The sequence below is a fragment of the Nesoenas mayeri genome (assembly GCF_963082525.1).
Source record: "Nesoenas mayeri genome assembly, chromosome: 2".
Lineage (NCBI taxonomy): Eukaryota > Metazoa > Chordata > Aves > Columbiformes > Columbidae > Nesoenas > Nesoenas mayeri.
The window spans coordinates 57116815-57188534 of NC_137543.1; the positions used below are offsets into that span (position 1 = coordinate 57116815).

General features: G+C 39.8%; 2 protein-coding genes across 5 annotated transcripts; one reads left to right on the top strand and one right to left on the bottom strand.

Annotated features, from left to right (window-relative positions):
- Window positions 1-13758: 13758 nt before the first annotated feature.
- Window positions 13759-32667, bottom strand: FAM210A (family with sequence similarity 210 member A). Of its 3 annotated transcripts, none has more exons than XM_080338867.1 (5): window positions 32535-32667; window positions 20589-20712; window positions 19182-19654; window positions 16944-17055; window positions 13759-15690 (listed from the first exon to the last, which is right to left on the bottom strand). In XM_080338867.1, exons 3-5 carry the CDS (start codon window positions 19628-19630, stop codon window positions 15358-15360), a joined length of 894 nt encoding a protein of 297 aa, XP_080194993.1. In that variant the 5' UTR covers window positions 19631-19654; window positions 20589-20712; window positions 32535-32667; the 3' UTR covers window positions 13759-15357. The 3 variants fall into 3 exon arrangements, with proteins under 3 accessions (XP_080194993.1, XP_080194992.1, XP_080194994.1); XM_080338866.1 differs by having other exon boundaries at window positions 32371-32623; XM_080338868.1 differs by lacking the exon at window positions 32535-32667 and adding an exon at window positions 23810-23823.
- Window positions 32657-50443, top strand: RNMT (RNA guanine-7 methyltransferase). 2 transcript variants are annotated; one of them, XM_080338864.1, is made up of 11 exons: window positions 32657-32776; window positions 34538-34811; window positions 37045-37177; window positions 38625-38747; window positions 40028-40143; window positions 41971-42152; window positions 42750-42914; window positions 44037-44154; window positions 45481-45582; window positions 48374-48407; window positions 50270-50443. In XM_080338864.1, the coding sequence occupies exons 2-11, from the start codon at window positions 34554-34556 to the stop codon at window positions 50305-50307; spliced, it is 1269 nt and encodes a 422-aa protein (XP_080194990.1). In that variant the 5' UTR covers window positions 32657-32776; window positions 34538-34553; the 3' UTR covers window positions 50308-50443. The 2 variants fall into 2 exon arrangements, with proteins under 2 accessions (XP_080194990.1, XP_080194991.1); XM_080338865.1 differs by lacking the exon at window positions 32657-32776 and adding an exon at window positions 32890-32911.
- The last annotated feature ends 21277 nt before the right edge of the window (window positions 50444-71720 follow it).

Sequence of the window (71720 nt, forward strand, 5' to 3'; positions counted from 1 at the left end):
TTCCCCCGTGGACTTTCCGCAGCAGTTCCGAGAGCCTCCGTGACAGCGATGCTGCGGCTTCTGCAGCAGCGTGGGAGCACCAGTTATTCCCACCACAAACCATTTTGCTCCGGGCCCTGTTGCAGAAAACCCTCCTCCGTGCGTCTCGCCCGGTTAACGCCCGCAGGACTGACGCTCGTGGGTAAAGGTGACTCCCGTATTAACTAAGTGTGTGTAAGCCCTGGTTTTGCCACGCTGGTCCGAAGAGTGGTTGGAAAGTGTTACCTGGCTGTGAAGGGGCAAGTGCGGTGTCCCTTGCCCGGCCGCTTTTGTGCAGAAGCACACGGGGCACCGGGCGATGGGTGACAAATGGTGACAGTGGCATCACAAGCACATGAAAAAGCACAACTTGCACTTAAAATGCGTTTCGGAAATGGACTTAAAGTAAGAACCTTTAGAGTCTTAGCTTGAATAGCTTCTAATATATATGTGTATGAGTGTGTCATAGACCTTCTCACTTTAAGATCTTTCACCTATTTGTTTCCTGTTTCCTCAAGCCTCGTGCGTGGTTAGGGCAGCAGTCCCGTGGCTGGAGGCTGGATTTCTGCAGGACTTCTGTGCACCAGGGGCTCTGATCACTGAAGTGCATCTTCGATCTATGCAGAGTTTTAATGCCAAAACAGTATGCGTGTCTGTGTGTGTGTGTGTGTTACAGGCCTCGGTGTAGATTGTTTACTTCATAAGGTAATTTGGTTTTATTCTAGTTTAGAACATGTTTGTGTAACTGTTAGTCTGAATACGCGGCCTCATTTGTCTCTGTATTTGTTTTTTTGGTCTGAGTCACGCTGGTAATGCGAAGTAAAGCTGCCTTTTAATTTATGTGTTATTTGAAGGGTGAGACAGATTGTATGATGGAATTTGCTTTTCTTTTTTACACTCAGACTCACAGGACAGGTGTTTAGGAGATGACTAGGTGGCTGTCAGTCAGCTAGGGCTCTTGTCATGTCTGCTTCCTGGGAATAAAAGCTGTGAAATTAGATTTTTGCAAACAACCTATGTACATAATTCTTAGTTTAAAAAAAAAAAAAAAGGCAAAACCAGAACATGTTTGGTTTGATCTTCAATGACTTTTGGTGTCTTTCAGAAGTGAGTTTTTAAATCAGAGAGTGCATGTGCACCTACACAGGTACTGTGCTGTTGCCTGAGTGAGGGTTGTTTAGCCTTTAGGCAAGAACAGCTGGAACTCAGTTGTCATGGCAGAGCACACCTGCTCTGGGCCCTGGGTTCAGTACCAGCTCTTCCCCGTGCACAATCTCAGTGAAGTGAACCTTGAAGTTGCCTCCAAAGTCACCTCTTGGGAACGTGCTCGCTTTGAAGACAGCCCTTTGCCATCTCTGCATGCCGGTGCGTTTACGCGCTCACCATTAACATTGCCCAATACGATGCGTGCGCTGTTGTCTCTTTAATTTTTCTTTACGTGGAAAATGTTACCTGTTTCAGTTCTGTAGAAAAGATCTGTTTAAGAAGAACTTAGTATTTGCTCACCTAATGGCTGCATTTCCTCTTGCATCTTCACCTGCTCATCATATTCTGCTGCCCTAAGCTCATGTGCAGCCACAATACTTGTCAGCTCTGAAAATGGTGTCACCTGTTGCTTGCTATAGGTGAGCTTGCAATCTGGAGTCTCTTACAGGAGTAAATATGGTATTTTCTGATGAATATTAGTGATCTCCCATGGGAATGCTGCCAGTAGTATAAGGTTGCAACAGTATGTGTTTTCCTATTGTTTTTCTTTTGTTGCAGTGAGAGAAAATACGCTCTTCCTAACAGAACAGGATGGTAAAAAAAGTAATACCACAGTTAGATACCACTGTCAATCTTTACAGGCTTAGAAATTGGTGATCTCTGAAGATAGGTAATTCTATGAAGCTTTTATGGAAAAATCCCTTTGAAAATACTTTTCCACAGCCACTCAAATGAAGCTTTGTAAATCCTAAAAGATTTCTTCAGACATTGTAGATTTAATTACATAGGTTATACCTCAGTACTGGTGTTTTGGTTTATGTGTTTCATGCACAAAACTCACATCATATGTGTGTGGAGTTTTCTGTGTGATGAATCATATTAGCGTTAGTTGTGGTTGCATCTTCTCTTCTGACCTTTGCCCAGTAAACCCATCTTCCCAAAATTCAATCCAGTCATGTCCCCACTTTAGAAATTCTGAAGTTAAAGATTTTATTTTATTGTTTGGTTTTGGTTTTTTTTTTTTAATGTACCTTTAAGAAATAAAGCATTATGACCAAGGTTGATTTTTCCCTTATGTGGCTTGGCACGGCTCCCTTCTTGGTGTTAAATACATCCCGTATTTGATGTTTTCCTGTGGTCTTTCAGGGCTGGAAAAGACAGGGGGTTTAGCCACGGAAAAGAGGTTTCTCCCCAGGTTTCCCAAGGGAGCGCTTGGCTGTGATTTGGGATGTACACGTAGCCTGGTTGTGGTTGGGTCCATGTGGGTGCTGCTCGAGCAGCCTCTGTGCGTGTGATGCTGCTTTCCAGAGATGCGTGAGGAATATGCCGACCAGCACCTGGTCAACGGGGCAGCATTCAGATCCCTGTCCTGTAGCTTGTGACGTATGCAGAATTCACAGTACTGTGCATAATAGGTTAGTTTTTGTCAGGGAGGACCTGCTTAAGCTGCTCCTAATCTTGTCACTGGTGAGCTCTGCGCTCAGCACAGTCTCAGTCTGATGTCACTTTATTACAGCTTTTTCCTTGTAAGTAGAAAAACAGGGGCACATGCCCCACGTACCAGGTCTTGATGGCCAGTGCGGCAGGTATCTATGTCCCTGCAGTCGTGGAATTTGCAGGAACCAGGGGTCAAGCTGTGCTCCTTTGGCTTTTTTTTATTATTATTGCTTGACCACACCAATTTGTCCCAGCTGGAAGCTGCTTCTGTTATCCCAAATCTCTTAACTCTTGTGTTGCAGAAATTAAAGAAAGTTGCTGATATTTTTTTTTTTCCACATTTTTCCTCATGAATGTGGTTCAGAGAAGAGCAATGACATTGTTTAGGAAAAGAAAGCACTTTCTTTGCCATAGGGAAGAAAGCCTTGTCCTGCTGGAGCGTCCCCGTGTGTTGGCTGTCCGAGGTGGTCATTTGTAACCCGGCCAGGTAGTGAGATATTGGACCTTAAAACTGACACTCTCATCTGCAAGGAATGTTTGGATGGTTTAGAGAAGATTTATTACTCTGGCTCTTGAGCCCTTAATGCTCATCGTAACTAAGGTAACCTGATTTCATAGGAAAAGGAAGATAGTATGCTGATGAAAATAGATATGCTCCAAAATTGTTCTTTGCTTTTTTTTCATTCCCCCAAGGATAAACAGTAGGCTTGCTGGTACATTCAAAGGTATTTAGGATTATTCACAAGTTCTCTCTGGTCATTACCATTAAGCCCTGTCCATGCATGTGTGTATGTATACATACGTGCCTGCAAACGTGTGCCTGTATCCTACCCCTTGATTACCTATATATTAGTTAGTATTCCAGAATCACCTTCCAGGAGTGCTAAATGACTATCTGTTGTATTCTCAGCAACAATGACAGGTCATTTGTCAAACAGCTGGAGGTGTGAGGAATATGTAATTTACTTTTTCAGTCCTGTAAATGTCACGGCTCCATTCTTACCGGTAGCGGAGTTTCTTGCTCTGCAAATTCTTGCCCATGATCTGGTGCATCTTCCATCCAACAGCTCTCTCCTTTTGGCTGAGGTTTGAAAAATCCTTGTGCTTTTGGGACAACCTAATGTAGACCTCATGTATTGATGTGCAGAAAGGATGGATATCTCAGAAGCTTATTTTTTCACACCTAGCTGATGCTGAGAACTGAGTGATCCATTTGTACGGCAGGTTCAGATGAAGGCTGGCTTTTGATTACATCTTTGCTTTTTAGATGAAGGCTGTTGCAAATAATTTAATTACACCTATCTGATCTTTTCCCACACCGTGTCGCCTGTTTGCCAACCAGCACTATTACAACTTTTCTCCTAAACCAGCCCTGAATGTGTCAGTTGTTTAAATCCTTGGAAAGAGGCAACCTTGCTGAATTGTCTGAGACCTATCGAGGCCTTTTAGAAGATGGAAAAGTCCTTTATGAGGATGTCTTAAACTTACAGAGGTTTCCTGTCCAAAGACTCTGTTCTGTATGTTTCATTAGGAAATTGAAGTTTTGCGAGTGGCGCAGCTGAAAATGTTGGTTGGTAAGATGTTTTTTGTTTTAATACTTAATGTATTATTTGCCAGTCTATGCTCATTAATTGGAGTGTAAATTACCGACATCAGCCCTATGGCACCTCTTTCCAGCAAACCCCAGTGCAGGTGGTGTCTCAGCCTCCATCGAGGGCTTTGCCACACGGCCAAGTACCACAGACACACGGTGGCACAGTCTGCTGGTGTTTCCTTGAAATCGCAACTATTTGCATTAAATACATTTCGGGGCCGCTAATGCTGTTTTTGTAACTGCTCCCTACATTTCTTCTGCTTTCGAAAGGGAAAAACTGAGCACGATTTTATATGGACAAGTGTTGCAAACTCTCCTGGCTCTTACTTCTGCCTTGCTGCCCTCTCTTCCATGCCCAGACTGAACACAAGCCACCCGGGTATCGCTAGCATCGCTTTCCTGCTTTAAAAAGCTTACCTTACAAAGAAACAAACTTGTAACCTCGATACTTCCCTCCGACAGCCGCCCCTTGTGTGATTTACTGCCCGAGATGACTCTTGTCATTTTTCTGCTATATTTGCTGCTGCTGTTTTACATGGTCTGGTGCGCGAGCTTTCTGGAACAACGTGGTGTGTGTAGGATCTCGTGGGTGAGGAAGCCGTCGTCTTTTCTTCTTCCTTTCTCTCTGTGCTCATCTGTCTGCCGTGATGGGGTTATTAGTAAACGATATCTGTCCGTATTAGATATAATTTGGAGGAGGTTTGCATGTCGGTAGTTGGTAAGCAACTAAGGTGCCTCATGTTCAGGTCTGATCAGATAGGAATCCCCTTGCACTCGAGAGGGCCTGATCCAAAGCCTGCTGAAGTTGGTAGGAGGACTCTTGCCGACTTCAGGGGGCTTTGGATCAGGCCTTGAGCTCCCACCTTTGTTGTGCCTCACTTAAAATGGTGCTTTTTCCAGTTGTTTGTCTTTTTTTCTTTCTTTTTTTTTTTTTTTTCTTTGTATGGTGCTGTGTATAACTTGAACATATTATGCACATATCCTACCCAATGGGTAGAACAAACAAACATAGAGAAACAAATAGATGTTGTTAATACTGTAACATAATGTATAGATGATACCGATTTTAACACACACAAAAATGGCATAGACTTTGTGAATGCCAACTTCTGTGCTTGGTCCTTTTTTTAAGAAAATTTGCAAATGAATGCATACAAATGACAAAAAGTCTATGTACTTTATTTTCCTATTAAATATCAATGTAATATCATAAGGGAAAAAGTTTGAACAAATCCTTTTTGACTAGCTCGTGTATAGTGATTGGTCGTTTGATGCATCTTTGCTGTGAAGATTTGTTCTTATTTTTTTTTTTTAATGTGTCACTTTAAGAAAAAGGAAAAAACACAAAACCTCCACAGCTTTAACCTTGCAACTATAATAGATGCTTCTCGTATTGGTTGTTGCCTCGCTATTGCTGAGTTGGACCAGTATTAGTTACTGCTTCTCCAGCAGATACGTTATTTATTATTATCCTTGATTACTTTTTTGTTTTTTAATGGGCTAAAACTTTTGGAATCTTTTTATCCACATCCTAGATTTGCAGTGAAGCTCAGACGAGTGGGAACTGACCCAAACCATCCCTGCAAAAATAAACCCAAGCCAACGAGAGCTTTGTGACAACAGCCAGCCCTTGCACTCTGCCCACTGCTAGTCCTACCCTGGCAAAATCTCTCCTCGGGCTTGGGGGGTGGCCGGGGCTCGCTGGGACCCGTGCAGCTGCAGGGGTACCGGCTTGGGGGTCAGTGACAAAATCTGTGGTTTGGCAGCGAGGTGAATGCCGGGTTTGAGCGTCAGCTTTGAGTCGGCAGCGCTGCTGCATCGGCCTCTTGACAGCAGCGGCTTAACCCAGGCTTGTATTTTAGGGTGATGTAGGAATGCCTAGAGCTGTTCAGACCCAATGTGGAAAGTAATACAAGGCTTCTAACTTTGTGCCAGGCTCCCTCGACAGTTTGGTTCCCGCTCCGGTGTCTGCGGGTGTTTGGCTGTTCCCTCCCCGTGCCCCCGCCCCGGCTCTTCGGTAAAGCAAATACCTCAGGAAAACTCAACATGAAGTTCTAGCGTAGAGACTCGCAGATGCTGTACTTATTTTTCTAAACTGTTCTAACTATCCCAGGATGGTAGATGATTAAAAAGTTTATTGGTCCGAGACAGATTTAGTCCTCTCACAGATGGATCCCGACTAATCTTTCCATAGATACCCATGTCTGTGTGTAGCTTTTTTATACTCGTCAGGCTTTAGCCACAGATGGAAGGTAGTAGCAACGTGTTGGGATACGTTTGAGGTGGCGTTTCCATTTCGTTTTTCAGATGAGTAGCTAAACACTTTGCTAAAACTCAGGGGGCCTTACCTGAGGCCCAGTGAAGCGGATGGCGAGGCCTCTGGTGTGAGCGGGCGCTGGGTCTGGTGTGTCACGCTGGGGGATGGTGCCTTGGAGCACCGTCCTTCACGACTTCTCTGTGCACCTGAAACTTCAGCTGCACCTTTTGTCTGTAAATATATGTTTTTATTAAAGCCCTCTCACAGGAGTCCTGTATCTGAACGTTAATCATGGTTGTTTTGTTTTGTTTTTTTTGTTTTAAGGAAATGTGTAAGTTTTTTTTATGGCCAGTTCTGCACCGTCAAGCCCTTACAGGCAGCTTGTATCCATCCGTCTGTATATTGAGCTGTGTTGTCAGCGAGCATGTACCATAGGGAAACACGCATATTTTGTGGCTGTCATTTGTTAACTCATTTATTGTTTGTCAGGACGTAATTGTTTTGGAGTTACGCCTTGCCTGGCCACCTTTGTGTTTGCACTGCAGTACCACTTCTGTGCATGAAGGAAGAAAAACATACAACCCCCCCCAAAGGCCTTGACTAGGAAGACTGTACAGAGCAAACCTCCCGCTGGAGGAATCTAGGGTAGGATTTATCATAACAAAACTTGCATATTGAGTGGACCAAACATGAGCGTGTCTCCTTTGAGAGGCACTAATTTGCTTTGAAGCTGCAGTGGAAAGAGCAGAGCATCTATTAAAGTGTATTCACAGCTGTGTTCATGTTTTTCCGTTCACCACAGAACGCAGCAGGCAGCCGAGACTTTAAAAGAAGCTTAAAGTAAGCAGAAGTTATGAGAGCCTCGGGCCTCATAGACCTGGACAGCAAAAATAATAATTCAGTTTAGTTTTCTTTAACAAAGCTTTTCTACTTACAGTACCAAGACTACATAAGCGGCAATAGGGGTTTTATCTTTGTACAGTGCTCAGCTGCCCAGTGCTGCTGTGCTCAGAGCATTTCATGGTAGTATCTACATCAGTCAGCCTGTTGTTACACTTTAACCATCAAATGCCTGTTTTTAGAGTGTTGACCCTTCCTTTGTTGTTTCTTGCTAGTTGTTTTACAATGTAAAATGCTTTATAGCTATATGGATTTATTTTTTTTTTGTATTTCCAACATTGTGGCTTTCAGAATCACATTTCCAGCACATCTCTCACTTTTGTCCATTTTGTTTCAAGCTATTCTGAAATATGTACAGCACTATCAACAATATTTAATCTTTCTTTTAAATTTTATTGTTGTTAAAACAATGCTATTAAAAGCAGTAAGTCTTTACAACTGTATTGGAATTTCTCAATAGCTGTTCATGTGATGCTATGACAAACCTGGCTTGCTTTAATTTTTTTTTTAAATGTTATTTTCCTTTTAACACAATTTATTTGTTGCTTATTTTCCACCATAACTCCCAGTTATATACAGGAAACGACTTCAACTGTTGTGTATCTGACTCTTTTAATTGAGCAAATGGTGATGTCCTAGTTTTTAGACCTAAGGTCTGTTTATTGCAATACTTTTAAAGGAAGATGTTGCTCTAAGTGCTGTTGTTAGTTTTAAATACAGATTTTATGCTTGTTCTTAATATGCTGTGGTTAAACCATGGCACAAAATTATTAAAAATCATGAAATGCATTTGTCTCCTGTTGAATTTATTTTCTGTTTGCAGTGGGGGGGAAAAAAACGGTGACACACTGGAGTGGCTTTCTGTAAAACAAGTACTTCTTGTTTTCCCTTGCTGGTTTGCTGCTGATCATGGAGGAATCAGAGCGTGGACTCAGCACTTGGAGCACGTTGGAGGGTTCTGGGAAATGGGCACCTGATGAGGATTTTGTGTCAGTGCTGTGACCCTCAGCCTTTGGTGATTGATATCGGGATGATACCACAGGATGGGCAGGAGGCAGCGGTGTCAGAGCACCTGCCTGTCACCCACTGGAGTTAAACCCAAACACTCTTGTCTAAGTGACTCATTATTTCAGTTCCTTTTAAGGTAACAAGACCCCTCAGCCTCAGTTAAAGCTCTGGGTGTTGGTGGCTGCCTCTGGCACATCAGCGCTGACTGACCAGCGGGGGGGATAAGCACTGGCCCCAAATCGCTGAGCTGCAAAAATTGGTTGAAAAAATGAGCATACAAGATACGGCTCATGGGAAGGGGAAGCACAACCTGGTTTAAGAAACCTGGGATGTGCTTTGGCCAGTGCTTCAAACAGGAGCAGTTGTGGTCCAGCATAATGGGGAGAGGGGGATGATACACTTAGTAAGAAAATAGATAAAAGGGTCCATGGAAGACATTTGTCTTTGGTAATACAGATCTTTGCAAGGTAGATAAGCTGTCCATGGCTGATAGCTGTCGCTTTGCCATGCTAAAGCTTAACAAAACTAGGGAAGATATTTTTTTACAGAGCAGTTCATTTTTGTTTATGTGTAAGTATAAAGTGCTGCTTTATTTAGCATGGTTATTAATGAACTTATTCTCTTGTATTTTATACCTGTGCTTGCTGGAGCTTGATCTCTCTGTTGCTGAGATGTGATGCTTAGAGGCACTGGTTCAAACCTGGGGCTTCCTCACAGCTCTCTTAAAGAAAGAGGGGTCATCTGTGGGAGCCACCGTCCCAGCCCATTTCTGGCACCCTCCTTGCAGAGCAGCCTGTATATTGGCCTCAGGTAGGAACTGGGGCATGTCCCCCTTGCTGCTGTTCTTTTCAAATGGCTTGGTTCTTTAAATGCTACAATACTTGTTTTGGGTTCAACAGTAACCATCTTCTTCTCCTATGACCACCCTGGGTTAGCGCTCCTGCATCTATAGCATTTTAATTCTTCTTTAGTACTTAGAAAATCACTAGTTCCTTTGCCCTTAGAAGTGCTTCAAACCTCCAAGCTCTTGTTCCCTTCTCTTCTGTTTGAACCCTGAACTCCCTGGAAACTGCCTTTTTCTTTTTTCTTGAGCCTGCTTTGATCTTTTACTTAATCTGGTTTTAATTGTATTTATATTTGTTTTATAATATGCCATTCTGTTTGATTGTGTTTTAATATCTCTGCCAATGGTTGCAGCTCGGAACTCGGCTATAAATGGGATGTCTCATCTCAGTAGGGTTACTTTTTCCTGTTGAAAGATTAATACAGTGGCTGCTGCAGTCCTGTGAATCCTCTAGGTCTGGCTTCCAGGCTCCCAGCAGTATTGCGTCTTACTACAAACACCCTGTTTTTAACATCCCAAACCCTTTTCTTCCAAAGCCCACTCCATAATGAGACTTCGTTACTTAGACAAAAATTAATTAGGCTTCTCTCATTATCACTGTTTTGATCAGCTGTGCTTTAAATGAGCTCTAATTAAAATGCACATTTAAAAAACCTTACTGCTGAATCCTATTCTAATAGGTCGCTTCTGCTGTGGCAGTGCCCTGCTTTTGTGCGGTTTGCATTGTGCCACTTTTACAGAAGTCTAGCACTGATTAGGATAAAAACTTGCACGACTTTCTTTTTCTTCCTTGTTTTCTACATTATTTTTCCAGACTGACTGCCAAATGATTGCTCCTGAGAGTGGGGATTAGAGCTGAGATACTGAATTCTTTTGCATGTGGTAAAACTGATGAGCTGAGTTTTTTGGTATTCTGTATAGTACTTGTCCCCAGAATGTTTCGAAACATAAGGAAAAACTATGTGCTGTGCTTGCTACTATTTAACTGCCTATTTCTGCTTACCTTAGGTGTTCCAAATGGCCTGAATATATTATTTAAGTTGGCAGGACTGCCTGATCCCTCTCCGTGATGTCCGTCACATGCTAAGCCAAAGGCAGCTTTGCTGGGATGCCAGTGGACCTACTCACTACAGCTACTACTCATTGAAGGCTCGCTCTCCTTAATAAAGGGGTAAATATGTAAACCAGGTGCTTACTGTAAAATAGTTAATACTCTTAATGCTTTCCACTATGAAGCACTTCACTGAATAGTAGCCAAAAGGTGCTGATACTGTTTTAAAGCTGAGGAAAAAAGCATGAAGAAGGACAGGGCAGGTCTCAGTGCAGTCTGTGGTGGGGCTGGAAATAACCTTCCCATCGCCACCGTCTTCAGTCCCAGCACCTGCAAGGCGTAGTTTCTCCCTGCTTGCTTCTCACGTGCATGTGCCACTGTCTCGTACAGAGCTGTTTTCTGTGTTTGGCTGATCGTGGCAGGGGGTTTAAGCAATCAGCCAGAACATAGCCATCCTGTGTCCAGAGGAAACAGGGCAGCTTCTTCATGGAGGCCAAAATGCCATCCTTGAGCCCCAGAAGCTCCCTTCAGTGCCAGCACCAGATCACTCCAGATTAATTTAACATTTGCAGACACTACAGTGATTGACAGTCGAGTTGAGTGGAAAATTCTGGTTTAATCCCATTCTGTGTGCCACAGACACGGGCTCAGACAGCTTGACCTACATTTAACCCTGGGCAGCAAGAAACTCTTAGGGGAAAAAAGAAAAAAAAAATAATTTTCATCACAAAGCAGCGAGAATGTTCCAGCTTATTACATGCGCCTGTGTCTGCGCATACACCCATAACTGTGTTACAAGGCTGTGAATATTTCATAAGCTGAGCCAAGTTTGCCCTAGTTGGCTTTACTTGGGGAAGAAGCCATATAAGTCAAATACAAAAGCACGAATGTGCTTGCATAGCCGTCCAACAGGGTTTATGGCAACAGCAAAACATATAGGAGCTATTTATTTCATGACAATGGCATTAGGATTGTAGGTGCTATAAAATTTGCTTACAGGTGCAAACTTTATAGCTCTCGGGGAAAAAGCCGATGAGATGTTAACTTTCACTCAGGTTTTGTCAGGAAAAGTCTAACAAGTAAGGCTTGACCAACTGCAAAGTCAGTCTTGTTCCTTTGGCCTCCTCTCTTCTGCAGATCGAAGGTGCTGATAGTTACTTTTTACCTGTGTTTGTTTTGGAAAGTCACAGGTGCATTATTACCTGTCACAGCTTCTCAGCAAAGGGTGCATTGGCGCATGTTAAAAGCCTTATGGCTGAGTGATGATGATAACTACATTAGCTCTGCAACATACAAGCCCTTTCACCTTTTAAAAATTATACTGTATATTCTGCTGATACTGTAACTGTAGACAAGAAAATATATGTGCCACTGCCAGCCATATGCTAGGGGAAACAAAAACACTTACTTTCCTGTAAAATTATGTTCTGTCAGGAAAATGGTATCAGGTACACTAAAAAAAAACCAGTGTCAGTAAGAAGATATAAAGTGCTTGTCTGTGGCACAACTTTACTGAAGAGTAACTCATGCAGCTGTAGTTCAAGGGCTGATTGATGTGCAAAGTGTCCAGAGGACCACTGCACAACAATCCAGCAATGTGAAATACATTGTTAGTGATGCTAGGCAGAGCTTAGAGTATTCTTTATATAAAATTAGTGTGTGTTTATCTTCATGGCTTATCTAATCTCTGATTAAAACAAAACAAAACACAACACGCTGGTATTTGGTGAACTGAAGCATTAGCCATCAGTCAGTGAAGGTTGAGAAATTTCCCTTTAAAGTTTTTTTGATTTCCCATTACAGTTCTTCTGAAATGTCTCCTTCTGCATTAAAACACAGCTGCCACCTCTGAGAGGTGGGTGAACCCCATAGCTATGTGCAGACACATCAGCCCCCACACCAGTCTGGACAAAGAGCAGTGCTGTTGGTACTGATGTACTGGTGGGAAGTGCTGGTTGGTGCTAACTGAGAGGCTCTGAGCAACCTATCTAGTTGAAGATGATGTCCATGCCCATTGCAGGGGGGGTTGGACTAATGGCCTTCCAACCCAAGCATGGATGCCTTCCATCTGGGATCTGCAAAGCACTGAGCAGCTTTCAGTTATACCAAACAATACCTTTAAAAAAATAAAAACTTTTCAAAAACAGTGCTGAAGAATTTGAGATGGGTCTCCTGTGGTTGCAGTTTAGTCTCTTACTGGCCACCTGGTGCGATCCAGAAGCAGCTAGAAATCTTTAATGATGTCTCTTGATGAAGCTCTTCCCCCGTTGTATTAGGTCTGTTTTGTTGGCTTTTTTTGTTGTTGGTGGTTGGTTTTGGGGGTTTTGTTGTTTGGTTGCTTTTTTCTCTCTTATGCCTAAACAAGCCTCTATATACATATAGCTATGTGTGTGTATCCTCCTGTGTTCCCGTCTCTGTGACTGTCCAATCAATTCACCTAACTCAAGCCCAAACCTAATGCTATATGTTGCCCTGCAGGCATATGAAATCAAGATGTATTCTTTCTACTTAAGAACACCTTCATCAAAACAGCCAGACAATTGCCAGGGGATAATTACAATTCTCTAATTATTATTGTTGCTGATGGTAAGTTATGAACAAGGACAAGTGGAGAATGAAGGGGACACAATCGGAAAAATGTGTTCTAGCTTTGGCTCCAGCCCACTCTTGGGCCACTGTTTTGGCTCCAGCCCCTCTTTGGGCTGCACCTTCAGCTCTGCCATTGACATAAACCACAACTGGCCCTGGTCCTTGTTCATTATTTTGACTGGCCCCATTTTCAGCCATTGCTTTGGCTCCAGCCATTGTTCAAGGCCACAATTTCAGCCCTGGCCTCCTCCTGGACTGAGACTTCATCTCCAGTCTGATGCCAGGCCATGACTTTGGCCCACCCCCATGTCAGGCTGACTTTGCTTCTGGCCCCATCTTGGGCTGTGATTGTTGACTGCAGATGCAGAAATAGTCCCACAGGACAGTCTACTGCATCTTTTGTACTTAGCATTGGTAGTCACAGATCATGCAAGTGCTGGAGTGGTCACACCCCAGCTGGACATGGAGAAGGGTAAGAGGATGGGGCTACCAAAAGGGTGCATCCGTGTAATGAAGAAGTTCTAACACCTGGGGGTTACAGACCCATCCTAGGACACCAACATGCCCCTGTGCAACCCCTGCCATGTGCAAAGAAGAGAATGAACTTGTGAGCTGCACCAAGAGCCTCCTAAATTTGGCCCCAGATTGAGGATGACCATGCAGTATTACTGAGGCAGACTTCAGGCTCTGCAGGGTGCTGGGGGACATGGGCAACACTGCCCACAAAAATGGAAAACCAGAACAAATGCCAGTAAGAGGACAGAAAGGAAAGCTACACTAAAACAGAGAGAAGAAAAGCATCTATTAACTCAAATCCTACAGCAGAGCTCATCTCAGCAGCGTAAGACTTCACAGAATTATTTTTTAATAATATTTATCAGAAACATGGCACTTTACATATTTGGGGCACTGAATATACAATGATTATTCCTCACAACATCCCTGTGAGTTAGGCATTAGATTGCTGCTACTATTTGACAGGCAGACAGAGGCAGAGAAGTATGTAATCAATACTACACAATTAAGTTAATGAAGTTCAACTCACTTAAACATGGAGAGGCTCTCAATAGCTTGATTGAAGACATAAGAGTGGGGCAGAGCTGATACTTTATCAGCTATATTCTTTTACTCCAGTCAATTACAATGCACAGGGTCCAACTCCATTGCTTACCCACATCCCCTTTGCAAAAAAACACCCTTGTTAAACAAGATACATATGCAGAGAGTTGCTACACAGTGAAAGTTGCAATAGAAGTAGGAAAAAAACCCCTTCAATGTAGCCTAAATTTTAATAAAATCATGAGAGAGGTTTGCCTGCCCAGCCAAATAGAACAGTTTCAACCTTAGTCCTTTAGGACATCTGAGACAGCATTTCAGTCTTCAGCTATGAGTATTTTCTTAACCTAAGAAAATTAGGGAAAAAAAGTCTGGGTAGACTGTGATAACTGTCTCAGAAATTATGCTTTTTTCTTTTAGTTAAATTGTTCTACTGAAGTCTGAGGGATTCCTGAATAGAAGGAAGAACTTCTTGGTTTAACATTAACTTTGCATGTATTTAAAAAGCCCCTTAGTATACATGTTTCTCAAGTAAACTTCTCTTTCAGAATTTGTTCTAAAAATGAAATAGAACAACTCTGTAAACTTTACCATAAGAAAAAAATCCTAGTTTTTAATATACAATTATTGATAAATTTAATTTAATAACTTTCTTTCTACTGTAAATCAACTTTAGAGAACAAAGTATACTTGACAATATGGCTGCTGTGGTTAACTAATCTTCCTGTAGCTTTCAGTTGAGGTTTCTGAACAAATACACTGTCCAAGAAAGATTCAGCCTCAACCTGTAAACTGTCACAGCTCAGCTGAAGTCAGTGTAGCCATTATAATACATTCAGACTGAGCAGCTAATCCACAGTTCCTTCATGTGCAGTATCAGTGATAATGGTCTGTCTCGAAATTGAGAGATGATCATGACTGAAGAGGCCTGGGTCTGCATACTCCAAAACCAAAATAGGTTGCCTTCCCCTGTAGGGAAATCTTAATTCTCATTTCATGGAAGATTCAGTCTAATGGAATAATGGCTGTGCACTACGATGGCAGAAGAATAAAGTAGTAGCTTTTGGAAGAAACTGTCTGCATTTGGGAGAGGGGGAAAATTAAAAAAAAAGAAGAAACAGTAACTGTTAACATTATTACCACTGGACATACAAACTTCTAATTTTATATTCATTTTTCCTTCTGTAAATTGAAATTTTGCAACAACTACTCTCCCCCAGGGATGTTTACCCTTGGTGAATATACAGAATTTTAAAATCCACAGCGCAATTGTAGTCTCCAGACAAGAAGGGCAAAAGAAAAGAAAAAACATAAGCATACGAAGTGCACTTCGTATCTCCTGCCTCACAAAGGGTTAAAGTGCTTAGTTTGATATATCCAAAAATTAAGCATCTCCCCTAGTCTTTTATTTTTTTAAATGAAACTTTGTCTTTCGTTTCTTGTATCTTCTCTGTAATTTTATCCTTTGTTTCCTCCATCTTCTCTGTAATTTTATCTTTTGTTTCCTCCATCTTCTCTGTAATTTTATCTTTTGTTTCCCCCATCTTCTCTGTAATTTTATCTTTTGTTTCCCCCATCTTCTCTGTAATTTTATCTTTTGTTTCCCCCATCCTATCTTGTAGATATTCCTTTACTGGTGGTGGTGTCGACATGTAGCCATGCTTACGCAGATATTTAACAGTGATGGATGTTCCTCCCAAAGTCACAGTGTATCTGGCAGGAGTTGCAATCTTAAAGAAACCAAAGAACACACCATATCAATAAAATAAGACAATATTACCTAGCTAAAGGTATTTTTAACATTGAGAACTTACTTTGGCCAGTGTCAGATACTAAAAAGATCTTCTATTTATAAGGAAAAAAGACAATTTATAGTACATCCTCCAGAAATGTGTACCTTTTACTCAAAGTCTCCTTTTGACAAATCAGGCATTGGATTTAAACCTCCCTGTGCAGCCTGTGGGACAAGCATAAGGTGTCCCACAATGCCATGCAGAACAGCTAGTATGTGAACACTGAGCCATATAAGCAAAGGGGAAATACTGACAACAGGATATACCTTAAATTCTAAAATTCACAAGAATATAGGTGTCTAACTTTGCGTTCAAAACTCAGACTCACACATAGAAAACTAGAACTAAAAGACACCTTAAGAAGTCACCTAATCCAAGACACAACAAACCAGGTTTACTATTCTAGATAAACTAACCTGTTCTTTCAGAGCTTCAAAGATAAAGCCTGCACAATCTTGCCATTGCAACCTATTCTAGTGCTTCCACACCTGGAAAGTTTCTTCCAACACTATCAGATCTCCCACTTATAATAAAATCTTTGTATTTAATCACACTTACTTATTGGTCTCTTTTGGGCACAGGAATAATTGGCAAGAGTAGTGCTTTCACATTTTATTTGGGAAAATAACTCCTTTAAATAACATAAGAAGCAGATCACATTTGGAAACAAAGCAGATGAGTGGCATTCAAAATGAATACAATGCTTTGTTTCCCAAACATTCATTGTGCACATCTAAAGCAAGAGAGAGACCCAAACCAGAATGTGATTCAAACGGACAATGAAAGTACTTGACAACGATCGAAAACTAAGGCAGGAAGACAAACTACTGAATTCTCTACAATAAAAATAACTGTAATTTATCTGGAAATCATGACGTATTTAGACTTTACCTCTTTATGACCATTAATTATGTCAGGGATACAGAGAAACAACCTAATTACAATTAAGTCTCCAAGGGCAGACAATAATTCCTCAGCAAACAAAGAAGTTATTTTAGAAATACACAGGCTCCTTAAATGCGCACATAGCCCTTCTCAACTTGCATGTGATTATTTTTACTACAGAAATGAATGCTCAAGTATGTGTAACTGTCAAAGAGAGAAAACAGCATTAATTCTTTCTGATATAAACAAATAAACTGTTCAGTTTACTAGGCAAGATTTAGAGCTTATTTACAAACTATACTTACTTTGTACAATGCATATGCAGTTAGTGCATTTCCACTCTCGGAATTTTTCAGGATGCCCACTATGCTGTCCGGTAAGCCCATCAACTCTAGGAATGGAACAACATTCACTCCTCTAGAAAAAGGAAATAAAAATTGAAACTTGAATTGGAATTTGAAACCTGAGCAGTGATTTGCAGTGTCATTGCCATTCTTTAACTCCATACTACAAACTTTGTAAATCAATAGCTAAGTATTTTTTCATCTAAGCGATATAGTTACAGGCTTTATATTTCTGTACATATAGGTAAATTAACTTTCTTTTCAGCATTCCACCAAGAGGTAACTCATTGATATTATCCCTGTTGGGCTGAGCAGCTACTAACTTACCTGTGTCCCGGTTTATTATGTTCGGAGGTAAGTATATACAATGGTTGTAAGACAGCTATGTAGACTCCAGTTGTGCAGATTCAACTTCATGCTCTGTTTTGCCTAAAATTACTTCTTTTTCTTTTAAAAATATCAGACTAATCTGCAGCATGCCCAGAAACACAGAACTTCAGTGTCCTCCATTCACTTTTAAATATATCAAACAAATTTAATGTGGCAAAAGAAAAGGAAGCAAAATGTTATACTGCACAGGATTTCAAGGGTTTTGTGCCAAGTTGTTCTACTTTGCCAACATAAGGTGGCAAGGTGACTGGAGTGAGCTCCTGTCACCATTTCTTTCTATTTGAAAATCAGGGAAGGCAACATCAGCACCAAAAAAAAAGTCAGCCCATCTATACATTACAGTAGAAAGCTACAAGCAGTTATAGAAGACTTGACTTTTATACATTTAGAGATGTTGTATTATTATCATTATGCATTTCTACCTAATATTTTAAGCATTCTTCTGTGCATGTGATCACTTTAGCATCAGAAACAACAACAGGCACTAATTTACTAACAGTTACTAGAACTCACAATCTGAAGGTCTATCCCCAGAGTAGAAAATGGAGACCTGGTAAGATTTGAAAGACAGCATTAACCCTCTTATTTCACAAACCACCATGGTTTATTCTCTTATTAGCACTCACTCTGACAGTTATTTTTCCACTTCAAGAGGCTGCTAAATAATTAGCGTCTAGCTAAATATTTTCGTTATTCTCATCTTCCAAATACCTGTTTTAGAAGCTAACTTAAGTGCTTCAAGAAAAGTAATCTTCTCTCAATCTGAAACGTCTGGATGTAAGCATCACCCTAAATTCACCCAAAGCAAAATATTTTTATAGCTCAAGACCTTTATTACTCTGACATGAGCTAAATTTAGAATGACATTTGGATCTATAGCTCCTAGAAAGGGCAATTATGCCAGCTGGTTAGAGTAACTAAAACAAACACTTGTGCGGTAAGGCATTCTGATGCCAGAGCCCCATCCTTGCCGCCACAAACTGTCCTCGTTTCATGCTTTCTATTATTAAATATACAACACTAGCAATCCAGAGATAAACATTTACTCATATTTAGCAAACAATCTGCAGATATATAAAACCTCTTTCATCTGAACTAGCAGCTCATATTTGATATAGTAGTTTTTTTTCTAATAAACATCATTTTCCAGAACAGTATCTGGAACACAATATAGCTGAAAGAAACTACAATTAGAATACTTTTTCGACACTCAAATATTTAATTTCCAATGAAAAAAAAATCTGGCCTACAGTAGCAATTTTTTCAGTGGAAGGCAGGAAAGACAGGAAACAGAAAAGGAAAAGATACACATGGTTTGCAAGGAGCTCAGAGTGAATGAATAACATGAAAGTCCAATGAGGGAGAACTGAGGACGAAGGGAGGAGGAAGTGCTGAAATACCTCTGAAGTACAAGAGAAAAAAACAAAAGAACAGGTCTACAAAGAAGTCACTGAGCAATTTGTAATCAGGATTCCAAATCTCTACATTTACTTTGTAAGAGGCTACTAATAATTTCAATGCTGTTTACATACGTGCATACTTTGGAGAGAAGAGCATTCCTTCAAATGTTAGCAACACATCTGGCACACCACAATAACTGCATGGTAATAGTACATACATGACACTCTCATGAATCCTATATACTTTCGATATGAAATCATATGCTTCACTTAAAAATGTAGCCTTATTTCCCTATTACATATAGAGGCACTTTTTGACATGTAATAATAATTTATATGTTCTTTTACACATGAAAGTCAGGTTCTATTCAGCAACAGCACCGGGTACTGCAACAAAATATCAACTTACTTCATGGCTGCATAGTAAAACATTCCAACCCATACAGTGGAAGTCACAAGATGCACTGGAATCATGACTTTTCCATACTGTTTAAAAGTTTTCTTGAATCTCTGAACAAGACTAATTGATTTGTCTTGTAATGGATCAGGATCTGAAGAATTTGACCCTACAGGGCTTTGCTTGGGTGTATCAGTGGCTGAAGTTGAAGGTTTTCTCTCTTCTGGTACTTTGTGAGGAGTGTCTGCTGGCTGCGATGAAAACGCACTTTTCTTTGAGGCAAACCGTGCTGTACCTGCATGAAGACATCGTTTAGGAGGGTCCAGTGCCAAAATGACTTTGCATCCAACATTAGTCACCACTGATTGTCCTTTTAAGCACTGAAATATACTAGAAGGAGGGAAAAACAAACATGTTCCATGTGCCAGTTGAGATGCAGTATGTAACAGACTCCGCTGCATTTTGATGAAGTGTGGCTGAGGTGTCTATAGAGAGGAAAAAAGAAGAGTAAATAAATTGCATTTCAATAATCTGACTTCTATTTGCTCTAATACCACTTGAAATTCTCAAATTTTAAATTACTTTCTCTTCTTCTCCTTCAAAAAGTCTTCCTTATCTTGCTTTGCAGAAAAGGTTACTTTCCAGAATTAAGCAAATAATTTAAAATTTAATACAGTAAAAAACCCAACAATGATAATAATTATTAATAATCAATCAATAATCAATAACCTTAATAGTAACAAACCTAACCACAACAGCAAGACTGCGTACATCTGTTAAAAAGGGGGATGGTACTGTTGAATGTCATGTATTAATAAGAGCAAAATTGAACTTCAATTTCAGAAATATTACAATGGCAAAGAATACTTTAAAACTGTGGATAGGTCAGTTAACTTCATGATTTTGGATACTTAACATTTACTCCTGAAAGTTCAGAAGAACCATTGAGAGATTCCTCACAGAAGATGAGAGGATTTGTGTTCGGCATGTATAGACATCAATAAGTCAAATTCTCCTCCCCCCCGCTCCCTCAAATGCATGCTTTGAACTAGTGTATGAAATACTAACTCTCTCCTTCATACAATGACTGCAAGTTACAGAACTAATTTTCCTTCCCTCCAAAAAGGTGCCAATTATTTATTTCGTGTAACAAATGCCATTTAAGTCAGTTACATTAACAACTTTCAAATCTTTCTGATGCTGTTTCATTTTTAGTTATCATAACAATTCTTAATCCAAACTAGAAATCACTCATGTTTAACTGAAACTCCACTGTTGTCTTCATGTCTGCTTCCTCTTCACCTATAGCCTTAGATATATTTCAATCAGGTGTTTTGATAGTGAATTTGTCTAGGCTGCTGAAAATGATCAATACTTCATAACGTTGGCAGCAGTTAAAAAAAATGAAGCCATACATACCCTTTATTACTTTCCAGATATGCAACAAGAAAAGTATGATAAGGTTTGTATCTTCAAAAAGGTGCAACTCTTCTGCTAGTTCCCCACCTTTCAAATATACGTCCTGAACATACTGATGAGTCTCCTAAAATAGAAAAAAGGCACATTTAGAGAAATAGCAACAACAGCAAACTAATATTAGGAAGATTTTTAGTCAGCCTGAAACCTACCTTCCTGAAGAAGTTATTGGTATAAATCGCCCTTTGGATACTGACATGCTAATGGGAGATATTTTTCTGTGGAACTTAGAAGTTCCTCAACTGTGACTTACTGATTCCTTCCAAAAGAGAAAAATTTCATAACCCAAATGCATCTGTTAGATCGTTCCTGTCTGTATGTTTTCTCAGTATTTTTAGCTTATTGTTATGCTTGAATTAATTGCAATTAACAGAATTACAACGTTTGATGTGGGGAAAAGACTGGATGAATGGTTTCAGGCTCCCTGTGAACCCCTACATTGCATGTGAAGCACAGACACCCACTTTTGCTGAACTCATACTAACAGGAGGTATTGCATCAATAGGGGAAAAGGGAACTCTTGTCTCTCACTCATGTTGAGCTATGAACTCAGTGGAAGCCAAGAAGTACTGTTGCTTACAGAGCAGTAAATCAGCTACAGGTACTGCATCTCAACAGTCAGTCTTCTGTAAGAACTCACTGGAAGTAGAAACTGCTTGTGCTGTCTCTGGTTTTATGAAAAGTAGAGATTGTTGCTGACTTCTTAGATCCAAATGCAAATGCTTCTCAAAACAAAAATGTAGTGAAAACACTGAGTAAAACTCAAGTATTAAGATGGGGCTCTGTCATATACAAACAACCTTACTGGTTTATAGAAATTAGAACAACAACTGGAAGACAACTATGTTGCTTGCCTATTGCCACTTACACTTCTCTCCTGAGGGACAACACTCTCCACATAGAACTGTTTTCCCCTCTCACCAACAGTACACAACATTTAGCATCTGCCCTTAGTAGAATTTCACAGTAGCCACCCAGAAGACTCAGCAAAGGATATCTATCCATCTATGGGAATCCGCAAGCTTTTTGCATCAGTCTTTTGCTGTTTATCTATTCGCAGTGGCTGGTACCCTATTGAAAAAGTAACTGTTCCAAACAAGCTTTTAAAAGTGCCACCATACAGCATGAGGGAAACCACGTTCAGCACTCTGATTTTAGTTCATGAATGTTATTAACAGGATTCTGCATTCCAACAGCCTTGGAAGGAGATCGTTCTTCTGTACAGAAGAAGAAACTGAACAAGTAATTCTGAATTTTCCCATTCTATGTAGTATATATATAGTAGCATTTCTCAGAACACGATTTCTAGGTTTTGCTGTCCAGCACCTCCTGACAGCACAAACACCATACCACATCCCTGATTCACTGCAATGACCACAGAACACTGGGGTATGCAATAGCTTCCAGGGGGTCAGAATCCTCCTTTTGTTAAGAAGCAATCCATCACTACTATGTGTTCAACACTCATCAGTCAGTAGCTAACATAGTTGTGACTAGTAAAAGGGTTTCAAGGCCTCTGCTCACTGTATAAGACTTAAAAATATAATGACACTGATGGCTTTAAAGCAGGATAACTACCTGGGCCACTGACAGGACTTGTCATGCCACTTTTTTTGTTCCTATATCCCCAGATGGACTTGGAACTCATTAACTAAAGGGTTTTTTTTCAATGATGCAAGAACTGACTGGTCAGAGGGAAGGTTCTCTAACCATCTAGGGTAGATCCTGAAAGGGTCCTGAACCTTGTAAGCACAGATGATAGCATGGTTCTAGCTAATACTCTGTGAAACAGCTTACTCTTTGCTCCTCTTCTTTATATATAAGCAAAGCCTTAGATATGATAGTGCTTACATTTTTTTCAAAACAAGGTTGGAATTTTCCTAACATTCCTGTTGTGTTTCATAGGTATGTGCTTTGTCTAAATGAACAAAGGAGAGACTTTTGAAGTGTCAGTAAATTGAGGATTACACTACTATCCACCAGCACAAAACTAAATGAGGGAAATATTATAATGGCTATAGGAGAACGTAACACAGGCAAATGAGTAAAATAAGAGATCAATATAGCATATACTTAATGAATTGATTTTAAATAAATAAATATTCTTAAAGGGATGATAGGTGCAGCTGCTCAATTGTAATCTTATAATTACTTGGGTCAACATTACAAACAAATCTTAAACAGGACAGACAACTCAAAGTGCACAATAAATGTGGTTAGAGGTCCAAAGAAATACAAAACTGTAGTTGTTTGATCCCTCTAAATCACAAGATGAATATAGAGAAGTTTCTCCTTTATGATGCAATTTGCAAAAGGAAGTTCCTGTTACCTTGTGCACTCAACAGGCAGTTAGACAAAGTGTGTCAGCCTACAGATGCAAGACAATTTTATTCTGTAAATAAACACTTTTCTTAAATAAATTGCTGGAGCTATACAAGCTATACGATTGCCCCTTCAACTTTAGGTTGTTAAAACCACTCAGATTCTAAGGAAGTCAGGACAGTAACTTAAACGTTATCCACAACTGCACCTAGTGACTTTTCAAAAGTTGTTTCTTCATTTTGGTGTATTTCATTTTTTTCATGCTGTAGAATGATGCTGCAAAGGCACAGAAAAGTAGAGATGCTAAAAGCATCAGACACCAAGGTGGAAAAGCAGCTGGTCTCTGGCATGAGAATTCTGAGTGGGGGAGATGTGGGGCAGAAGCTATTTTAAAGGTTCTTATGATTTCTGCATTAATTTTTTTCTTAAGAATGCCACAAGGAAAAAAAAAAGTATGGAGATGTCTAAGAACAAATATAGCTGTTCTCTGCTGTAAGAATCTTGTGCGATCAGTGACTGAATAGATGGTAGTATGACAAACTATGAAACGATACACAGACTCTTCTAGGATAAGGTCTCCTCCTCAGTGCTGTCATACTCTGGCTATTTAGTAGTATCTCCAGCCAGCTGTAAACTGAGCTGAAGAAATCTTGGCTGTTCAAGACATACTCCTGGTTGGGATTCTTGGACATACATTTAGGTCCTTGAAGGCATGCCTGTCTCATGGCAAGTTATTAACAAGCCCTCTGACACAAAGGGAGTGCTCTAGTGACCTCTTGAGGAACAGTTCAGATCAACTTCTCATTACAGTGCTAGAGGTTTTGTTTAGCAAATTTTCGTACTTCTGTTATAGTTTAGATCAGCTTCGGCATAAACCTGATGCACTGCAGGAGTACCCCATCTCTTGCATTTGCTCTGCTAAACCTTTGCCTTCCAGTGATCACTAGGAATTAGACATCAAACGTGCTTTTGTTCCTGAGGATAACAAAAATTCAGGATCTTTTAATGTCACAGAATTGGTCTATGTGACTACCACAAATTAATAGTTTTAGATGTCTGCTAACACGTTATGCAAAAAAACCCCAGGTGATCATTTGAAGACACAGAAGTAACAAGCCAGGCCAACACAGGTTCAGCAAAGGCTGCTGTGGATATCTGCTGTTGGAAAGAGAAATCATGTCAGAGATGTTGTCAGATGGAACTTTCATCAGGATAATTTGTATAAAAAGTTACCTTGTTAAAATTATTTCTTTTTGAGCTACCAGATAAATTAAAATACAAGAATGGGGGTGGGGTGTAAGATGGCAAAAACTTTAGCAGAAGTTCATTTGCAAAAGAGGTCAGAAGGCATCGGAAGGAATTGCAGGTACAATATATATAGACTACACCGGTTTATTTTCTCAGTTCTACCAGAAACACTCCAGACACAATATGCAAATATGGATGAATTTAAAGCATTTTTCCTTGTTCTGTTACTGTTTAAAAAAAGAACATTAATTATACCACAGGAGAGTTCCCAATGAAAATCCATGAGCTTTTTCCACTCCCAAGGTACCTTTCTATGAAACCAGAGAATTAATTTACATTCTTGTCATTTTTGCATCAAGCAAACTTTGAAGATTGTGTGTTGTATATACAGAAGAATTTTGAAAGGGGACAAACCAAATTTTCAGAAATCCTTTTGAGCTCACCTTTCAGGTTGCATAAGAAGTGAATGTCCAGTGCTCATTCAAACAGCTTAGTTTAATAAAAACCCTTACTGTATTGCTTACATTTTTACTAAATACAATTAAAAACAAACAAACAAACAAACCACAAACAAAACTTGTTTTCAGATGTATATTATTCTTTTCAAGAACTTATTGACAATATAATTTTTTAAAAGCATCTTGCCACACTAACAAACCAAATTAAGAATAACACAACTGAACAGAAAACATATGTGGGTTGCCTAAAAAGCTGGGAATACATTTAAAAATCATTGCAATAATACTGTAATACATGCAAAGCATCATTGTTTCTCCTAGTAACTGCAATGGTTCAGCACAGAACCCCGTCACTATCAATGGACAGGAAAATAACAGCATATAGAGACTTGTTATTTTTTGTATTAGTACTTTTAGAGTGTATGAATGAGCATTTAAAACTTGTATTTTGACCTTTACTACTTTTGCAGTGTCCCTGATACAATCTGTTATTCATTCTAAACTATGAACTTGGTTATGATTTGAAATTTTGGCATCACTAGCTGTCTGTCCACCATTTTGGGCTGTCTAAAAAAATATAACACAACATTTTGGATTAAAGGGAGTAATGCAAAATAAGTAATGGTGAAATTCGTTAAAATCTTAGGGAAAAATGATCACACTAAAACAAATGTAAGAATAAACTCACAGACATATTATCCTAAGACATTATCCCCATACCACCTCCATCATGTCTAATCTCTATAATATTTTCACTTAGTCAATGCCATGCTATAATATTTAAATTGATCATATTACTATAGTTCAATACCGATATAAGTGGAGACAAGCCAAGCACTTTTTAATCCTTATTTTAGCTAAACTCTTTTCATTATTGTTAAAACAAACTTAGTGAAGTCAAGAAAGCAGAATAAACCCTCATAGGGTCCCTTACACACAGCAATCTCCACTACTACTATCTCCTGAAACTTAAGTATTAGAAAGCCCAACAAAAACTGGCTTTAGGAAGAATAAAAGCTCTTGTAGACATTTATAAAATCTGAACATTGGATTCAGAAGGCAAATAAAACAGGAGAATCTAATGCAATGTCTGTGTGTTGAGTTATAGATTTGGAATGCTAAACAAGAGACTTAGCAGCTGGTCTGCATCCAGTCAATATGACAGTGCTATCCCAATTTCCCTCTGTTGGAAGGCATTAGATCTTAAGCCTGCACATAGCTAAGCATTATATAAAAGTGTGAATGTTCTCTTTCAAAGTCTTCTAAAAGAAAGTATCACCACCATTTGCAGTGCTTTCTGATCTTCAGAACTGTTTTTAATACCAGGCACTATGCCACCTTTTCACTCCCTTTTCCTGCTTTGCAGTGCTAAACAGCTACGCTAAGTTCCTTCATTCAGAAGTTTAATTCTGCCCTCTACCGAATTTTTATGTAAGTACACCCCCTTACACTAGTACTACAAAAGGTCTCTACTCTCCATGAGTCTAAGTTTGCTGTATCATCTTCTATGTTGGTTCCAGAGCCCCCCAAAATAACAGGCACATGTCATAGAATGAATCATAGAATGTCCTGAGTTGGAAAGGGACCCACATGGATCATCGAGTCCAACTCCTGTCCCTGTGTATGACAACTCCACAGTTCACACCACATATCTGAGGGTGTTGTCCAGGTTCTTCTTGAATACGGTCAGACTTGGGGCCATGACACCTCCCTGAGAAGCCTGCTTCTGTGCTCCACTAGGGAAGAAAAAACACTTGTACTATCTGATTTGATTTTTTTGTCCATTTGTCACTCCAGACATGTCTGCAATAAGCAAGTTAGAAAAGTGATGCTTTTCGAGGTTAACTAAGCTTAAAAATAAGCATATACATCTATGCTAAAAAGGTTAAAACCCCCCATTAGTTCAAAGTAGGGATTGTACTCATCTGCTTATTATTTTGCTCTTCTGCACATTATTTTAATCAAATCATCAAAATAAAATCTAATTCAGTCTCCTTTCTATTCCACTCTTATGTAATAACTTACTCAAGCAACCCCTAGGTGCCTCTTTTGTCTTTTTATTTCCCAATCTAGAATTAGTTAATTCCCCTCAAAACACTTGTGTTTTTCTGTCAGACAGTTTTCAACCAGAGGGCTGTTAACACAGAGGTGTGTGTGGGATGTGTGTGGTGGTGCAGTTTACAAAGTTTCTACTAAATAACTAAAAAGGGCTGCAAAAGGTAATTCACATAAGCAAGCCTCATGTCAGCAGTTTCCTGCATATGGCTTTGAACTCCCTCAGAAGAAAGCCGCAACTGAATTGGTGAAGATTAGATGCTAAAACACATATACACAGATCAGTTTTTTACACTTCACTAAAACATTGTTTGAGAATCTCTTAGGATCTTCCCTCTCAATAGTTCATTTGAACTTTAAATTGGCAGATTCCTCGCATCTTTCAGCTTTCACTAAGCATCCCAAAAGTTCTGACTCTACATTTCAACACATGCTGGAAGACATTAGAAACATGACTGTTCATGGTTATTTCTTTCGTGAAGTACTGCTACCTCTCTTTGGAGTTCAGAACTGCTGTGCACATCTCCTTTCAATAATGGAGCAATCAACAGCAGTCAAAAGGTTGCAGGCAAAACTGAACTCCAGCTTGCTCAAGACCTCCTGCTCTTCATAATTTGGATTCTAGTAGCCAAGCTCATTTTTTCATTCATAATCTTTCTGATCACTCAAGACTTCTGTGTTATATAAAATTTAGATAATAATATTTAATTTAAACAGTTCTTGGAATGATAAATATTTATCTATGAAAGGTCTACTGAAACAACTGGAAACACACTGCAGATATTGTGACTTCACTAAAACAAATGCTGTTAACCCAAATGAAGTTCAGCCTTTTTGACCAGATCATAGAATAAGACCTTAGGTATTCAAATACTTTCTCTTGATTAATTATAAACAGCATTTATTAGGAATGCACTTAAACTTAGATCTTTGCATCAACTTCGTACAGCCTTCTGCCTCCTCTTGCCTTGTGACTACCAAAACTGTTTCTTTATCATTTTTGCCACCTTTGATCTTCACATGTCTTGTCTCATCGTTCCTTGTCTCTCCTTTTATAACCCAACCATAATCAACAGTATTGGCTGCAATAATATTTTAATGAAAATTATATTAAGTAACAATTTTACAAAACACTTAACACAGCCACCCTTACTAAGCAGAAAGTCTTTTTACCCATCAAATTCACCTGAAGTACTTTTAAGACTTTAAAAAAAATATGCTCAAAGAAAAACTCTGAAGCCTTACAATTAGAAACAAAGTAGGAATAAATCTAAACCAGCCCCAAACTGAAAAAAAATCAAATCAACTTCACTAAGAACAGAATTCACATTGGAAGCATCATTAAGTTCAAGATTTTTTTTTTCTTCTCTCACCACATTTATTTCACATTTTTAAACAAAGAAAAGCTGTCATTTTTCCCAGAAAAAAAAATACAGAACGTTCATCTTTCAGCGAAATTACTGTTGGCAGACATTCATTTCCAGTATAAACCTTTTCTAAATATTCAAAGTGTTGGATTCTCTGTTGTGAATTCAAACTTGTCCTACAGGGAAATATGTGCAGTATCAATCAAAACATCTTGAAAAATTGTGTGAAGAGGCTGATCACAACATTTACAGAACACACATGTGCCCAAAACCACTTTCTTCTTCTAATTTTTAAGAAGCGCTGTCCTCCACATCTCTACAAATGAGTGTGAACAGTTCTTATGAAACAAGTATTATTTTTATTAAGGTCTTGATACCTGAGCAGATAAACTTTCTTGCTCATCATTCAATTTAATGCCTTACACAGCATCTTTTCCTTAGAGGAGATGATTGCTAATATTGCCAGCCATGCAAACAATAAAAATTACACCATCTACAAGTGTCCAAAATAGCATCAGACTCATAGAGTTGTGCCTTTACACCAGAAGAAACTCTGACGGGACTTCAGTAATAGGACACTAATAATGCTCTGGCTCAGTCTGAAGCAGCAGATTTACTACACTTCAGTATTCAGATTGAGAAAGGAATCCTGTGACTGTGACACTGCAACATTTGAAAGCACACATCAACAACAAAGCCCAAGGCTTGTGTTTCAGTGCAGAAACATCCCTCCATCAGGAAGTACTATCCTGTGGCCTGAGAGAGCAGGAAGCAAAAGATGCCATCCAATTTTAACACCAGCAAAATCACCTTTTAAATCCACAAAATATTAAGAGCAAATAGTTAACTACCTGGCACGTGGTGCTAAACACTACCATTACAGTTAAAATACACTTGTTTTCATCTTCTATTCAACTCCTCTGTCAGCCACTTTTGGAAGAGACTTTTAGAACTTGTAAAAGCCACTCAGATATTTTTATTTAGAATAAAAAAAAAAAAAAAATCCATCTATCTGAAAAAACTCTACTCCTGTGTTTTATAATTTATTCATGAGTACCTGACTGTATTATTCCCCATTCACTTCCCTCATCCCACTCTGCAAGTACAGATTACACAAGTTCTGGAGAGCCACAGGGGATTGTCTGCTACAACAAAGTCACAATCACAGACAGGCAACTTCTTGTTTTGTTTATATAAGAACCGCTACACATGGCCAAGGTCAGGTTTTGGACAAGATCGAATAGCAGATCCATGGCACTAAAATTTACAGCCCAGATAAGTGCATTTTCATTTTTCTGAAGTGCACAGACTAAGACCTAATTTTATCATTCACAAGTCTTTGTTTAGAAGGAGCAGTACCATGTCTGGAAACATTACATATATATATATATATATTTTTTTTTTTTTAATTATTAATATTTTTTTTTTAATTGAATAATACTATGGGTAGCTAGTTGGAACATGATGAGAGAAAAACTGAGTGATGGAAGGCACTGGAGCAGAAAGGATTTGAGCTGTTCAGAAGAAACACCAAGTTCACGAGAACACCAATCATTACCACTAGTGCTGCAGAAAAGTCTAGACACCAACCAGGGTAAAGCCCTATTGTATAATCCCAGTGCCTTAAAGGGGAGAAGTGACTTCTGTCCTTAACTACTTGCTTACTAATATGGACAAAAGGTGGGATGACTGACAAAATTAGACACACCAGTCTGGCCTCCTAAAACCTAGTTAAGCCACCATTTTTCTGACAGTTTGAAGCAATACATTCTTGACTTACTATGAAGAAAATTATGCTGCACTTAACATACCTGTACTGCTATCTTCATGATAACTGACTTTAGGAAGGTATTCTCACAATAGATTAGGCTTTTTTAACTGAATATCAACTTTCTGATTTTACTGTAATTTTTTTATAAGGACAGGGATATGAAGAACAATCTGCGGTTTTAATCTGTGTTTTTTAGAGTATAGTGACCCAAGACTTAAAAATTAAGAAAAAATGCTGTAACTTGAGCATTATTCTTTTTTGTTGTTGTCATACGGCACAATCCTTTTGTCTCCAGTCAAAGAATCTACTTGAAGTACTTTACAGTTGTTAAGAATCCCTGACCCTGAGCCTTGATCTGAAGTGATGGAACTAGGTAGCTACCTATCATAATAACAAGATAAAAGCCTTATGATCTATTGTCATGGTATCTTACTGTCCAGAAGATTTCAATCATACTTTGGGCCCAGGCCTCAGTTCTTCTATTGGTTTTATTCCACTCTTAATACTGAAATATTGCTGATTGATGTTTAATTTGCTTCAGCAACTAATTTTCAAAACAAGTTCAGCTTCAGCTATCTGGGTTCAGTGTACCAACACCAACAAGAACAATCTGCAAAACTAGCTGTTTGCAAGGAATGTTATTGATGTAACTAGCAGTTTTACATTTTAAAGATCAGTGCCCTTTCTGCTTTTCTCATTAAATTTGTTGTGGCCTTATCTTCAAGACCAGTCAGAACTCCCTACACATCCAGAAATGTGTTGAGATGCAAACTAAGGGCTGTTATCTGGGATAAGGGGGCATCAGGAACACTGTCTTGTAAAAACCGACTTCAGTTCCTTAGTGATGCCTGTAAGCATACACACAGTGCTAGGTCAGTTTGTCTGGAGAAAAGATAATCTACAGCGGGAGAATTACATGGATCCTTTCAAAAACCTAAATGAGATCAAGCCTTTTCTTATCAGCTGCTATAGTCTGTGAAGTAAATCTGTAGACAGTCATGCTAGACAAATCTTTAACTTCTCACATTCCTTACATACTCTTTCAACAGTCTGAATTTGCCTACTCAGTTTTTGCTATGTGCACGCCACCTGATATCCACCCACCTGAATAATCTTTTTTTTTCCCCCCTCATGGATGGAAGTGCTTCTCAAACAGTAAGTGCAATTCAATGCTGCTGCCATAGAGGCCAGTCATACCCCTCTTACCTCAAACAGCCCTTGAACAGAAAAGAGGAGATAAACACCTGCTGTCAACCTCATAGGAGATAGATGGCGAGGACACATTATCCTCTGTGCATGCATTTCCCACACAGAAGCAGCTGCAAGTCATATAAGCTAGCGGCACAGGCAGCAAGTTACATTCCAAATGAGGAACCTGTTCCCTAGCTCTCCTTAAAGTAGGAAAACTTTGGCAAATCATTTTACATTTACATACTTGTAACAGTAATAACATCTTGAGGGTTAGGTACCTTAAGGAATGCTTACAGTTGAAGTATGCTTAAGAATTAGTTTTGGTAAAGAATTCTAGGATATCTCATGTACTACTGTCCAAATTAATGTTTTATCTTTTGGGCCAGTTTGTAGAAAGCATTTCAGAAATGGACATAGAAGAGGGTGAACATGTAGTTTGCAATATCATACATAAATCCACATTTGACTTAACAGCCTTAACAAAAATTCTTAGGAATTCTCAGTCTGGCTCACTAGATAGCTCCCACACTTAATTACGAGAAGCAGATTGCTAATGAGAACCATAATTCTATGCAATTTTCCCACAAGGGTTATGTCTTGTTCAGCCAGCTGCTGCCTTCTATTGCTTCAGAGACCACCAAAGCTAGTCCATACAAAATATAAGAGAAAAAAGTGCTGAAAGCTCAAGGTGAGCAAGAAAATGTAACTTAACCAGTAAACAGTTAAGAGGAGCAAAAATCAGATTTCTCAGTTTTGAGATTCTCCTACTAAGGGAAACCAGCCCTTTGCTCGGCATTTGTCACGTGCCACAAGTGAGTCACCAAAACCCACGCAAAACATTTATTAGACAAGAAAATATTTGTACAGCCGTTTCAAGTGGTCTAAAAAGTCAAATACGCGCAGAATCAGTCGCCTCGGGATAGGAACATCCTAAGGAGCGCAACCTACCCGCAGCCCTTTAATGGTACAACCGTCAGAGACCCGCGGCCGACATTTTTCATGGCACGCAAAACGGCCCGGAGTTTGCAAAAGGGAAAGCAGCAGGAGGAAGGCACGGAGCTCCAAGGAGGCATTCTGCTCCCGTGTCTCTGGGCGGCTGCCGGTCAGAGAGCCCCATCTCCGAGGGCTGAGATAGCAAAAGCAGCCAGTGGTGGGGACACCCCTGCGCGGCTGGAGAACCTGCCTGACGCCCGCAGGTCCCGCCGCTCCCCACCAGCCGCCGCACGCCCCGGGGGGCTACGGGAGGTGCCCGCACCTTCCTTCGCCTGCTGCCGGGCGGCGGCCCCTCCCCCTCTGCCCCACCAGGCGCGTACCTTGTGGCTACTGCTCCTCCTCACGGGCCCCGGGCCATGGAGAGTCGCACCGGGCGGCGGTTGACCAACGGTCGCTGCCCGCGCGCGCCGCGCCCGTCACCTCCCCCTACCGGCCCCGCGCGCGCGGCAGAGCAACGTGCAGGAACGCCCGTCCCCACCATCACCTTGAGGCCCGGCGGGGCCCGACTGCGCAGGCGCGCACTGCACCCCGCCGCGCGGCCCTCTGGGGCTCGTAGTCCTCTCCTCCCGCAGGCCAGGCCCGGGCGCCGGGACCCGTCACGTTTCACGCGTGCGAAGTGTCGCCTTTCCCCCTCCCTCCCTCCCCCCGGACGTGACGTCGCCGCTCTTGCCCGCCGCGCTGCGAGGGCGTCACTTCCGCAAACAAGATGTCGGAGCGCTGGGCTGGGTGAGCGCTGCGCGCCCTCCCGGGCGGCCCACCGGCGGGGACGTGGGGGTGGGGCGGGGCCGGGGCCGGGGCCGGGCGGAGTGGCGGTGCGGGGCGTGCGGGAGGCGGGCCCTGGGCCCTCGGCCTCGCGGGCAGGTGGGAAGGGCGGTTGCGCTGCGGGACCGGCCGTCGCCAATCGGCTGCGGCCGCGCCGGGACTCCTGGGTGGTGCGGCGGCGGCGGCGGCGGCGGCGGCGGCGCGCGCGCTTTGTTCGTTACTGCGGTGGGCCGAGCTTCGGCGGGCTCTTGGAGGCCTTAGAAACGGCCCGGGCCGCGGAGGCCGGCCCGCGGGAGCGCCCGGTCTGCGCAGCCCCCCGTGAGGGAATCTTGAGTCTCAGGGCCGTTAACGGGGTGGGTGGGGGTTGCTGCTACAGCGTCTATTGCTTCTTTGCATTTCGTCCCGTCCTGTCCCGTCCCTCCTGTCCCCCACGTTCCCCCCGCCCCCGGCGCTTTGAGTTCTCCAGCTTTTCTTCTGAAAAACCTGACCCCTGGTTGCCATCACTGGCTCTGAAAGCCAGCAGCTTGGTTGCCATCGTTGGCTCTGAAATTTTGATAGTTTCTGAATTTAGCTGGTCTTGGAGCAGCCAGGTGAAGATAAGAAAGGGTGTGCTTCTTTGGAAGCATGGGTTGGATGCCGTACCGCAGTGGAAAAATTATTTCTCTAAGTCATACTTTGAGGCCATCTGTTTTGAGGAAAACTGTTCTGGAATCTCTGTAGTACTCCACTTAGGGCATATGTTTTGGCCCTGATTAGGAGAATTAAGCCTTGATATAGTGGAGCGTGTGTGGGTTTTTTTTGTTAGACTGAAATAGGCCACTGTTTTAGAAAAGGACTTGCCAAATTATCCTCTCTTATGCCTTGTTAAAAAGGAAGCACTCTGTTTCCCAATGATTATATGAAGAAGGCTAGAATGTGCTGGAGATTAAATGAATTTTGTAGCAGTGATTGAACGTGTAAAATATATAGATACAGAGATGCAGTGGCAGCAGAATATTAGTGAAGCTTGAGGCATAGTGGGTATTCTTGGCAAACTTGAAATCCACAGTTGATATGAAAATTTGCTCTTAAGAACCACCTTTATTTTTTGTTTGAGGGTATTCATTTGAAAATATGCTCAATCAGCTTGTGCTTCTAAATGTAAAGTGATAGGACGAGAGGAAACAGCTTCAAGTTGTGCCAGAGAAGGTTAAAAGAAATTTATTCACAGAAAGTGTTGTCAGACCTTGGAACAAGCTGCCCAGGGAAGTGGTTGACTCACTATCCCTGGACGTGTTTAAAGACACATAGGTGACATGGGGACATGGTTTAGTGCTAGAGTTAGGTTATGGTTGGACTCAATGATCTTGATCTTGGTCTTTTCCAAGTAAAATGATTCTATGTTTTGTAGGTTACTTATTATGAGGAGAAGAAAAGGGAGATTGCAGCCTCAAAAACAATAGCACTTTGCAGTTGAATCAATAAAGATATCTAAGAAAAACTCAAACATGAAGAGTAAAGATTTATCTTAATTATAAGGAGGGTACTTTAAAATTCCACATATTGTGCTGTCTTTATTAAATAACCAGTCAAATTTGAAGCCTATATGTTCTTTGGGGCAAAAGCATGTTTTGTTTCTATAATGCCAGTATTATCACTGAAAGTCTTGACTGTAAGCACAAGTAAGTGAAATACAAAACTTAACATGGTTGGTGTTTTGTTGTTTTTTTTTTTTTTTCCCTATAGGTTGCCCTTCTGATCAATGGACAAGGAGACTAATCTGTCAAAAATGGCTGATGTAACCGAGACAGAAGAACAGGAAATAGAGAAAAGTTTGGATGAAGAAGTGGAGAAAACACCTCATCCTTTAGAGGCAGATTCAGGTATTCGTCAGGAAGGTGATAGTTCAACTTCAGGTACAGTGCACTCCACTGAAAATGAAAAAGATGACATTGGTAAACAGGACAGCACAGCAAAAAGGAAGAATTTAGATCCTGGAGATGAACCTCCTAAGAAAGTAGTGAGTATCATTTGTTTTGAGCCATGTTCAAATACCTGTTTCAAAGCCTTAGCTAAAGAAAAGATTGAAAATATTTGTGCTAAACATCTATGAAGCAGCATGAAACACCAAATGTCAATGTGTACAGGTAGTTTTCTAGCAAAGTAACAGGTGCCGAAGTTATGTTGGGCTTATTGGAAGAGAAGGAGGACTGGTAATTAGAGTGTTAAGAAAACTGATCTCAGCACATGCTTATTCTGATCCTAAGATCATTGTTCCATCACTGTCTATGTGGTAGCAATCTGGTAGTCTAGTGTAGGGCTTACTGGCATTAGTCTAAGTCATATGTCTGGTATGTTTTGTATGTTGTTGTCCTGTCTGTTAGCATTGTTATCTGTGCATGGGAGGTTCTTCCATAGGATAATTTTGTCCTTTAGTTTCCTCAGTAAGGTATTATATCATTTAGAAAATTCAACAAACTGCATCCTCTGTGGTATAATTTCAATATGACTTGTTAGGAAAGTGAAGTACTGAAAGGTTTACAGGTGCTTTTTTTTTGTTTTTTTTAAAGACTGCAAGATTAACATAAAACATCCTTTTGCCTGGGAGGGTGAAAAGGGTAATGTTATATGTAACTCTGTCATTTATTATGTATGGGCATGTAGAAACTGATGTTGTAATACCCAGTCTAATTTTGACCTTTTTGGATATGTAAGTATAATTTGAAAATATTTTTGACATGTTTTATTTCTCTGTTCAGAATCTTTCCAGGATGTTAATTTATGGCTAAGCAATCTTCTGAAATAAAGGGGGCCCTTTGGTGTGGTAGAAACTTTGTTAACCCTTTCATCTTTTTAATAAGGTATTTCTAGAATAAGGTTTAGATGGACAAGTAATACATTATTTTTGTGTAGCTTAAGGGTGTAGAGAGGTGATTGCATTGAACACAGCTGCCAGCGTCTGGATGTAATTGCTGATGGCTCTTTGCAACTGTGCTTGCAGCAGCTGAGATCTGTTAAGGGATTGTATGAATATGTCCCCTGCGCTTGTCAAAGTCAGCTGTTCTAACTTCTGTCACCTTCAGCGGCCATTCAGGGAGCCATCTGTGCTTACTCTAGAAAAGACTAGAAATAGTAAAAATGTTTGTTAGTATCAGTCAGCTGAGTGTGATACTAAACAGATGATGGGGCAGAGTGATTCTGGACAAGTGTCTCTGGTCTTTCTGAAGGTTACCAAAAGTATTTGAAACACTGAAGATTTCATGTAGTATATTAAGTTAGTCAAACCTTCTTTTCCCTTGAAGAACTGCTATTTGAATAATAAGATAATGGGATGTTGACATTTGTAGTCAGCTGTTGGGAATGCTTTTAGTTGCTGTGTAAATTTGTACTGGCTGGGGCTTTGTAGCATGTTGGTGGGTTTTAGCTGAGAATCCTTCATTCTAGTTTGTACTGTTATGTCAAATGCTTATGCCTCACAGAATTTGTGTCCGTTCTCCATATTCTGTTATTTTATTTTAATTTCATATATATAATTGAAGATTTTGTTTTCAAGGTGAAGAAATTTTAAGAGTGTAATATCTGCCTGTAGACTGCTCTGTGTCACAGGTGGCAGAAAACTCTTGGACTATTTAGTTAAGGCTGGAACAGAGACCTTTCTACAGCTTACTGTTAAGCATTCAAATGGATACTCTTGTAAAGTCATTGCTCTCCTTTACCATTGTCCATTTAAAGCTCTGGCATTGTGATCACCCTCCTAGGGTTTTATGCAACATCAGCTAGTTGGCGTTTTGGTTAAATTTGCTGTTTATAGACTTCTGTTAGATGTAAACATTGAATTTCTGGATCAGGATATTTGAAGAAGCTTAAAGCTGAAATAATACTCCTTGAGGAGGAATATCCTCTTCAATCCCAGGCTTAAGGTGAATTAGACTCTTTGAGAATGGTGAAAGTATTAGAGGACTAAAGATTAAATATTTCTGTGAAGGAAAGGTGCTGGGCATCCGTCAGAAATGACTTTGACCAACTGAAAAGGGCATTAATTTTTTAAGGGAGTTTTCTCTGTGATAACTGAAGTACTGACGTCAGTACCAGGCCAGATACAGGCAATGATTCTATATATAAAGTAATGGTGCTTTTCATAGCATTACTTGTTTACTTTCTTAAATCCTTATAGTGAACATGTCTTTTGATTAAATGAAAAAGTAATAAAAATAATTAACTGCTTGAATCTATTCCTTCTCTCATTTCTACAGCGTGAGATAGGCCATGGGCAAGCTGTAGCTGCACATTATAATGAACTTCAAGAAGTTGGGCTAGAAAAACGTAGCCAGTCTCGTATATTCTACCTCCGAAACTTTAATAACTGGACAAAGAGTGTCCTCATTGGTAAGGTTCCTTAACTGATTGCTTAGACTTTGATAAAATGTAACTAATTTTTGTATGAAAATGTAACCTTTTTTTCTGCTTTCTGATGTTCATGATGGCATTTTGTCTCTTATTACATAGCAAGATTTTCAAGTGCAACAGAATATCTGTTTTTATTTTGAGTCTTTGTGATAGTGTTTTGTATTGTTGGAATGCTAAATACATGCATAAAGATCAGCTGACCTGAAAAATAGAAAGGCTCATACTGGAAACTGTTTTTCTTTGTGACATTTTAAAATAGAAAGGTACAGCTTTAAATCATAAAGAATTTCTTTGTTAGATTGAGCTATTCTTGTTATTTAAATCTATCTCAAATGATTTCATAACCATTTTCCAAAGCAGTCTGTCCTCAGGTCTAGATTATGCAATTCTGTAGGAAACTTGAATGCATATTTCATTACCCATAGTCAATGGTTTAAAATAGGAAAAGCTAGAGGATGTAGATCTTTAAGAATCAGCAGCTTTTAATAAAAGGCAAAGTCTGCTATCCCACAAACTAATTCAGAAGTGAGGGAACAAAACCATGAGGTGTCTGCAAACTAAGAAAAGAATTACTGGCAGAGCACCACAGGGTCATGAAGAGGGAGCTGTGCCAGGAGATTTTTGGCACCATTTGTCTTAGCATGCTGCTTTTTGTTGTATCAGAGCGGTTAGAAGCAATATTTCAGTTTACATAAAGCTGTTCCTGGAGCCCGTGTTGAAGCCTTTCAGTTATGATGAATTTTGGTAGTGTGGTTTTACAGCAGTTGTATCCAAGCATATTTCAGGTCTCTTACTGTGAAGAAGAGTTGCTAGCATGCTCATATGTTTGCATAATATGTCAGCATCAGTCATAGCAAAGATAGCCTAGACAGAGTGGAGATAGAATAGAAAATGAAATCTGTATATATAGGGTAAAAAGATAGTAAATAAGTAGCTAGTGTTCTTGCAAGTAGAGACTGAGACCATTATGCACATTCGTAATGTGACCACAAGGAAAAGTTGTGGCTGATTCATTTAATTGGCTTTTTCTCTTTTGCAAAAGGCTTTCTCATACTTTCAAATAACACCTGCCTTCATTATAATGGTAATGAAAGGGAGCCCTGTTTCCCCACTTACACACAGGGTGGTTGTTTAGCCTATGTCTGCCAGGGAAACATTTCAGAGCTCCAGTCACATTACATGCAAAGCACATTAAGTACAGAAAATATTCATTATCTTCTCCATTGTTTTATAAGTTTGTGGTTCCTTTCATTATTAGTCATTTCTAGAAAAAGAAATTTAAGTCTGTGATTTTAAGAAGACTTACAGGCAAAGGAAGTTCTGAGATGTTTTAAAATTCTCAAATCCTTTTGGTCCTTTAGGGATCTCTACAGTACAAGTGAATTAAAGATACCACAATATGCATTCTCTCTTCTTATTTTTCTAGGTGAATTTATAGACCGGGTACGACGGAAAAAGAACGATATAACTGTTTTGGATCTAGGATGTGGTAAAGGTGGAGACTTGCTGAAATGGAAAAAAGGAAGAATTAAAAAACTTGTCTGTACTGGTAAGAAGACACAATAACTTTCCAGGGAAAGTACACCACTGTTTTATGGGAAAAACAAGCACATTTCCTGTTTTTTATGATTTCATGTTTTCAGTCAGCCCAAAAATCTAATGATACACCTTATGTCAAAAAGTTGTCTTTTCTCTTTTAACCTGAAGACATCAACTTGATTGCCAGTGTAAGTATAAGAACCATTGATGTTCTGTGTCATGAGATTTCAGTTCAACTCATAAATAAAAGCTGCTGTCAGTAAAGAAACATACAGTTACCACAGATTGTTTTAGGCAAGTGTAACACTGTATTTTCTCCCACGTCTAATCTCCTGTAGTGTTTTTAACCATTCTGAAAATATGCACGTAAGAGTTACATTTAAAAAAATCAAGCAAACCCCACAGTAGTTTAACAAAAAATAGTCTTGGATGTTATAGTCAGCCAAAGATTTTCAGACTCAGAAAGTGGAAGAGCTGAAAGCTGATTAAATAATGTTTTGTTTAAATAGTTTGTTTAGATGTTGGGAAGGAGATACCATCTTCCCTTCTCCCAAAAAGCATGCCAAGAATAATCCAAGGAAGCATTACTTAACTTCAAATTCAACAGATACTAAAATTTCATGAACTTGCTTTAGTGGGAATTATTCTGGTTATTCTACATTTTATGGTTCTGTCTTGCCTCTCTTTTTCAGTTGGCAGTCTTAAAATACAGTTAATGAATTTGCTTACAAAGTTCTTATGTAAATTTATTGCATGTCGTTAGTTTTAATATTATTTAGTTGAAACACTATGCCTGACAGAGCAACAGTCTTAAAAAAGTTCCCATGGTGCAATATAGTAGCATATATCATAAGTAATTGCATTTCAATGTCATGTATATTTGTATGAAGATGAAGAGCTTTCAGTACTGTTGGAAAAACTTTGGGAGCTAATGCATACTAGACACTTAATACTGACAGCACTTGATATCAATCACCGTGGTATCCATCACTTGAACTTTTGGAGGCTTGCTTTGCCCTTTTGGGGATGGGGGCTTTCTAAAGTCTTCAGGTTACAACTTTTGTCTGAAGTTAAGACCTGAAAATGACAGTGTTATAATCCCAAACACCTCCTGCAAATTAAGTTAATTTCTTAAGCATTCGAAAGAAAAGTGTTTGTTCCCATCAAAGTGTAATCGAAGATCAACTTTTATCCCTGCATAATGGATCTGCTGTATTCCAGTAATTGTGACAGTTTTCTTGTTTGGGGAGCAGTTTACACTTTTTGTTTTAAAAATTTCTCTTTATATAGATATTGCTGACATTTCTGTGCAACAGTGCAAGCAGCGATATGAAGACATGAAAGCCCGATGTCGTTATAATGAGCATATATTTGATGCAGAATTTATACAAGCAGATAGTACCAAGGTACAGTTCCCATGCTTTATAATATTTTAGAGATGTAACACTCTTGTGTTAAGCAAGTATGGGAAGCGATGGTAGTGCTGTATATTTTTAAGACCAGATTATTGTACTGTCAGTAGAATCAACCATACATGGTTAGAGGTGTGAAATTCTTGAAGCCTGAATGTCTTTTCCAGATAATAAATCTGGTACTTTCAGTTTCTTTCACTTGACAAGGGGAAGGGAATGACTACATACTTCTGTAGTTCTGGGAGCCAGCGTGGGATGTTGGAAACTTTGTGAATGTGTGCTTTTTATGCTAGAATGAATAAGGGACATTTTCTGATTTGACTTACACATTTTATTTATCCTAGTATTTTTCTTTTGTACTGGCATTGTAGTTGCTACAATACATGTTCTCAAAACTTGTGTGATAGAGCAGTTTTCTGAGACTGTCTGGAGGTGATATTGAATACATTGCTGAGGCTTAGAAGACAGTCTTGTAAGCAGCACTGCATTTGCTTCCTGGAAATGCAGGCTGAGGGACAGAACCTACCTGGTTCAAGCATATTTGTGAAAAGACTGAAACTCTTATTTCCAGCCTTGCGGGAAAGGTTGTTGGCTTGAATTCTTGCTTGCCTCTCCTCAGGAATACAGTCTGTTGCAGGTTCCAGGTCATCTCCCTTGGCTCACAACTACAGTCTGGGTAAAGAGGACAGAACCTTGGCTGGGGGTAGTTTCAGGTTGCTGTTACAGCTCAGTGTTATATACACATGTATTTTCTGTTACATGTTCTGTCTGTCCATGCATACAAATGCTCATCTCCCTGACTTTGTTTCTCTACATTATATACAACATAGATGATAAAATCTCACAACTTGTCCAATTCCACCCATATTTATTTCTTAGTTTCCTGTATCTCTCTTTCTGAAAAGTAGAAGGGGAGTAAATGGACAGGTAAAATTGCTATGGATATGTGAAGTGTCTGCTTTTGTCTTACCATATACAGAATGTTGACAGCATGTGACATGGACTGGGAGTGAGTGAGAGGGTGGGAAGTTGCAGTGAACTGCTAAGTACGAAATACATTGAGTACAGAATGCATATCGTGAGCCTTGGGAAGAACTTGTGTACTCCTATGTTATTTACGATGGCTACTAGTATTGTAAAAAAGAAGCCTGATCAAGAAGAGTTAGAGAACTGATGAGTACAGGGTCAAACTGTGGCAAGCTTTAACCTCACAAATTCCAAGGACTCCAGGTTTTTCAGAGTTACTGCTTGGTTGGTCTGGGGTATGGAAGAGTGTGTTCATACACGTGTGTGAGAATACAGACAAATACAACTTGGTGGGCAGGCAAATTGACATATTTAAAAGAACCCCTCCTTTCAATTGTATGTTCAATGGGTCAGTTCTCATTACAGAGACTTAGTAAACTGAAAATTCATTTTATTATAATAGTTGTTTCTAGACAAACAGTGGCTGGTTATAAACACTCAGCAGTAAAATATCTCTGGACACTCTTAGGTAACTAACCTTGGGTTTTGCCCTTCCAGGCGTAGTGATGTTACTTGCCAACATGAAAGGAATTTAAGGACACATAAACTTTGAAATGTTAATATGCATTCTTGTTGTTCCCAAATGCTGTGTATTGTTTTCTGTGTAGCAGATAACTTTTTCTTACTCTTACCTTTTTCATCTTGTTCTGGTTGAACTTGTGAAGGGATGAAGGCTGAAAGTAAAAACTTCAAATAATTATGGGAGTAGCATATATGTTGGAAGATTTAAGTGAATCATGCTTGTTTCTGTAGCTTTTGTTTCAAGCTTTCTTTTTACTTTTTAATCTGTTTCAGGATCTCTTGTCTTCCAAATACAGTGATCCAGATATGCGCTTTGACATTTGCAGCTGCCAATTTGTTTATCATTACTCATTTGAGACATATGAGCAGGCAGACATGATGCTTAAAAATGCTTGTGGGAACCTCTCTCCTGGAGGGTATTTCATTGGCACAACTCCAAATAGCTTTGAACTCGTGTAAGTACTTTTATATTCTATTAGTCTTTACAAAGTTTGTGAAGCATTGTTAAGTGAGAGTCATTCTTGCAGTGCTCTGATAGGTTTGTGCAAACAAAAGCAGCTTTTTTTGCAGCAATTTTGGATTCTAGACAAGAAAATCTCACTCATTAGCTTGACTCAAATATGTAAATCTGTACTGACCCTTGTCTTTTGTAGTCATGGCTCTTCTGGATCTTCATACAGAAACCCTCTGTAGCAACTTAAATAGTGACAAAATAACCATAGCCTGGCCAATAACTGTCAGACTTTTGCTGTGGTTGTTCCAAGATGCCTGACTTGTCCATGTAGACTGTGTCTGGGCTAAAAGTTAATTTCCTAGGTCCATTAAGTCCTTGGTATGTTGTACAGGAATGATAAGCTGTTAAAACCTAGTATGCTGCTTCTCTTCATTTCATTGTTTCATTGCCTTATCTAATAAGGGATGTGAGAAACTACAGGGATCTCTGAATGCTGTAGTTCGGGGAGAAACATTTTCAGGCCTCTTACACATAGCTTTATTTGCCTGTAAAATTAAAAAATAGGTCAATTAATATTTGTTTATGTCTCCTTTTATAGAAAGCGACTTGAAGCTTCAGAAACAAATTCATTTGGGAATGAAGTATACCGTGTAAAATTTGAAAAGAAGGGAGAATATCCCTTGTTTGGGTGCAAGTATGATTTCCACTTGGAAGAAGTGGTTGATGTCCCTGAGTTCCTGGTTTACTTTCCATTACTGGAAGAGTAAGTTAAGTTTTGAATTAATTGTACAATAAAAGCTGTGAAACATAATAAGCATTTGTTTAGCTTGTGTGTGATCACATAATACTTGCAGAAAATTATATTTTGTCTTTCTTACTATATTTTTCAGTTCTTCATTTTCTGTTGTTGCTCTAAATAAGGAGGTTTCTTGCATTTCCATCCACAACTATAATCTGTCCATTGCACTCAGTTGAAGGTGCTCTGGTCAGAAGCTGTGAAGAGATAAACTAGCTCTCACACAAGAATGTATCTGATATGTTAGATGTGTCAGCAAACCTTTAGCACTGTCAATTTACTCTTCTTTAATCTTAACTTTTTTGGGGCTTTCATTCTACCTTTCATTAGTCCTTCAGCAAGCCTTCTTCATCATGGTGTTTCTTTCTTGTCTTACCCAGCCTTCTTTGGATATTGTAGGATTTTTCCTACGACTTATATTTTCTTTCTCTATATCTTCTTCATCTGTGAGCATACATTTTGCTGTTACCTCTGGGTGAATTCAGATTTGCCTTTCCCAGCCTGTGTCCTGAGGTACAGACGAATGTTTCCATGTTGGGGTTTTTCTTGCCATTCAAGTTCAGCATGGTTGTTAAACACTGTTAAGCTTTCCATTCAAACCTGTATGTTTTCACACACTTCGTTTGTAGTTCTCTCTGAAAAATACCAGGATCTGTCGCTGACACCTGTAACTCCAGTGTTATAGGACCACAGTTTCTACTATAATTGAGGTGTAAGGCACCAAATCTCATACAAGGACGTTCTTGTAATATATCCGTGATAGCTGACATGGCAGGGTGATGATACTGCATGGAAAATAGTGTATTCTATCTGAAAGTTCAAATGGAACTTACCAACTTCTGTGTATTGGGAGACATTTTTCTATCAAAATGTTTATGACTTCTGTGTGGAGTTCTGTTGTCGTAATTAAAAAAAATACAGTTTGTGGTGGTGGTGCATTTTTTTTTTTCATCTAAGTGTCTCCACCAAAAAAAAAAAAAAGAGTAATCCTAATGAATACCATAAGGTGTCACTGTAGCATAAAATGGTTCCTTTGAAATAAAACTACAATAATTTTGCATGTTCCCTAATTAATCTTATTGTTTTCAGGATGGCAAAGAAGCATGGTATGAAACTGGTCTACAAAATGACATTTAGAGAATTCTATGAAGAAAAAATCAAGAACGGCGAGCATAAAATGCTGTTAAGGAGAATGCAGGCCTTGGAGGTAAATACGGAGTTAACTCGTTTCATTTAAATAGTATTTTACATCCTGTTAATTACTTATGCAATAATTGAAACTCCTGTTGTGAACATTGTGCAATGAATTGAAGGCTACCAACAGAAAAACTGAACTCCTGTGGCTGAGAGTACAACTGTGGTAGTCTGACCTTCACTGGCTGCCAGACACTCGCTGACATGCTCTTACTCCCTCTTCCCAATGAGACAAGGGGAGAAAATAGAGAAAAAAAACTTATGGGTCAAGATAATGACAGGGAGATTGCGTAAGAGTTACCGTCACGGGCAAAACAGACTAAACTTGGAGAAGATTAATTTAATATGTTAAAAAAAACAGTAGGATGGCGAGAAACAAAGAAAACTAAAAGTGCTTTTTCCCCATCCACTTGTTCCCAGGCTCAACTTCTCTCCTTCACTTCTGACCTTTCCACCTCCTCTCCCTGCCCCACAGCACAGGGGGACCAGAAATGGGCGTTGTGGTCAGTCCCTAACATTTTGTCTCGGCCACTTGTTGCTCCTCACACTTTTCCCCTGCTCCAACATGGATCCCTCTCTGATGCTTTCGTTTTACAGTTCTGTGTTTCCCTCCTCCTTCAAACAGTAGAATTTTTCAGCATAAAACGATCTGGTGACTTATTAAACTGAGTGACGTGGGCTGCAAGTGAATGTGACTGTCCTTGTGGAGTCTGGAAGGAACAGTGCTTTTCATGGGCTCGTATTGGCAGTAGCATGGTGACACAGTCTTTGACATACCAGCTTCGTTCTTCAAAAAGAGATAGTTGTCTTAAATTAGTGGCCACTTGAAATTGAGGGACTGCATTGTTAACTACAGGCCATTATGCAGTAACTGGGATACTCAATAAGTATATATTAGTTTTGTAGAATCAGTTGTATACTTCTGTTACAGCTCCTTTGTGTTACTGAAGCATTTTAAGCATTCTGCTTGAAATCTTTGTCACTCATTTCTTAGTACTTCTGCTTAAGAGATGCCGGATTATTCAGTTGCTGTTCTAAAAGAGGGTATCTCTAGGTTGTAATGAGCTATACACCGAGAATAATTTTTATAGTTATTTTGTTTCCCCTGTGTTGGAGACATAAGGATAAAAGTTAATTTATTAATGCTGGGTGTCAGATTTTATGGAAAGTAGGGAATATCAGACCTGATCTTGTAGGTGCTATAAAGGAGAGGAAATTTAAGATCCTCATAATAATTACTGACCTCTGTTCGGAGCTATGTTGTGATAAACCCTCAACTGATGTGATTAATGTATCTTACTATGCAACTAATATTTATTTGTTTCTTTATGTTCTCCAGCCATATTCTACATTTGGTGATTCTAGGCTTGTTTCTGATAAACCTGATGATTATGAGCATGCAAAAGAGTTCATCAAAGATGGCAAGGCAAAGTTACCACTGGTAAGTTCTTTCTTGCTTCACTAGACCAAATGGTGTCTGAAATCGAGGTTCTGGTCTTTTGGACATGTGGTGCCTCCTTCATTTTAGCTGTCAAAGTTTGTATGAACATCTCTGTGCCTGTGAAAAATCATAGAGCTGCAGGGCTGAGGAGTTCATATACCCCATACTCGAATAATCAAATTCACTTAATTTTGTAGCTATTAAGAAATTTGTATAAATGCAAAAGAGAGAGGATATTTTGCCATCTTCCTTGGCAGGTATTCTAACATAACTCATCTTAATCTGAAGAATTTTCTTGTGTTTGTGGATCTTCACACTACAGATCTAAAGTTTTAGTTTTCTTCTTTTAATCCTCCGATGGGAGAGTTGAAAACTTATTCAGATTACTATATGCATTTGAAATCTTAAACATTGTTTTTCTGTTGTCTTTTTGGGTGAAGATGATCTAGATTCCTTCTCAGCCAATTTTATTGAAGTTCTGTAAACGCTATTTTTTAAATCTACTATGCCTTCATTTTTTATTTTTTATAACTGAGCTGCTGAAATTAGGCTAATCCTACATGCATAAAACTAAATTCATATATTTCCTCCCTCAATTTCATTAAATAAGATATTCTGTTCACATTCTGCAAGTAAAAGAAACTTACTTTGTGATGATCATGATCTTACCTTGTACAAAACTTAGTCTGCTCTCCTGTCATATATGTTTCTGCATTTCTCCTATTTTGGCAGCTTGATTTATGATTTCAGAAATAAAAATATTGAACCATCTTTAATGGGGGTCGTATTAGATTTTAGATTAGTGGTACAATTAAATATGTTTTTTTCTGCTTCTAGTCCTGTCTTCTAATTCACATGCTGCCTTTCAGAGCTTGCTGTCTTTCTCATGTTTTATAAAGGGTTTTTCTTTCTTCCATAGTCCTAGCTGTACATGGTGGTGTTGGAGTCATCTGCAGCTGGTCCTCTCTCAGCCTTTAATTCCTCTATACTGGTCTCAGAGTTGGGTGCATGATGGACAGGAGCCTGCACAGCTGCTATTCCTGGGAAGCGAGCAGGAGGCCTGCTGTCATTTTCCTCCAGGAACTGCTGCCATTTGGCTATTTGCTCTCCATCTGTAGCCAGGCTAGCTATTCAGGAGAGCACAGAGATGTGTGTTTGCTTTTGTCTGTGCATTTGCGGAGTCAGGTTTGTTTTAACCTAACTATTCATGCTGCATGGCTCCTGACCAGCAATGTTAGCTTTTTCAGTCTGAACTTTAGGTCTTTTTTATGTGTTGAGGCTCTTTGATAAGAGAGAACCAAAATTGTAGACTAGTTTGAGTAAAAATCATAGTTTTAGTGAAATCATATGCACTTACTGATAGGTGGCATCCTATTTCATTGTCCTACATATAGCATGAGGCTGGTCAGTTTGAAGTTTTTCCTCTTGGATTTTTTTTTTTTCATCTTTGGTTTATCTGCTGTTCATGTTCTGAATTCTTGAGGATTTATTCATTTTACTGTATATAAAAAAATCCTCCATCAACAGGAAAAAGAAACCTGCATTCTGTATTTAAAATCTAAAAATTTTAAAAATAAAATAGCTTCTATTAAGCAATAGAGAATGATAGAGTCAGACTAAAGACCTCTTTTTACTGTGTCACCTGCTGTGTCACCTGGAAAAGAAGAAATCTGCTTGAACAAGGCTTTTTTCTAGCCTTTTAAAAGATGAGTCATTTGGTCAGGATTGGTCAGTTGATAGCATATAGGATAAGTCATGCCCCTAGTGAGGACTCACTGGAAGGGGTTGGAGTTGACAGAGCAGAAAACTACCTTGTCATTTCCTCGTGCTTCTTATTTGGTAGGATAAATGGCAGCAGCTTTTTACTTGTATACTTGCCCTACTTTCATCTGACAAGGTGAGCTAAGGGTATCACAGAGTGTTAGGGATTAGAAGAGACCTCGAAAGATCATCTATTCCAGTCCCCCTGTCAGAGCAGGAACACCTAGATGAGGTTACACAGGAATGTGTCCAGGTGGGTTTTGAATGTCTCCAGAGAAGGAAACTCCACAACCTCCTTGGGCAGCCTGTTCCAGTGCTTTGTCACCCTCACTGTGAAGAAGTTTGCACCAATTGCCCCTTGTCTTATCATTGATTCTCACCAAGAAGAGCCTGGTTCCATCCTCATGACACTCACCCTTTACATATTTATAAACATGAATGAGGTCAGCCCTCAGTCTCCTCTTGTCCAAGCTAAAGAGCCCCAGCTCCCTCAGCCTTTCCTCATAAGGGAGATGCTCCACTCCCTTAATCATCTTGGTTGCCCTGCGCTGGACTCTCTCCAGCAGTTCCCTATCCTTCTGGAACTGAGGGGCCAGAACTGGACACAATATTCCAGATGCGGTCTCACCAGGGCAGAGTAGAGGGGGAGGAGAATCTCTCTCGATCTACTAACCACCCACTTTGTAATACACCCCAGGATGCCATTGGCCTTCCTGGCCACAAGGGCACAGTGCTGGCTCATGGTCATCCTGCTGTCCACCAGGACCCCCAGGCCCCTTTCCTCTACACTGCTCTCTAACAGGTCGTTCCCCAACTTATACTGGAACCTGGGGTTGTTCCTGCCCAGATGCAAGACTCTACACTTGCCCTTGTTATATTTCATTAAATTTTTCCCTGCTTAACTCTCCAGCCTGTCCAGGTCTCATTGGATGGCAGCACAGCCTTCTGGCATGTCAGCCACTCCTCTCAGGTTTCCTAGACTGCAAGGCAGGATGTTTTTTCGTAATTTTTTTTTTTTGTCTCCTTCTAGGGAACCTTGAGTAAATCTGAATGGGAAGCAACAAGTAAGTATCATTTTGAAAATTCAGTACTGACTGAATGATGGCTATGGAAAGTCTGTAAAATAACCTGTTGATTATGGAAGAAAATCCAAATTTTAAATATAACAGGATTTTATTACATATGTTATTCAAACGCCTGTGTCCAGATTGTGTAGTGCACATGTCTCAAGAATTTGGGAGGGAAATGCATAAAATAGGTTGAAATTTTACTTTATTGAAGTAGCTTCTAGAATACAAACATTTGGGCTAAAATAATTTGGGGAAGCCTTAGTTAGGATGTATGAAAAGAGCATGGCAATGTTATTTTGCTAGTGTTAGAGAATTAAATACTATACCTCTGGTCAGTACACTTGGATATTATACTGTTACCAGTCAACTGGAAAACAAACTCAGTTGGGACATACATTCATAAAAAATGATACAAATCTCTTTTGGGAAGACAGGGGCTGAAGCTTTACTCTTTGCCTCTAGTAATGTATGTTTCAGGAAGATGCAATAAAACATGGATGGTGAAGGGGTATTTGAATGTTTTATAAAGGGAGGAGAAAAAAGTTGATGCCTCAGACATTGAAAAGGATACACTGTTGTTAAATGTGTTTTGAAATGTTGTGTGTGCCAGAGAAAACTTTTGACATCAGGTTTTTCTGGTGTTGAGTTTAGTAAAACTTGGATATAATGGACTGAGAATTCTAAGAATAAAAAAAAAGTATTCCTAGAGAGATTGTTGCTTAAGTCTGTGTAGCCACAGTCAACCAGCATTTGCATTTTTGCAGACCATTATAGTGGTTGTGTTACAGATTTAAAAAGAAAATGCTGTTCAATTCACAAATGAAAAAAACCCTTTAGTTAAGCTGTTTGCTTTCTTAAATTATCTATTTTTTAAAGATAGGCATTAATTCCAGCAATGTAGAAGTATTATGTAAACTATCTAGTTGAGAGGGGCTTTTTATACCTTTAAAAGTTTGGTGATGACTGTATTTTCTACGTGGACTCTTTTTTTTTTCAGAGATATTTGGACCACAGAGCTTCTTATAGGATATAAGCACAGCTTGCTTGTTACATGGAACTTCACTTTGCTTAGTTGCTGAGGAATATACAATAGGCTTGTCTTGAAGTTGCAGTGTAGCTATTGCACCTCATCCAGTAAAACAAAAGTGGAGTGGAAGTCCATAGATGTGTAGTTAGACTCATGGTCTCAGGAAGCTTGTTTAATGTATCTGTTTGGTGTGAAGCATATGAACATGTGACATATCTGGCATTGGTTATATGCCAAGTAAGCATTTCCTAGAGGTGCTTTTGTAGACTGTATGAGTGTATCCATTTCTGTATCATATTGTTCTGGAGTTGAGAAACTGCTGTCTGGTGTTTGTAAATACTTTGTGGTATTTTACAGGAGGAAAATTAATAATTCTGTACCATGAGTTTATTCACTTTTTAATTAAAAATGAAGTTGATAATTTCGCCCCTAATTGTCCATTACTGCATGTATGGAGTCTTTAAATTTAGTTGCATATGACTTTTTATGCACCGGTGAATGTTAATTATATGTAGAGTGGCATAGTAATTTATGAATTACATTCACATTTCAGTAGTATCATTAACTGAAATCAGTTTTGCATTAACCATATCAGCAGTACTTTAGAATAGTTTGCTTTTGTGCATTCTTAGCTGTATTGGGAAAACATGTCTAAAACCATACTGGACTTGAGAACTAGACTTACTCATTGGGAAACCATAGCAGTTTTTATGATTTCAGTAATCTGCTAACAGGTTGTGTGGGCAGAGTATCAACTTGTATACATTTTGAAAACTTAATCAAGTGGCAGAGGAAGTTGAAACTTTATATATTCCATTTTCTTTTTTAGGTATTTACTTGGTATTTGCATTTGAGAAGCAACTGTGAAACTTTGCGTACTGGCTGCAGCAAGAAGAGATCATATCCATGTGCAAGTTGGAATGGTCAGAAATCCATTGTGGCAACTATTTTTTTATTTTTTAATGATCAGAAGTGTGCAGGACACTACCAAAAACTAGAGCAAGCTCATGAGTTACATTGCCTGTCTGTGACAGATGGACTTGTGTGTGTATATATAAGAAAGATTCTGAACCAGTCTTTTTAAGCATTTGTAAGCAATCTGCATGCTCGCAAAACTCACATTTGAACTTGACACAACTTTATGTTAGAAACAAATGTTTTGTTAGTAGAAATACGTTTGTGTTTAAAGCCTGACCCTGCACTTTCTGAAGTTGATGGAAAAATGACTGTCGACTTTGGTGGTGCAGAATGAGGGCCTAAATATTGTACCACAGAGCTCAGTTAATTCATTATGAGATATATTCAGACATATAGGGTATGTCTACATTGCATGCAGAGCTAAGTGGCTAATAATACCTGAGTCAATTTGAATACCTCTGTGCTGTGCTCAAGCCTGCAGTGTAAATCTACCTTAGTGGGAATCAAGGTGTAGTTTACATGGTAAAGTCCCATGATCTTGTTTTTTGTGCTTGCCGATATGTAGTGTCACTTCATGGTGCTTTTAAGATTAAATGGGTTTGTTCTATACAAAACTGCTCTGAAAGAATTTAATTTCTAGAGTTTTAAATCTGTGTTGTTTTTCCAAATGTGACTGTGCGGTAACCAATAACAGCTGCTGAACTTAGATTACTGAACATTTTCTATTGTATTAAAGACTCTCCTGAATTTTGGTAGTTTTAATGTCTCCTGTAGCTTATTAGACAGATCTTAGGATGTGTTTCTTGTTTTGTAAAGTTCCAAATGGGCTCAGCAGAAGGATGAGGTGGTGATGGGACTTCATTGCAATCCTTAAGGCATTAGGAACATGGTCAACGAACTGGAAGTGGAGCCTGTATAACATTTGAAGATGCGAGAAGTTCACTCTGGGAGGGAGGGCTGCGTATGTTTGTACACACCCTGGTGCATGTGGATAACAGTCCCCAAATTAGAGCCAAATATTTTGTTTGGGAATGTAATCTAATGATATTAGTAGGCAGAACGGTTTCTGGCTACCATATTAACTTCCTGTCAAGTCTCTTAGAGCTGGTTTAGGGATTTCTGACATAGTGTTTGCTATGCTTTCCACATGCTTGTAGCCACCCAATAATGGGAGTGCATGGGTACTTCATGGGTTTTCCTCCCTTCTTGGGCTAACAGTACCTGTTTGCTGCTGTTGGTTAGTGTAGTTTACATAGAGATGAAATGATGCAAAGCTGAGGGTACATGAGTATTCTGAAAAGTTATGATAAACCTAGGAAGGAACATTTCTGTTACAGAGTTAAACATTCAAATTACTTGAGTTTGTAGTTGTGTTGCCTTCCCCCTGTAATGAGGTCATACTTCTTCCTCCATGACTCCTGATTTTTTTGGTTGTTTGTTTATTGTATAGAAGAACACCTGTAACTTCATCAAAGCAGTAGAATCCCAGTCTGTTCTGCTGCTGAAATTAAGAAAACAAGACTCTCTTGTCTGCTAGAATTAGTACTTGTGAACCTAGCTGAAAAACACTGACACTTTAGAAATGCTGAAGTGTTTCACTGAAATTTGTGTGTATCAACACTAGTTTTGTTAGATTTCTTGTATGAAATTTCATTTGAAAGTACATTGTTATGCTATTTTTGGAAGAAATCAGAATAATAAAAAGAGGGGAAATACAGTGGAGTGTCTTTCCTCTTTTAAGCAAATTTCAACATATCACACAATTACATAAATGTTGAGGTTGGAAGAGACCCACTGGAAGTCATCTGGTCCAACTACTGTGCTCACACATGTTTACCTACAGCTGGTTGCCCAGGGCTGTGTCCGTGTGGCGTTTTAATATCTCCAGGGACAGAGACTCCGTGGTCTCCCTGGACAACCAGTGCCAGTGCTCAGTCACCTTCACAGGGAAAAAGTGGTTCCTGATGTTTGGAGGGAACATCTCTTCAGCCTTTCCTCATATAAGAGATGCTCCAGTCCCAGCATCTCATGTGAGAGGTGCTCCAGGATGTTGAACAAGATTAAATCCACTATTGACCCCATGCTAATTAGTGACCTCCAACTAGACTTTGTGCCACTGATCACCAGCCCTTTCTATTTAAGATGGATTCAGTGCTCACAAAAGATGTATTTGCTGAGGTAAGGATGGAAGACTTGTTGAAAATAAGAGTACTTGGCTGCCAGTGGCAATCTGCCCTTTCTTTGCTTTTGAAAGAAGGAGCTGTATATATTTTGTTTCCTTGTCCTGTAGCTGAGGTTATGAGGCAACACAAACACTGTTAGTACAGGTAATTAATCCTTGTGGGGCTTAGGATATTCCGCAGTCTTACTGTGAAAATAACAAATATTGTGTTTGTGCAGTAAAATGTGTCATGCTTTGGTACGTTACTGTTGTATCAGTGCTATATTGTATGAGTTCACTTCTGTGAATTACACACCACTGTGGCAGAAATTAATTGAAGGCACTTAAGCATGTGCTGTGGTTTGTGCCTAAGTTTTAAGCAAATGCTTAAGGAGGTGTGTTGCCTGGTGGAATGTATTTGATTTTAAGGTAGACTTGCTGCAAATCTTACACATACTCCTGTTACAACATTTGAATAGTTTAATTTACATAATGAACTTCTCTGTCCTTTGACTAAACGTGGTTTTCTTTTGAGTCATAGTTATTTAATAAAGCACTCTCCTAATGTATTTTTTTTGTTGTTAAAAAGAGTAATTATAAGCTGTATTCTAATTGCTAAACTGTGTTTTTGAAGACTTTGAAAACAGCTAATATAGGGAACATCAAGCTGGGTAGCAATAAATTTAAAACATCTGCAGAGCAATCAAGGGGCTGATAATAAATCCACTTTTATAATCCACTTACTGCCAAAGCAATAATGCTTCTGGAGGGACAAATGGCTTGTCTGATATCAAGCAGGATTAACAGCAGTCTTGTAATCTCAGCCCCCAGTGTTCTTGTATGCTGCAGATGAGAGCCTCTATCTGTGGGGAAGTGAGGGAATGGGCATCTGACTTGTTACTTATGAATGCAAATAAGCGTCCTGATTTTTCTGAAGTGTGAAGCATAAAAATCAGGTCATTTAAGTGCCACAAGACACAAAGATAAGTGTTCGAGTGGTTTTCAAGCAAGAAACCTTATTTGAGATTTAAAGAAAAAAGTCTGAAATCTGAATCCTTGTGCTGATGACTATGAATACTGAGTACTGAACTAAAAACTGTTTATATAGTTTACTTTTTTTGCAGCTTCGGTGCACGGCATTTTACATGGATATGCTAGTGCTGGTGAAATGTCTTTTCTCTAACCTCCCCTTTAATACATCACCATCACAGATGTATGTATTGCCTTGAATGTTTCTGTTACTTAGAGAACAGGCGTAAGGCAGGACAAAGCTAACTTGATAAATTAGGTTTTGGTAAGTTAGAGGTTTTCTGGTGGTGCATAAATGCAATTTTAATGGAAGCTGTCATCCTTTCTTCATTTAATTAAAGCTGATTCTCAACATTGTCATCTTACTTGCTTTAATGTGTCTACCAGTAACTGAAATTCACTTTCAAGGCAAGGTGTTTGAATGTATAAGGTTGGCTGATCCGTGCTGTTAACAGTTTGGTCCAAGTAGTACTGTCTTCAGTTCCCTTGCTTTTGACACCTGCCAGTGTACATCTGTGCAACAGCTGGAACCAAAGCCTGCTTCTTTATAGAAGTGCTGTGAGTGAGCTGGACAGATAACAATAATTACAGATTGGAGATGGTTGGTTTCCTCACATAATTCATAAAAGATTCAGTTAAATGTTTCTTCATCTAGAAGCAAATCACTGCTTCCTCTTAGCAACAGCCTTGGGTTAAAATTGGGATACCTTAAGAATCTGTAGGGCCCCTTGTACCTTGAGTACTATGATGGCATGGACTGTTGGACTTCTTAGAAACTGGGAGATCTGGGCTGGTTACTGTGAGCCTGAGCCCACAGAAGTCTTTTGGGAAAAAAACATGGAACCCCAAATGGGAAAAAAAAGAGGCTGATTACGTAGCGTGCAGTTTGACTAATGCCTGTTTAAGGCGAAGGTTATATAAAATGTAACACAATCTGAAAGGACGATGTAGTCCTAAGGCTTCCCTATTGACATACTTGTCAGTGATTAGGTTAAATTTGTCATTTTGCTTGTGGTTTGTACCACTTGCTTGTGGTGTGATGGCACTGGCATGCTAGATGCTGTCCAGACAGGTGAAAAAATAGTTCATCCTCTGAACAACAGTCTTTAAATCCAAAGATAATGGTTTTTTAAAGTTGCCCTACCTGTGTGGACCTTTGCCTTTAATAGTACTATGGTTTTGTGCCTGAAGAGATGAATTGATGTTTTATTGTAATTTTTAAAGAATATTTTGGCAATTTCATAGAGTGGCTTGTGTTGGAAGGGAACTTTGAAGATCACTTAGTCCAACACCCCTGCCATGGGCAGGATCACCTTCCACCAGTCCAGGTTGCTCAAAGCCTCATCCAGCCCGGCCTTGAACACTCGCAGGGATGGAGCATCCACAGCTTCCCTGGGCAGCCTGTTCCAGTGTCTCACCATCCACATACTAAAAAATGTCTTCCTTATATCTAATCTAAATCTACCTTCTTTTAATTTAAAACCATTACACCTTGTCCTTTCGCTACAGACCCTGGTAAAAGTCTCTCTCCATCTTTCTCATAAGCCCCTTTTACGTACTGAAAGGTTACAATAAGGTCTTCCCTGGAGCCTTCTCCAGGCTAAAGAATTTTGAGCAAAGCAACAATATTTTATAGTTTGTTGGTATTTAAGAACATTCAGAATTAATGTACTAAACACACTTTATCATAGTTCTTGTCACCACATGACTGCATCATTGCGCAACAATAGATATGTACGTTAGCCCTTAAGACCCTGATTTTAAATATCTGTGGAGCAGCTGTTAATCCAACATCTGAGACAGGAGGATGCACAGAAGGCAAATAGACACTACCAAATGGTTTAAGACTACCTAGGACACTTAAGTGGTGCAATAACCCATTTATTTCTGGAATATAATTTTGTATATAAAGTGTATTTTATTTATATCTACTTTGACATCTTTGAACTATTTTTCTTGTTCTTGCCGTACTTTCATTCCTGCCAGAACACAAACTATAAAATCACTGTTGTTTTAAGAAGTCACTCTGCTGGTGGAAACAAGGTTACTGTTTTACTGTTCACTAGCAAAATATTAGAAAAAAAAGAGGCAAAAAAAATCTTATGTTTTTCCTGTTCAGAGGTTTCTGTTGACTCCTGAGGTAAATGGAAATTAAATATGTAATGTGGCTGTTGCCTTTGGTGTTTTCATATGCCTAGGAAAATTGTGCTCCTTTTTCCTGAGGAGAGGGGGAAGGATGTCATGCTGGTAGAAGTCCATTAGTTCTGCAGCATTATAACCTGTCATTCTCACAGCATTATTTATGAACCTCAAGATGAAACAATGGAGTTTTATAGAGGAACCACTTTTAAAAGGCCAGCTAAAATGTTCTTTTGTTAGCTGACTTTCACCTACAGCCAGCTTGACAGAAGTCAGTGTATTAAACTATTCTATTCTGACATTTCTTTTGTAGTACAATTTTTAATTTTAGTCATCATTCCTCTTGTGAATTTATTCAAAGTCCAAAGATTACGTAGGTGCATTAACCAAGAGCATCTACAGTGTCTGCATCTGTGCATGAGTTACAGATGGAGCCTACTGTAGAAGATTTTGCTTCAGCAACTAGTTTAATTGGTTTTTGATTTACAAATGGTTTATATAGAGTAGGGTAGCACACCTTGCAATAAACAAAAAAAAGCAGATAAAGGATTTTTTAAAAAAATTTTCCTGTATTTCCTTTCCCCCCTTGTTGTCTGCTCTTCTGTCAAACGCTGTGCTGAAAAGATGTTTCTTATTTTTCGTGTGAGAGTTGATCAGTTGCTGTAACTGAGACTTTTATAGTAAGAATGTTTTGGGAAGAAGAACACTTATTTGCAAAATGCATTACTCAGCTTTGCAGGATTTCCTTCAAACTAGTGTAGAATAACCAGTGCCCATTTTTTTGTTTTACTTGAATCTCAGTAAGAGGTGTTTGCTGCTTTAAATAAACAGTTCCTGTTAGCTTTATTAACTACTTCAGTTTCAGGTGTGAAAAGGCCATGGGTGCTCCAGTACAAACAAAATTTTGATGGAAATACACATTACAAAGCAATGTAAACATTATGGGTCTACCATGTGAGGAGTTTTCCAAAAATTATCCACAATGGGGAAAACAGAACATTTTGCTTGTGGATTCAAAGCCAGAAGCAGTTCATGGAACAGAGAACGTGCCCTAATTGTGCTTTGCTTAGCAACTTCTACTTTAAATTAATGACTTAAATCAGGTGAATATTTTCTTTCGTCCTTTCTTGAAGATGTGCTTGTCTCCCAACAGTCTGTGTGATTTTTCTTACCGTGTTTTCTCCTCTCACAACTGCCCTTTCTAGAGCCAGTGTAGCAGTTAATACACTGAAGCGTGTCTTACAAAAAATCAGTCTTTCACAGATGTGGTACCTTCCAGTCATTTAGTATGCTGAACCTCCAATGTGGGCACAAAATTAAATCCTGATAGATTTAGGGTGATAATATTGCCCACTCTACTCAGTATAAAGATGACTGTGTGCAGACTAATTCTAGTCAGGATTTCTGTATTTAACTAGTGAGAGTAAGCGCATTCCTCCTCAGCCTAAATAGAAAATGGCATATACTCCCTACAGAACACAGTATTTTTTTCTTTCAGAAATAAACCAACCTGTGCTTAAGCAGTAAAGTATTTGTTTTACTTCTGCCGCCTTGAAATGCTTTTTGGGTTTAAGTATGTTACATCTAGAAACACAATCCAGTTTGATCAACTAAGGTGATGACATTTATGTAGAGAGCAAAGACAGGTTTCCTTGTAGATCATTCACTAAGAACCCAGGCTTTATGCAACTCAACCTTGTGCTGCGAGGCAAAACTTTATTCTGTTGTCTGGCTTGCTTTGCTTGGTTTATACAAAGGGCTGGTAATATAAAAGGTTTCAGATCTCTAAAACTGGAGTGAAGAGTTTTAAGCATTTAGATTTGAGACAATTTCTCCCTACCTGGACGTGTTCCTGTGTGACCTCACCTAGGCGTTCCTGCTCCAGCAGGGGGATTGGACTAGATGATCTTTTGAGGTCCCTTCCAATCCCAAACATACTGTGATACTGTGATACCTGCCTACCAGATTCCAAATTCCTATAGAAACCTCTTCCTCCTTGCCTTTTTTCTTGGTTTCCCCAAATTTAAGTGCAGTTTTGCCTCTTCTGTAGTGGAATTCTTGAGAACTCTCATCTAGTTGGCTTGCTCAGATTACGTTGAGGAATTTTTTTTGTCAGGTGGACTTCATTGCCATCACTTTCTGCAAAGAAAAGGGACAGAAAGAAAGCTGGAGTAGAGGGGCCAATACGGAGGCAGACTGTGTTAGTTTATATTTGTGTTACAAAACTTAAGTAACTCCAGCTGAAATGGAATTTTCCTTTTAGTCACTGGAATCAGCAAGTAGGAGCTAAGAGGGAAAATAGCTTGCATTAGTGTTAACATCTACTGACAAGTCAAAGAGACAATAAAAGAATTTCCCAGGCTCTTGTTTATCTATGCTTCATAAAATGTGAGATAATGAATTAGGATAGATTGCTTGTTAACAGACAACAGCTTAGTCAAGGGGATGTGTTGTCATGAACGACCAGAATGAAGTATAGATGTCTATAAAAATGTCAGGTCCAAGCTGAAGCCAAAGCTTAGAGATCAGTTTACAGTCACTTTTGTATTATACAGTGAATAGTTTTTACAAGTAAATGACATGCCATTCAGTCCTGCTGTAGTTAAAGAATGCTAATGAGACATGCCAGGTAGTTCTCTGCTGGGCAATTATACCAATTAATATAATGCTGTAAGGCAGGCAGCAGAATGAATGCAAGGTAGACCTGCAGGCTACCAGCAAAAGCTCAGGACTTTGGGAAATACCGAGCTAATACAACTACATGAATAAGTAATTGAGTTCTGATATCTACTGATATGCTGATTGATAGGCACAGAAAAATGCGAAGTGACTCAGCAAAGGCTCTGGGTAATATTGCATACAAAAATATTCCTGGTGTCTTGGCTAGGTGACTGATTTGGCCAGAAACTGTTTTGTGGAAAGCAACAGGGGCACTGTCTAGTGTTCTAGCACTGTCAGAAGGGTCACTTAAAAGCCATTCAGTTCACTTTCAATGGCTGTTTGTCTGCTTCTATGTATATAACACATTTTGTCTGCTTGTTCCAAACATCAGTATTTGGTAGATGATCCAGGTTGACTCTCTTGTCTTTCTATCCTCTTCATATGTATTCAATTACATTGGTGTACTGTACTGATGGGATACTGTGTCTGTAAAATTTCATGTTATACTTTACTAGAGTTTCTCTTAGACCCAGTTCTCCATGGACTATAATTAAGGCATGCCTTTGTTCTTGCTTTCCCAAGGCTGTAGGTTTCTGACTTAGTTCTTTGGACAATGCCTATACTTCCCTGTCAATTGCTAGAAACCAAATGATACTTCAACACTCAGAAACTGTTTCCCTAAATCATGTGGGGATTTCAGGCACATTGAGAAGCAGAATTTGCCCAGAGCTGTCATTCAGAGACAAACCCGTTAGTGACACACAGAAATTACAGCCTGATCGAGGAAAACAAGTCAAGCATAAGATAACTGAGATATTTCTGTAATCACATCAGAGCATTGACGTAACTGGAAGGGTACAATAACGATATTGTAGTAGATATTAGTACTAGATGACATATTTGGCCATTGCAGCCTTTAAAATAACTTCCAATATGGCTTTAAATTCTGCTTTTTGCTTTAGCCATTTAATGATACAATTATTTTCAGCCATCTGCATTACTGGAAATCTTACTAGCATTTTTCAAGTGTAAATCATAAGAACTATCCAGGTATCATCTGGTGTCTGTTCTGGAGCATATTTCATCCAACGGGCTGCAGGTACTTGCATTTGGATCTACTTTTCCTTGCACAGGAACAGCAGCACTATGCATACCTAGGCTTGCATGTGTCTACCCTGTTGTATTGTGAATACACTAGTTTTTAACATAAAGACTCTTTAAGGCAAGAATCTTCTATCTTCTCAATATCTCTCTTGAGCTCCCAAAATAGCAGGGAGTGAGAATTTCCAGAGAGGCTAGAGGGAGCCGATGTCTGGCTTTTGTTCAAAATAAACTATGTTGTTTTGTTTTGTTTTGTTTTTTCCATAGCCTTTCTGGACTCCTTTTAAAATTTTAACTCCTGGTTTTTTTTCAGTAAGGGGCAGGGTGGAAAATACTGTGAAAAATAGTTTTGTTACAGAGTGAACTGTAATTGGTACTCATTTGTATGCTATGTTTAGAAGTGTCATTGCCCTTTCCAGTTTCTGGTGCTTCCGAAGTAACACACATGAAATACTGATGCAATCAACACTTCTTGTGCTGGAGGTGGCCTATTTTTGCTACCTGAAGTGTGTTTGGCTTGTTAGTGGAGCCCCTGTACCTTCTTTCTGGAGGGAGGTGGGCAATCCAAGGAGGCAGCTCATAGCTGGAATCCTTTTTTTCATCAGCCTGCAAAATTATTCCTTCAAGCGAGTTCACAGTTCAACTCATTCCTTGGATTCCTTGGTGTTGATTTTGCACGAACAGGTTGTAATCAAAATTCAGTGTCATCATATGATCATATTAATTCTGAGCAGCCTGGTGGTTACGCAGATGTGAATGTCAAATGTGCTATTTGTCCTTTTTTTGGCACTTATATTTGAGTGGTATCATATGTCCGAAAGATGTTTTATCAGTTTCTTATTGGAGGAAACAACAGCGATGCTTAACCTGGGAGTGCCATGACATACTGTGTTCTTTTTTATCCCGCCCCTCTTTGTCAGCCCAAGACCAAGGTCAGCTTTCCTCATAGCAGCTTTGCATCAAAGATTTATGCTGCCTGACTCCAAGACAGTGGCTGCATTCTCCTAAGAGAGGGTAACTACTTCTTGTCTCCAGGGTGACTCTGACAAAAACCTCAGAGCAATCCAGAGCACTAGCAGGGGCAGCATACTTTTCCAAGAGCCAAGATTGCTCGTTAAGCGAGGCAGAAAAAGTGCTTGCAAACCTGTGTATAGCCTTGCAAGGTGGTAATGCCCATCCTAGCAAAAGTTAGGCACTATTATCATTCACACAATTTAATGCTTCTCTTTGCCTTTCTTTTCACACAGGACTGACTGACTACATGTCCACATGCAGAGTTTTAGACAGCTATCTGCAGTTCCCCTCTTAAACCTGAATTAATGCTGAGGAGTAGCTACAAGAGTATAGTTGTCCCTCGATGTCAGAAAGAGCAAAACGGGCAGGGTGGTGGAGAAGGGATATGCACACAAAGAGCAGCACCTGGTTCATCTGCTCACTTTCCCTTTGGGATGACTCACAAATGGAGCAGAAGCATCCCTGAGTCTTTTGCTCTGTGCTAGTACAGAAGATGGTGGTAAAAAAGTAACAGTGATGTGCAAAAACATTCAATGCAGGCAGTAAAAGAAGAAATTGGCTTCCCAGCATAGGGTGGACAGCTACTGAAGGAGTAATGAGTGACTGAGATTGCTACAGATTGCTACAGACTGCTTCTGTAGCATTTTGGTCCATTAAACCTTCTGTGTTACTCATTACTGCTCAGAAAATATCTTCTGCTTCAGTTAGGATGGTGTAAATATACCGACTGTGGTGATTGTTTTTCTGCAGCAAGCAGTGGTCCTGCAACGTATATTGCAGCCCTCAGAACCCTGTCAGATATAATCAGAACAAATAAACAATACTACCTGCACAAGCTGAAGGAAAATTGATCTTATTGTCTTGCTGAAGGCAAAAAGTAGCTCATAATTACAGACAAATTTTGCAATTTTTATCACAACAGGTGAGCATGTAGGCTGTTATGTTAATGAGGGGATGTGTACGAAGAAAGAGGTGCTATTCATTGTGAAGAAAGAGGTGCTATTCATTGTGAAGAAAGAGGTGCTATTCATTGTGTCTGAAGATTTTGCTATAATCAGACTAAACCTCTATTAGGTGAGGGCATAATCCTAAAACCACCCACTGCTTTGAATGTTTTTCCTATAAGAAGTCCTCACACACCTCACAAAGGTTGGAATGCCTTACCAGGTAATACAAGTGGGGGTGGCATCCAGCTGCACAAGAACGCGAAGAGGTGAAATGTAAAGATGGTAACTATAGAAATTATACAGAGATTACTGTTGCCCTTCCACTTTGAAAGAAGCATCATAGGGAGTGCAGAGGAGTTGCAATTTTTTGTATGTTTGTTACTTCCATGTTAAGACACTTTTATTCACATGTGACAAGCAGGATAACCTCAGCTGCCAGCCTCACAATTCCAGCAATGAAAGCCACGTTGTCTTATAGAGTTTTTACTTTTCTCAAGTGAGAGTAAAAATCATGTAGGACTGTGGTGTGTTGACTCTGGCTGGATGTCAAGTGCCTACAAAAGCCACTCTATCACTCTCCTCCTCAGCTGGACAGAGGAGAGAAAACACAATGAAAGGCTTGTGGGTTGAGATATGGACAGGGAGAGATCACTCGTCAGTTACCATCATGGGCAAAATCGACTTGGCTTGGGGAAATCAGTTTAATTTTTTACCAATCAAGTCAGAGCAGGGTTATGAGCAATAAAACCAAATCCTAAAGCATCTTCCCCTCAGCCCTCCATTCTTCCCAAGCTTAACTTTACTCCCAATTTTCTCTACCTTCTCCCCACCAGCAGTGCAAGGGGACAGGGAATGGGGGTTGTGGTCAGTTCATCACAAGTTTTCTCTGCTGCTCCTTCCTCCTCACACACTTCTCCTGTTCCAGTGTGGGGTGCCTCCCACAGGAGACAGTCATCCACAAACTTCTCCAATGTGAGTCTTTCCCATGGGGTACAGTTCTTCACTAACTGCTCCAGCATGGGTCCCTTCCATGGGGTGTAGTCCTTCAGGAACAGACTGCTCCAGCATGGGTCCCCAACAGGGTCACAAATTCTGCCAACAAACCTGCTCCAGTGTGGGCTCCTCTCTCCATGGGGCCACACGTCCTGCCAGGAGCCTGCTCCAACATGGGCTCTTCATCAGGTCACAGTCTCCTTCAGGTGCATCTGCCTGCTCTGGCATGGAGTTCTACTGGGGCTGCAGGTGGGTATCTGCTCCAGCGTGGACCCCCATGGGCTTCAGGGCGACAGCTGGCCTCACCATGGTCTGCACCATGGTCTGCAGGGGAATCTCTGCTCTGGCACCTGGAGCACCTCTTGCCCCTCCTTTTTCGGTGTCTGCAGGTATCCGGTGACTTTGGTGTCTGCAGGGCTCTTTCACATATTCTCGCACCTTTCTTTAGCTGCAGTTGCACAGGTCTGGTTCTTTTTCCCCCTCTTTCTTACCTATATTTCCCAAAGGCACTACCACCATTGCTGATGGGCTTGGCCTTGGCCAGTGGCAGGTCCCTCTTGGAGCTGGCTGGCATTGGCTGTGTTGGGCACAGGGGAAGCTTCTGATATCTTCTCACAGAAGCCACCCCTATACACCCCCTGCTATCAAAACCTTGCCACACAAACCCAATACGAGGACAAGTTAGCTGACCTGTGCTTTTGCCTTGTCTTCACAGTATATCCTCAACTATAGCATACAAAGGTATAAGTTGCATTGCAAAGGCACAGTTGAAGCCATATTCAGGATCTTTGGTGACTATGTAGGAGGCCAATTCTTTGATGTAAGAAGATTCAAAGTATTAACTGGACTTCACTGTGAGTCTCTGAGTAAGTAAAGTGGTGATGGAATCAGTAAAGCACAATGAAGAAAGCTGTTCTTCCTATTCGTCGAGTCCTGAGGGAGAAGCTTATAAGATTTGTTCTACACTGCCAGGATCCTAACACTGAACAAGTCCTCCTTGTTCACCAAAAGGTCCCAGAATGTCCTGTTTTGCTGACAAAGGTTGCTACCTTTGTCTACCAATCAAATAGGGGTAGTTTCTTTCAGTCCTAAATGTCTCCAAGGCGGTGCTTCAATAGAAAGTTCCTTCTTGGCTCCTTTTCAGGTATTTTTGCATATCTAATGCATAGTTATTCCCTCTTTATGTTGTGTTTTTCTGCCGCAGAGCAGACATTCAATTGCAATTCTGTCTTGTAATAGAGCCTAGATTTCAACATAGCACATTTACCTGGTCCCTTTTTTAACCTAATCAAGGAGTACTTCTTTTGAAGTAGTGAAGTGAGTAGCAGGGTGGATGTTTGGGTTTTGGCTGGGGTCAACCCACCACACTACAAAAAACAATGTTTTAAGTCACCTTACTGAAAACAATGTGAAATGATCTGATTTTTTTAAAGTTGACTTGTTCAACTGTCTTTGAAAAGCAGATCCTCATGGCTGGGCATGCAAAATCTTTCTTAGAATATTCTGCATGTAATAATGAGTGTATAGGTACATTGTCATTAGCTGCTAGAATGATTCGTGTGCACTGATGTTTGAGTGTCAATGTGTATATATAACAAAAGTAACAAGGTAGTAAGATGAGAAAGTTTAGGGGTTTATGATCCTCTTCCTTCTGATGACCAAATAATAAGTTACAGGGCTATAGGAAAAATTATTACTGGTGTCTGCCTTTGTGTTATGTATTTGTGCTTCATCTATTTAATTGCATATAATGTGAACTTTCACAGCTTCTGTGATCTTGTCTTCTCTCAAGTTCATGTAAACATCACAGTGGTCTACTTCATGACAAATATGCAACATAATTTTCTGCCTCCTTGAGACCCAATTAAACACTTGTGTTGAATATTAAACGTTGTTTATCACTGTATCATTTTAAGTTTCAAAATTTGGTACACAATTAGTGTAACCAAGTGACAGAGCTGGAGTGCAACATGATCATGACACTTATTTTTGTGCAGACAGTTAGCAGTGGATGGGGAAGGTGCCAATTACTGTGGCTGGTCGCAATGCACTACCTAGTCGCTTGCCTTTGCTAAGTTAGATCAGTGCAGAGGGTCTTTACAGAAGAACCTAGATGTATTTTGGCATTTTGAAAATGTGAGTGCAGTGCTAGCCTCCATGGAGTAGGCAGTTTTGTAGTACGTTTATCTTCAATACCACTTTACTCATTGCTCTTCCAACTTCAGCTATAGAAGTGCAATGTTTACTATCCCTTATTCCCTGCTGACTCCATAAGAAAAAGTTTTTTGGCCAGACTGGGATAGCTTTTTATTTACTTTTGTATTTTTTACATTTCCAGAAACTAAAAAGAGAAGGGAAGGGAAGGGAAGGGAAGGGAAGGGAAGGGAAGGGAAGGGAAGGGAAGAGGAAAGAAAGAAGAGAAGAGAAAAGAAAAGAAAAAAAAAAGAAAAGAAAAGAAAAGAAAAGAAAAGAAAAGAAAAGAAAAGAAAAGAAAAGAAAAGAAAAGAAAAAAGAAAAGAAAAAAGAAAAGAAAAGAGAAAAGAAAAGAGAAAAGAAAAGAGAAAAGAAAAGAAAAAAGAGAAAAGAAAAGAGAAAAGAAAAGAAAAGAAAAAAGAAAAGAAAAAAGAAAAAAGAAAAGAAAAGAAAAGAAAAGAAAAGAAAAGAAAAGAAAAGAAAAGAAAAGAAGAAAGAAAAGAAAGGAAACTAAGAGAAAGAAGCATCAGCCATTATTTTTCTTTCGCATTTTTGTATCCATTAGGAAATACTGTGCAGAAAATCACTGAATTGTATAATGTTAAAAGGAGGTGAGGAAGGCAATCTGTCTTATCTCTGCAATATCAGTAAAACAACCTGTCACTAAAGAGAATGTCTGATTTTGAACTTCCACATCGCAATAATGGCAGCACACATATTCAAGGATATCAAAGCCTAAATCATCAATATGTAACTTTCTACAACTGATGGCCAAGGTGACTTCCAATAACTTCAGTGGGTAAAATACTGCTGTGGTGACCTTTAATAATACAAAAGGAGTGGGGACAGTCAGAGGAGTGATATTCTGGATATCTGAAAGTCACACCAGTCTGTTTAGTGCAACATTCAGCTCCTATCTGTTTGAATCTGTTCGTTGAAACTTCCACCATTTCCTAATCTGTGGTCAAAATGCCCTTGAAGAGAAAAAGTCATATTAGAAAACAAATTGCTTTAACTACTTATGGCCAAATTTACCATTATGTGCTTTAAAGATTGGTTAGAGTGCTCCTGTGAAAAGCTGAAGGCTGGAATTTTCATTCAAGCCATGCCCTATTGATATTTGGAGAGCTCTCAATGTTTCTTTTAAAATCAGTCAGTATTTCTTTGTATGAGGATAGGTCACTGTGCCTTCTCTGTCAGTAACAGTTGAACTGAACATGCTATTAAGTCAATGTATTCAGAAATATGTCTGTCTTACATTGCTCATCAAAATTTCCCTGAAAGTCTCCTGATTTTTTTTTTTTAACTTGATTTTAATGGTAAAATCCCAACATGACTTTTGTGACTTTAAAAAAAGAGAAGCTATTTAATCTTAAATATGATAGCTAAATATGATATTTTATCTCCTGTCTGAAAGCAAATGTCCTGTTTACTGTGTAGCTTCCAAGTGCTCCTGCTGGCATGACCAGTGTGGAAAGTGGGGGAAGTGAAGTCCACAGGTGTAGAAATAAAGGGATTTCCACTTATATCTGTGTGAGTGCTTCTTTCATGGTTTCATTTTCCAGTGTTTATTTGCAAATGGTAATTTTCAGATAGTTCCAATAACATTAATTATGCCCAAGACATAGCAAAGATGCCAATCCTACCCCTAAATCAAAGAAAAAAACAAATCCCCAAACCCGAAGCTCCCAGTATATTTTCATAACTCTAGGCTGGGGACTATATAGTGCAAGGTTTTCTAAAGACTGTGCCTAGAGTTAGCCTTTAGGTCAAGACTTAATGACCCAAACATATGTCCTGAATTTCAAAAGTAATTATCATTCCGCTGTTAGTGAAAATTTGTTCTAGAATGTATTTTGGAAGAAAAAAAAAATCCAATGTTTGAATAGGACAACCTCTGGATACAAATAAACAAAAGTTAAGAATAAAATAAAAAATGGGCTGAAAGAATAGGAAGAAAAATCATTATAGAGGGCTAAAGTATTAAGATCCAATGTGTTTTGGTTTTATTCACTATGTGTAGTGAACACATATTCACACGGCAAAAAACTTGTTATTGTGATTGTAAGGAGCTGGCACGTCAGCCTGCAATATTAAAACTGGCAAGGACCTCAACTGTAAGGGATGTAGGATCTGTGGTTTGACATGACAGTAAAGTTAATTTTCCGATCCTCTTAGAAACGTGGGTGTGATATAAAGCTCTGATGCAATACAGACTCATTCAGCTGGCTCAAATGTCTTTACACAATTTTGATGGATTAACTTGATACTGGCATGCTTTATGGCAGTGCTTAAATTGCCTGTGCACTCCATGCTAACTCTGTGTCAGGTCAGGCGTTGATCATCCCATTGCAGGGCATAAACTCTATATTGTTTGCTAAATCCAGCACAAACCTTTAGGATAGAAGTATCACTTCTGCTGAATCAGGTGTCCAGAATTTTTTCTCACTGCATCCTCTAACTCACAGGACCATGTCTTTGTAAGAAATTCTCATGACTTTCCTGTTATTATCTGGTACTTTATAAGCTCGCTATGTTAATCTAAAAATAATGTAATAAGACATTAAAAAGAAGCATCTAGTTACTGACAAATTTACTGTCTTTCAGCAAGACTTAAATGAAGATGAAGAGGTGGAAATTTCATTAGTTGATTGAATTATCTCTCTTATATTATCAATTCTATAATAATATTAAACTTTCATTTGCCTTTGTATTTTGATCAATTGTTGTATTATTTATAACTGAAAAGCACTGCGATGTTTTTGTAGTCTTGTTTAGTACGCTGAGAATAGACTTTATAAATCTGAAAAAGAAAACTGTGTCTTGCTTTAAGTTTTGTTTTCTCATTATTATTGTCACCGCATTGTCACTACAGGCTGGAGAGTTGGGCGGGGAATAACCTAATGAAATTTAACAAGGAAAAGTGTAGAGTCCTGCATCTGGGCAAGAACAACCCCAGGTTCCAGTATCGGTTGGGAAATTACATATTAGAGAGCAGTGTAGGGGAAAGGGACCTGGGGATCCTGGTGGACAACAGGATGATCATGAGCCAGCACTGTGCCCTTGTGTCCAGGAAGGCCAATGGCATCCTGGGATGTATTAGAAGGGGGGTGGTTAGTAGATCAAGAGAGGTCCTCCTTCCCCTCTACTCTGCCCTGGTGAGACCCCATCTGGAATATTGTGTCCAGTTCTGGGCCCCTCAGTTCCAGAAGGACAGGGAACTGCTGGAGAGGGTCCAACGTAGGGCAACCAAGATGATTAAGGGAGTGGAGCACCTCCCTTATGAGGAAAGGCTGAGGGAGCTGGGTCTCTTTAGTTTGGAGAAGAGGAGACTGAGGGGTGACCTTATTAATGTTTATAAATATATAAAGGGTGAGTGCCATGAGGATGGAGCCAGGCTCTTCTCGTTGGCAAACAATGATAGGACAAGGGGCAATGGGATCAAGCTGGAACACAAGAGGTTCCACTTAAATTTGAGAAAAAACTTCTTCTCAGTAAGGGTGACAGAGCACTGGAACAGGCTGCCCAGGGGGGTTGTGGAGTCTCCTTCTCTGGAGACATTCAAGACCCACCTGGACATGTTCCTGTGCAACCTCACCTGGGCGTTCCTGTTCCAGCAGGGGGATTGGACTAGATGATCTTTTGAGGTCCCTTCCAATCCCAAACATACTGTGATACTGTGATTAGTTAATTTTAACTCTCAGTGCCAAAAACAGTACTGGGTTGCAAACTTCCAATTAACTGAACATTCTCAATGAGATAATCAATTTTCTCTAGTATGCTTCTCACTATGTATTAAGATAAAGCTCTGACTGCCCTGGTGCTAAGGCTGAAATCAGGCTGTATTGGGAAGTGTACTTTGTGTTTCCTGGTTTTCAGAAGTGATGATATCATTGAATTTGATAATGTTGTTAATGCAGGTCAATATTAATTCTGCTACTAAAATGGAGATATATGCTAACCAAGTGCATTTCTTTCTAACTGCTGGAAATTAGCCCCCCCTTTTTTCATCCTATTCTTTGAATAAGTGCCTGTGAACCTACTCTACCCGCACATTTATTCTCTGGAGAAAAGTCAGAAGACTCATGATCTCCCTCTGTTGTGTTCTGAAACTTTGGATTAAACTTGTTTGTCCCCTTCTCTTAAATAAAAAATGTTAGCATGTATATATAAGCTGACTACACTGCTACTGTTTTTCCTGAAACCAAAATTAACTCCTTGCTGTTCCTTTCTGCATTTTTAAGTAGGTGTTCAGACCTTGATTGCTCCCTGCCGGCTTTCAGGGAATTTTTCATATGAGCTGGTCATTGACAGACCAGGGCACACCAGTAAAAATATACTTAGTTTTGTGAATCAGTGTCATGTTCTGTAGCTGTGCGACACTACTGATGTTAATGGAGTTACAACAATAGCACAATCATTGCAATTTAGACTTCTGTAACCACATCGGTGGTGGCTCTATACATCCACAGGAGAGTACAAGGAGTACAGTCACTAGAATTAGAAGGCCCTGGTGTTTTTGTGGTATCAAACTGCTGCTCCATCAATGTGTCTTAAATGGACATGTGGAACAGGAACTCCTATCACGGTGTTGTTCTGCTGTAAGGTCTGCACAACTGCATCTGCCCTCCTGGCTCCTCACTGATTTTCTTGGAGAGTGCTCAAGCTTTCTGCTTGTCAGCCTTGGAGCCCTTGAAGGCTGGCAACTCAAATACAGATTCACAGGAAAAACATAGTTCGATTTTTCCTTGAGATTAAAGCTTTTTTTTTTTCTCCCCAGAATTTTGAAGTGTCTGTTTTTCATCTCTCAAATGGAAATATTTCAACCCCAGCTTTCACCTAGCTGTAGAGTTTGAGGTGCATTTTAGGCATTCAGCATCTTTAATAATCACGAAGGCCACTTTTCAAAGATGCAGCTTTTCTCCATTTTGAAGGCTGTGATGTTTAGCAGTATTGACCACCACACTGCAATAATTGAGGAGCTCAGCAAGAGGAAGTAGGAAAGATCATAGATGCCAAACTATTTTTTCTTTTTATTTATCTGCAGTTAGAGATGGTATGAAGAAATGTAATTCAGTTGAGAAACCGTAGCATAGTCCAGCTTAGCTCTGACAGAAATCGATTTCCCAATTGATCCAATAGGAAGAGATTTCTTGGAGAGGCAAATCTGCCATCCCTTTTACCCTGAATGATTAACCCATTCACTGGACTTTCTGGGATATTTTCACTAGAACTAGAACTTGCTCTGGAGGCTGCTCTCCACCTGTAATCATAGTGGGTTTCTTTGAGGAGAAAGAAAAAGAAAGAAAAGGAAGGAAGGAGGGAAAGAAGGAAGGAGGGAGGACGGAAGGGAGGAAGGGAGGAAGGGAAGGAGGGAGGGAGGGAGGAAGGAACGGAGGAAGGAAGGGAGGAAGGGAGGGAGGAAGTGAGGGAGGGAGGGAGGGAGGGAGGGAGGAAGGAAGGGAGGAAGGGAGGGAGGAAGGAACGGAGGGAGGGAGGAAGGGAGGGAGGAAGGAAGGGAGGGAGGGAGGAAGGAAGGAAGGGAGGAAGGGAGGAAGGAAGGAAGGGAGGAAGGAAGAAAGGAAGGGAGGGATGGAGGAAGGGAGAGAGGAAGGGAGAGAGGAAGGAAGGAAGGAAGGAAGGAAGGGGGGAAGGGAGGGAGGGAGGGAGGGAGGGAGGGAGGAAGGAAGGAAGGAAGGAAGGAAGGAAGGAAGGAAAGAAGGGAGAAAGGGAGGGAGGAAGGGAGGAAGGGAGGGAGGGAGGAAGGAAGGAAGCGAGGGATGGAGGAAGGGAGAGAGGAAAGAAGGAAGGAAGGAAGGAAGGAAGGAAGGAAGGAAGGAAGGAAGGAAGGGGGGAAGGGAGAGAGGGAGGGAGGGAGTAAGGAAGGAAGGAAGGAAGGAAGGAAAGAAGGGAGAAAGGGAGGGAGGAAGGGAGGGAGGAAGGAAGGAAGGAAGGGAGGAAGGAAGGGAGGGGGGAAGGGAGGGAGGAAGGGAGGAAGGGAGGGAGGGACGGAGGAAGGGAGAGAGGGAGAGAGGGAGAGAGGGAGGGAGAGAGGGAGGGAGGAAGGAAGGAAGGAAGGAATGGAGGGAGGAAGGAAGAAGGAAGGAAGGAAGGAAGGAAGGAAGGAAGGAAGGAAGGGAGAAAGGGAGGGAGGAAGGGAGGAAGGGAGGGAGGAAGGAAGGAAGGGAGGAAGGAAGGGAGGGGGGAAGGGATGGAGGAAGGGAGGAAGGGAGGGAGGGACGGAGGAAGGGAGAGAGGGAGAGAGGGAGAGAGGGAGAGAGGGAGGGAGGGAGGGAGGGAGGGAGGAAGGAAGGAAGGAAGGAAGGAAGGAAGGAAGGAAGGAAGGAATGGAGGGAGGAAGGAAGAAGGAAGGAAGGAAGGAAGGAAGGAAGGAAGGAAGGAAGGAAGGAAGGAAGGAAGGAAGAAAGGAATTTTTCTTTTGGTTCATGTTTTAAGACCTGCCAAAAAGATTTTGTTTTTGTAATCAGGCACTTTGTATGCCCAGGAAAGGCAGAAAACTGCACCTTATAGGCAGTTTCACCAAACTAATATGACAAGAATTTCCTCAGATTCTGCTTCATTCTTAACACTGGCTTAGATACTAGATACAGCAGGGCACATGGTGGCTGCTTTTGGGAGGGATTAATGGTGCTTGAAATTTTAAATGCTATGAATTTGAGGGACTCGTGAGAGTTACTTGGTTTTTGTATATCAGCAAACAGCTTGCTATTGAGGACAATATTTTAGTGTAAACTGATGTAGGTTCTTGTTAGTAAAACTGAATTCATTGGTTACATCAGTATGGAATATGAAGTTCTGGGCTCAGACACAATACTGGACTTCTTTCCTTTCTGCAAATCTGTTTGTTTCTGGCCAAAATAATTTGCCTTTTAAATTTGTACATCTTTGGTTTCAGTCATAGCAAAACTCCACATTTTCACTCCTTAGCAGGTGAATGCTAGAATAGAAATGATTCCTACTCCAGAAATAATGTGTGGGTTTTGTTTTTGTTTTCTTTTTTTTTTTTTTCAGGATACAGTGATTAAATAAACACCCTGACATTAAAAAAATATACTGTATATTGCAAGCCTGTGTTGTAGGCAAGCTCAGAAAAAGTAGTGTAG

Coding starts and splice junctions, on each gene's coding strand:
- FAM210A (XM_080338867.1), bottom strand. CDS start 19,630: ATGCAGCGGAGTCTGTTACATACTGCATCTCAACTGGCACATGGAACA. Junction 17,056..19,181: donor TTTTACTATGCAGCCATGAA/GTAAGTTGATAT, acceptor TCCTTTTTCTAG/AGGAGTGAATGTTGTTCCAT. Junction 15,691..16,943: donor CTGCATATGCATTGTACAAA/GTAAGTATAGTT, acceptor GGTTTCTTTAAG/ATTGCAACTCCTGCCAGATA.
- RNMT (XM_080338864.1), top strand. CDS start 34,554: ATGGACAAGGAGACTAATCTGTCAAAAATGGCTGATGTAACCGAGACA. Junction 34,812..37,044: donor ATGAACCTCCTAAGAAAGTA/GTGAGTATCATT, acceptor TCATTTCTACAG/CGTGAGATAGGCCATGGGCA. Junction 45,583..48,373: donor GCAAGGCAAAGTTACCACTG/GTAAGTTCTTTC, acceptor GTCTCCTTCTAG/GGAACCTTGAGTAAATCTGA.